The sequence below is a fragment of the Telmatherina bonti genome (genome assembly GCF_933228915.1).
Source record: "Telmatherina bonti genome assembly, chromosome: 14".
Lineage (NCBI taxonomy): Eukaryota > Metazoa > Chordata > Actinopteri > Atheriniformes > Telmatherinidae > Telmatherina > Telmatherina bonti.
The window spans coordinates 36,873,671-36,945,467 of NC_136612.1; the positions used below are offsets into that span (position 1 = coordinate 36,873,671).

The following is a 71,797-nucleotide window of genomic DNA, read 5'->3' on the forward strand; positions in this document are numbered from 1 at the left end:
TGCTGATTGTTCATTAAAATGACATTACTGGGCAGGAAAAAACATTTTTATCTGTTTTAATGTCTGAACTTTCAGCACTCTGAAAGAAACTGACAAATAAACGCTGATGTGAGTCATATTCTTCAGAACAAGGACATTTTTATGTGTTAAAATCATGAAAATGACTCATGTCATGTCAATGTCAAATTGGATCAAACAGCTTGAACTGGTTTTATTCAGGTGTTGACCAGGTTTAACCGTAGTTAGGTGAAGCTGCAGCAACATTTCAGATATCAGGAGGACCCACAAACGAGCAAAACGCTGGTCTGGTTACAGGTCCAAGACCAGAACTGGACATCTCTGGGTTGGAGGGGTGGGTGGTGGATGAAGCAGGGTGTGATCCAGTCCCAACTCCACCAGTTAGACTGGGAAAGTTCTTGCTTTTCAACGTGCACTCGGAATGTCACTTCTAACTTCCTGAATGGAATACTTCAGGTAATAAAACCCTGAGTCCGTTTAAATGAGCATCATAATCAGATATCTGTGAGTAATCAGATTACTGGACTGATCTGATATGACGCGTAAACGTGCACTTCATGAATACATTGTCTGAAATATTGTTATCTACATCCAGCTGGCCACTGTTGCAGTTATTTCAGAATACATACAGGCAGAGTGATGTCACTTCCTGTCATTCTCCAAACATTCAGTAATTGTTTGAGCATGGGAGCACGCAAGGTGATAGTGTTAGCTGTTAATGTCCTCAGTCCTCAGCCTTAGCATTAGCTGCTAATGTAAGAGCCCATGGTCTAACTGTTAACATCTAAGGCAATATCCCGTGGTGTTAGCGTTAACTCCTACTGTAAGAACCCACAGTCTTAGCATTAGCTGCTAATGTAAGAACTCACAGTCTTAGCATTAGCTGCTAATGTAAGAACTCACAGTCTGAGCATTAACTGCTAATGTAAGAACCCACTGTCTTAGCATTAGCTGCTAATGTAAGAACCCACTGTCTTAGCATAAACTGGTAATGTAAGAGCCTTCAGTGTTAGCATTAGCTGCTAATGTAAGAGCCCATGGTCTTACTGTTAACATCTGAGGTAATATCCCGTGGTGTTAGCGTTAACTCTTATTGTAAGATCCCACAGTCTTAGCATTAGCTGCTAATGTAAGAACTCAGTCATAGCATTAACTGCTAATGTAAGAACTCACAGTCTTAGCATTAACTGGCAATGTAAGAAACCACAGTCTAAGCATTAACTGTTAATGTAAGAACTCACAGTCTTAGCATTAGCTGCTAATGTAAGAACCCACAGTCTAAGCATTAACTGTTAATGTAAGAATTCACAGTCTAAGCATTAGCTGCTAATGTAAGAACTCACAGTCTTAGCTTTAGCTGCTAATGTAAGAACCCACTGTCTTAGCATAAACTGGTAATGTAAGAGCCTTCAGTGTTAGCATTAGCTGCTAATGTAAGAGCCCATGGTCTTACTGTTAACATCTGAGGTAATATCCCGTGGTGTTAGCGTTAACTCTATTGTAAGAACCCACAGTCTTAGCATTAGCTGCTAAAGTAAGAACTCACAGTCATAGCATTAACTGCTAACGTAAGAACTCACAGTCTTAGCATTAACTGGCAATGTAAGAAACCACAGTCTAAGCATTAGCTGTTAATGTAAGAACCCACAGTCTTAGCATTAGCTGATAATGGAAGAGCTCACAGTCTTAGCATTGGCTGCTAATGTAAGAGCCCACAGTCTTAGCATTAACTGGTAATCTAAGAGCTTTCATTGTTAGCATTAGCTGCAAATGTAAGGACTCACAGTCTTAGCATTAGCTGCTGATGTAAGAACCCACAGTGTTAGCATTAGGTGCTAATGTAAGAACCCATGGTCTTGGTGTTAACTTCTAAGGCAAGATCCCGTGGTGTCAGCGTTAGCTGTTGATGAGCGAGCCAGAGATTTTATTCCTGTGTAGCGTTAATAATTCAACACTAAACAGGAATAATTTCTATGTGTTTGTTAATCAGCTGTAACATTAGTGGGATTTATGTATTCTGAGCACAAATAAACAAAATATTCAGACTAACCTGGAATTCTGACAAACGTCATTAAAAAGGTTACAGGAGGTCTCCGTTGGTTTTTACATCTGTTGCAGGGGCAGAAAAAATCACAATATAAATGTTTTTATAAGGTCAGTCTGACAAAATATTTCCTGTCAGAAAATAAAACAAATGTAAATATCAGTTTATTAAAAGTTACATCCCAAAAAACCCCAATTACTTTGAAATGAACATCAACAGACAGATATCAGCCAGAAATCAGCAAAGTAAAAAATAACAAAAACACTTTATTATCATATTACCGAAGCATATACAAGCCGATGCAACACATCAAACGTGTGTTTTTCCCCCAAATACATCGTTCATTTTCACCATGGACAATGCGGACAAATCCCTGTAATACTGCTGAAGAAAGTTGTCGCTGTTAGAGGCGGAGTTTGCTGCTCGGCAGTGGCGTTGGCCGTTTAACAGCAGCACTTTCTTGTTGATAAAACGTCATTTTCGCCGCTGGAGAAACGCCAAATGCAGCAGCATTTCCCCTTACAGGAACGTTTGCTGTGTTTGGATCTCGGCATGTCGCTCTGCAACTGCTTTAAAAGTGTGGAGAAGATGTAAGGAGCTGTATGATTGGCTGAAAGCAAACACACCTGGTTAACTGATGAATATGTCAATCAGAATCGTAAACTTGATTGACAGGCCTATAAACCAATGGTGACATTTGTTGACCTGCGACGTCAGGGGATTCTTTAAATCCACTGCACAGATTTCTCTCACAAATGCAGAGATGTTCACAGATGAGAAGCAGGTTGGACGTTCAGCGGTTTCTATTATCTGTGAATATGTAGTACAAGATTACATCCGTGAACCAGTGAGTGTGTATTTCCCAGTCCTGAGACTGACCTGGCCTCATACCTAAAGCCTCGGTTTGTCCGATCCAGATGTCTTCCATGTGGACCAGGCAGCAGTTCAGCGTCTGCAGGCTGGTTTACTGAGTCCTCCTTCTTTTAAGACTTCATGGATGAAGAGCTGGATGGAGGAGGAGCTGGATGAGCTCGGAGAAGCTTTGTTCACGGCAGTGTGTGCCGCTACAACTGGTTTTAAGCTGCAGTGCAGGAAGACGGTGGTTGAGAGCGGCGCTGCAGTGTGGGGTCCTCGGGGAGGGATGATACCGCTGATCAATCACCTGCTGGCAGCTCATTACAATACTCAGCTTGTAAGAGCTGCGACGGAGCTTTCTCCAGATCTGCAGCTCCCATCGATCCGAGGTCTTTATGAAACCGCTGCAGATCAAACGAAGCTTCACAAAGCGAGACAAATAAATCTGCTGCTTGCATAACCCGCACATTTATCCACAATTACGCGTTTTATGTGTTTAAGCAGAGATTTAAGATGAATTTAGTCACATAAAAATGCAGTTTTCTGTGATTAAGTTTGACATGTGGACTGCAGCAGACCAGTTCTCCTGTTCCCCCATCAGGATGTGGTCCAGCGTGGTCCTGCTGGACCAGTTCTCCTGTTCCACCATCAGGATGTGGTCCAGCGTGGTCCTGCTGGACCAGTTCTCCTGTTCCACCATCAGGATGTGGTTCAGCATGGTCCTGCTGGACCAGTTCTCCTGTTCCCCCATCAGGATGTGGTTCAGCATGGTCCTGCTGGACCAGTTCTCCTGTTCCCCCATCAGGATGTGGTCCAGCATGGTCCTGCTGGACCAGTTCTCCTGTTCCACCATCAGGATGTGGTCCAGCGTGGTCCTGCTGGACCAGTTCTCCTGTTCCACCATCAGGATGTGGTTCAGCGTGGTCCTGCTGGACCAGTTCTCCTGTTCCCCCATCAGGATGTGGTTCAGCGTGGTCCTGCTGGACCAGTTCTCCTGTTCCCCCATCAGGATGTGGTTCAGCGTGGTCCTGCTGGACCAGTTCTCCTGTTCCCCCATCAGGATGTGGTCCAGCGTGGTCCTGCTGGACCAGTTCTCCTGTTCCCCCATCAGGATGTGGTTCAGTGTGGTCCTGCTGGACCAGTTCTCCTGTTCCCCCATCAGGATGTGGTCCAGCATGGTCCTGCTGGACCAGTTCTCCTGTTCCCCCATCAGGATGTGGTCCAGCATGGTCCTGCTGGACCAGTTCTCCTGTTCCCCCATCAGGATGTGGTCCAGCATGGTCCTGCTGGACCAGTTCTCCTGTTCCCCCATCAGGATGTGGTCCAGCATGGTCCTGCTGGACCAGTTCTCCTGTTCCACCATCAGGATGTGGTCCAGCGTGGTCCTGCAGGACCAGTTCTCCTGTTCCACCATCAGGATGTGGTCCAGCATGGTCCTGCTGGACCAGTTCTCCTGTTCCCCCATCAGGATGTGGTTCAGTGTGGTCCTGCTGGACCAGTTCTCCTGTTCCCCCATCAGGATGTGGTCCAGCATGGTCCTGCTGGACCAGTTCTCCTGTTCCACCATCAGGATGTGGTCCAGCGTGGTCCTGCAGGACCAGTTCTCCTGTTCCACCATCAGGATGTGGTCCAGCATGGTGGAAGGTCTTCCCTGAAAGAGACGTTGTCTGGATGGGAGCAGATGTTTCAGCATTGATGGAGCTTCCCAGATGTGGAAGCTGCCCACGCCATCGGCACTAATGCAACCCCATCCCATCAGAGATGCAGGCTGATAACAAGCTGGATGCTCCCTCTCCTCTTTAGTCTGCAGGACACGCCGTCCATGCTGTCCACAAACTATTCCACATCTTCATCCAGGCTTTGGTCCAGAGAAGACGTACAGACTTCACTTTCAACTGCCTGAAGTTTCTGTTCGGTCATGAGCTTTTCTTTCCCAACCAGAAATAAATGCAGAGCTCCTGGAGGTCACCAGCATACAGAGATTCCTTCTGATTATTGCCAGATGGTATTCTACTCTGTAGATGGTCGAATCTTCTCAGGTTTTAGTTTCTGACTAACGCCAAACTGAAACAAGTGCAGGTTTGACGCTCGTGAACTCGACTGGCGTCTCCTTCGTTATTAATTCAGTTTGGTTTCTGTTAATCTGAACACAGTCTGACAACTGAAAGTTGCTTTTCAGTCGCTGACGGATCCCCATTCGGCCGCGACGGAGGAGGAAACCTGCGTCACGGCCACTGGGAATTAGACCATCCAGCTTCAACAAGAACCAGCCGTTTAGCAGAAACCGATTTTCTTCTTCTCTTCCTGTGAAAAAGTTCAGAAGGATGAGAAAAGTCCTCCCAGCAGGATCTGCTGCTCTGTACGGAGTCCCGAAACGGACAAAATAAAAAATAAAAGCAGAAAAAAGGCATCATTTAAACGAACGATGCATTGTAGCGCCTCTCCGTTTCTTACGCCTTATACTACTACGGTAGCTGCAGTGGATCAAAAAGCTTCAACCTCCCTTCAACAAGTCGTGTCCATGCCGTGAAGCAGGTTCATTCACTGTGCTGACTGGAATCACCTGCTTTAGTGCAGCAGAGGAACCAAGCATGGAGATGCCTTGCAGACATGATCCCAACCTGCCGTCCAGTAAGATCTCATCTAACAGCAGAGACGGCGAAACTTCCTGTTTAGTGGCAGTAAATCCGCACGCCGGCAGAAAGGCTTCATAAGCTGCCTCTACTGGGACCAAAAGCCTCCCAGACTCTCCAGAGCTTCGCCATGATGAGAAAACACACAGAGAGAAGCACACACACAGGTGAGCGAGCTTCCGCCAGCACACGGACAGAGCGCACGCCAGGAAATCATTGACCACATGAACGTCAAACACAAACGTTGTTTAAAGTCAACGAGCAGATGAAACTGTCGCTCTCCATCGAGGAGCAACCGGAGTGTTTTCCTCACTGCCATGGCGTGTCGAGAACATAAACTGTATAAAAAGATGGGCGGAGCCTCCGTCACATCACCCGTAGGTTTCTGAAGAGCTGAATTGAAGCTCGGTGGGCGGTTCCTACCGTCGCCATCTTGGCAGGGGCATGCGTGTCGTCTAGCCCGGAAAACACAAATATGGGCAAAGAGGTGGAGCTGAGAGGGGGGCTGTGAGCGTCATGGTGGATGATTGACATCGAGCAAACTCTGAGCTTTCTGTAGCTAAGAGCTAACCAAGCTAACCTGGAGATAACAGGAGCTAACCGGCTAACAGTTAGTCATACTGTTAACCAGCTGAAAACTGCAGTTGTTATACGTTCTTCTTACTTGAAACGGGAGATCGGGTACCTGTCAATCAAAAGGACACGCCCCTAAATATGCCAAACTTTGAGATTAAATTACTTTTAAACAGTGCGAGTTAGAAAACAATTCACTCCCCCCACAGTTGTCATGTCAAGGTAAACATGACCTGTTAAACCTAAAATGGATTTTCAGGCTGTGAACATGTTTATTTCTGCTGTAAACATGTTTATTTCTGTTGTAAACATGTTTATTCCTGCTGTGAACATGTTTATTTCTGTTGTAAACATGTTTATTTCTGCTGTGAACATGTTTATTTCTGCTGTAAACATGTTTATTTCTGCTGTAAACATGTTTATTCCTGCTGTGAACATGTTTATTTCTGCTGTGAACATGTTTATTTCTGCTGTAAACATGTTTATTTCTGCTGTAAACATGTTTATTCCTGCTGTGAACATGTTTATTTCTGCTGTGAACATGTTTATTTCTGCTGTAAACATGTTTATTTCTGCTGTAAACATGTTTATTCCTGCTGTGAACATGTTTATTCCTGCTGTAAACATGTTTATTTCTGCTGAAAACATGTTTATTCCTGCTGTAAACATGTTTATTTCTGCTGTAAACATGTTTATTTCAGCTGTAAACATGTTTATTTCTGCTGTAAACATGTTTATATCTGCTGTAAATATGTTTATTCCTGCTGTAAACATGTTTATTCCTGCTGTGAAGTTGGTCTTTTTAACATGGGAGTCTATGGGGATTTGCTCTGTTTTGCCGCCCCTAGTGGATGAAGGGGGAACTGCAGTTTTATTCACTTCCGCATAGGCTTCACTTTTAACCGCCAGAGGCTCCGTACACCTGTCATATATGGTCTTTGGTTGAGAATGCAGTGCACATCACGGGAACATGCACAGCTGAGCAGGCTGAATCTACGTCGTTTTATTTCTAAGTCATTTTACATCTGAAAATGTATTTGCTGCTCTGTTAACGTCAACACGCTACATGCCACATGCATCACGCCAGACGCCACACGCCAGATGCTACGTGAACTTTCAGGTTCATTAGGATGTTTATAACATTTTTCCGTCCAGCTGGTGAAGTTTGGAACTGTTTGGAAGTTTGGAACGCTTCCCAGGAAGTTGTTCTCTGATGTTTAAATGATTTAATCGTCACCACACGCGTGTGTCACGTGAAGACAGTGACGCTGTAACGAGCAGGTTACCTGCTACAGACTTCATCAGTTCATTCAGCGCTTCTGGTTCAATGCTCAAGTTTACACTCAGGCTTTTACACATAGGGAGCTATAACTGTCTCAACACCCTCGCAACCCGTCCTCCTGAGTCTGCAAACCAGGTGGAAACACCGTGCTGTGATGTTACCATGGCGATGAGCAACACTGTCTAACACACCCAGTGAAAACGTTTTAGGCTAGTTTAGCATGACTTTTGTGTGCATTAAGTTGAAAAACTGACGACTTCGGGGACCCTTCCCTCCACCTGGGGAGGGTTACCCCGATGTTAGTCCTCTGTTCGCCGCTCGGCTCACGCTGCTTCGGCAGCGCCTTTCCTGGTGACGGTCGAACGGCTCCTGCTGCTGCGCTTTTTGTCGCGCTGAACAGATTTTTCAGTTTTTTGGTCGGTAAACCTGCGAGGACAAACGCCTCCTCCATCAATGTCTCATCACTGCGCTGACTTGCAGGGAAAACACGTTATTATTGGCCCTCACTGGCAGCTGTAGTTTCAAGATAATGGACTGTCATGGCGCCCCCTACTGGCTCACCCGTCGTACGTAGAAACAAATCTGAAATTCTTCGTTGGTGAGAGTGTGTCGAGTTTTTAGCGGTCATTACGCACATATAATCTAAAGGCAGATTTTGGACAGAAAACCACAGAAAACCTTCCACAATGTAACTTTAGGAAATTTAGATCACAAAAATGTATTTTTTACATTATGAAACAAATTAAATTTATTGTCATTTTTAACTGTTTTAATTAAGATTTACTTTTCACATCTTTTTTTTAATATAATTAATTAATTTGATGCTGTGAAAATATTCTCCTTCATTTTTATTCCTGTATTTATTTGTGTTATTTTCTTTTTACATGTTATTATCACTGATTTTTGTTTTAATTCCGTATTTTGTTCTCATCTGACATTTTATGTACCTCTTCATTTATTTACATTTTCATATGTCCATCCTCTTTATTTCCAATCTTACATTTTCTTAGATTTTTTTATGCCTTTCTTCTTTAACTTTTCTGGAAATAAAAAAATATTTTGCAGTTCTCTGAAGTATAAGAAAGAAGGGAGACAAGGAAGAAAAAAGTAAAGATTTACAAAATAAATAAACTCAACGGAAGATTACATGAAATATAAATAAAGTATAAATGAGAGAATTTATTAAAAGTTTAAAAAGTTCAGAAATGACAATAAAATATAAATGAATGTAACCTTAAATGATTTTTGGCTTAAATTGTTGCCATATAAATGAGTTAATGTTGCTGTTTATTTATTTCAGTAGTTGCTTTTAGTGCTGGCAGTGTCGTGGAATTTATCCGATGAGAAATAAATCTATAAATCAACTGTTTTCTGTTCAATTTATTGGGCATGTACAGATGTTGCGGGTGAGAGGTCTCGAGAGCTCTGCCTCTGCTCAGGGTGCTACAGTGTTCTTTAAGCAGACACAAACAACCTTTGCCTGGCAGCACGAGTCAAAACAACTGCTAGCTTGTTGATAACAACAGTCAAAGCTGAAACAGGCCTTGAACAGAACACTTAGTTTTATGCATGAATCTACTAAAGCAAGCTTACTGAACTACTCTAACTATGCAGAATATATATCTTGTACTACTTAAAAGAAACTTAATAAATGAGTAACATATTAAAACTACACTATACGCATAATTCCACCACAGTAACCTTAAATTATTTTTGGCTTAAATTGTTGCCATATAAATGAGTTTATGTTGCTGTTTATTTATTTCAGTAGTTGCTTTTAGTGCTGGCAGTCTCAGGGCTCCAGCGTTCCTGAACTTTTCTCCTTTTTCCTCCAGAATAAATCGGAACTCAGGTTGTTTTCTGGAACTTCTCCCATCAGATAAACTTTCCTCTGTCGTTGCGGTTTGCAGCCAGATTTAGTTTCCTTTTCTGACAGACAAGCAGAAAAACGAAGCAATAATCTTCTTTCATTTCACTGCAGACGTTTTCATATCACCTCCCTTCTGTAAAGTCTTATGACTCACGTTCTGCACGCCGGATTTAATAATGCTGCAGGTATGAGACAAACAGAGCCGCAAGCTCTTACAGGAAGTTATGCAACAGATATAAAAATATATGAATCTTAGTTTCCCCCTCGAGGCGTCTTAAAGGTCCAAACATGAACCTTGTTTTTAAACTTTCAGTATTTAGTTTAAAAACTGGTTGCATGAAACTTTGTAACGATTGTTATATTAACAGTTTCATGATTTGTAGAAGATTTCGAAAGAGAAGTTTGACTTGGGAACCAGTTTGGTACCATTGACTCCCAGTATAACCAGACGAGACCGAAACTCACATGCAAATTGCTCCAAAAGTATTGATGCGTTAAAATCAATGTTTTTATCCATTACTGAGTCTGTTCAGACTGGAATAACATCATGTGCCTTGTCTTTATAAATAATGCACTTTTTTTTTTATCATGTAAAATGAAAAATCAAGGATTTTATGTAAAAAAAAAAAAAGAAAATCTAAACATATCTTAATATTAATGGTGTGAAATTGTTAAAATATCTGATGTGAAAACAGTAAAAAGAATGTTTTTATATGTAAATTCTTATGACCATTTTGGTACATAAGCAAAAGATTAAAGGTTTGTTGTTTAAAAGCTTGTTGTTAACTAGCATGAAGCGTCCAAATACTTCATGCTAGTTATTACAGGCTTCAACCTGATCCGACCAATCAGCTTTGAGCAGGTCGGAGATGATTGGTCAGACAGATTTTATGCAAATGTATTCAGATTTTAGTTTGGATTTATTGTACCAGTAGGATGCTCCATCACGACTTTTATGTGGTAAAATAAAACCTGAAACTTTAAACAATATTGATAAAATAGATAAACAATAAACATGGATCCAATCAGAAATCTGATAGATGGTGGGTGTTCTTTTTATCTTTATCATGATGATGATGAATGGGAGGAGGATGAAGATTATGAAGATGATGATGATAGAGATGATGGTCAGCACTGATGATAAATAGGATGATGATCATATAAGGACGATGAAGAGTCTGATGAAAATGAAAAAATGATAATGGTGATGGTGAAGATGATAATAAGATTAGGATGAATGGGGATGATAATCTATACAATGATGAAGAGGAGGTTGATGAGGATGATTAAGATTATATGATGATTATAGTCAGCATGATAAAGATGATAATGATGATGATGGATTTGAAACAATCTAGCTGTTATTTCTACATGAAGTCCCATTAAGACTTGGTATCATTACAAGGGACGAAGATGATGAAGACTCTGAGGAGGATGACGGTGTTGATGATTGTTTTCAGAATGATGACGATGAGAGGGAGGATGACGATGATGAAGAAGAATAAAATGTCTCAGTCTGGGTTCAGATTAATGGAGGAACCTGAATAAAAGTCCAGGTCCTGCGGATCGGATTGATCACGTGCTGGACGACAAATCAATAAAATCCATCATTAAACCTGTTTCATCGTCACGGTGACGGATGCATTTCTACCTTTTCTTCCAGAACCGTTCCTGCCTTCAGCTTCCCTCCACCAGTTAGTTTAACCCGACCAGTCCGATGGCCTCCAGTCCCAGCGCCGCCCCCCAGTCCGGCAGCATGGAGGAGCCCCAGCAACCAGACCAACCAATCAGCACACAGCCAGATGAAGGCGCCATAACTTCCCAACCAGCTGGCATAGAAGAGATGGCGACCTCCACCAGAGATGATCCGGAGGCGGAGAAGGCGATGGACCACCTGACGGTGATCAGTGAGACCACAGAGACCAGTAAGTCCAGTTTGAAGTTTCTACAGAAGTGATGAGACAACGAACTGGAGGGGGAAAACCAGTCTTTTCCTCCAGCACTCGCATCCTGGGCTGCCATCATCATATCCAGGCATTTTTCCAGTTAGATGGCTTAAATGAGGGTAAATGATTGGCTGTTCGTTGTTGGCTGCTCGATGGAAACGATCCTGCAGGTGACCGAAACAATTTCCTCTGTTTCAGCCAATGAATGAAAAATGTTGTGACTTATCCTGTATCGATGTCAATATCAGGTGGAAGTTTCAGACTGGAAAACAGCTGCATACGTCGTTAGTTTTCAACATCGTTGTCTGAAGCTGATTTATGACTTTAATTTTTCTTCTTTTGCTCCAAACACAGTTATTCCAGTTTTGCTTTCACTTAACTAAAGGAAGTTCTGGAACATCCAAACTTTAATGTGATCAAGGCTTTTGATCAGAGTTTGGATCAGACTATAGTCTCCTGGTGAGACGGTTATGTAGTTTTGTGTGTCATCAGCGTGGTAACATGGTAACATGTTGTTTTTCTTAACGTGAGCAAGTGGGAGTATGTAGATGCTGCACAGCAGGAGCACCAACATGCCGCCTTGTGGAACGCCACAGGTTATTGTAGTTCGCTTAGATTTATAGTTACCTTTAGACACAATGTCATCCACATCCTGTAAGACTCAAACCAACAACTGCAGCGCCATCCAGTCCCACCCAGACTTTCAGCTGGTCTTTATATTCGACTGTGTCGAATGCAGCACCGAGATCCAGGAGAACCAGGACTGAAATGTTGCTCAAGCAGAAGCCATTTAGGGCCTCAACTAGAGCGGTCTCAGCACGTGATGTGGTTTAAAACCCGACTGGTCGACATAAAGACAGTTACTTAGTAGTTTATTATTTAGAAAGTTGTGTATAATCTTACTAGGAAAGGGGAGGTTGGATATCGGCCTGTAGCTCCTCTGGAGCGACGAGTCTACATTGTTCTTTCCAGCATGATGATGGCTCTGTTTTTTTAAGGTTCAACAATAGACGCCTAAAAGCAGAGACATGTATACAATCTGTACAATATCTGAAACATTCCTAAAAACCCTGTTGGCAGGGAATCAAGACAGCAAGTTTCAGACGGAAAATCATCTTGTCTGGGTTTTTAGGAGTGACAGGAGAAAAGGTTGTCATGGGGGTTCCTCTGAGTGGACGCAGTGAGGACATACGTCCTGCCTGCAGCATAGTAGCACAGAGAAGGAGACGGAAATCTCTTTACAAATAACAAAAAATTACACACATATTCATAGAACATTCATCTTTGATAGCAAGTAGAAAAACCTGAAAAGCCTACCTGGTAAATTCGCTAAACACCATTTAATGAAAACGTCTACAAATCACAGTTGTACTTTGTTCAGATTTTATAAATAGCACTTTTATTATGAGAAAACCTGTAACTGAAACACAGCTAGAGAGGCATACTGCTGGTAGATTAGATGTTGAAACTGAAGCTGATGTTTTTTCTATGTATCAGCATTTCCAGCTGTGTTTTAGGAGTGAGAATGGAAACAGAAGTTTTACCACATTCTGACTCATAAATGATAAAAAAAAAGAGCAAATATCAGCACTTAAATGTGTCAACATGTGTCAAGTTAGCAATCCATGCTGTGTTCATACGCAACATTTTAAATTTGTTTAATTGAAAATTTCTTAGTCATATATATATATATATATATATATATATATACATATATATATATATATATATATATATATATATATATACATATATATATATATATATATATATATATATATATATATATATATATATGACTAAGAAATTTTCAATTAAACAAATTTAAAATGTTGCGTATGAACACAATATATATATATATATATACATATATATATATATATATATATATATATATATATATATATATATATATATATATATATATATATATATATATATATATATGACTAAGAAATTTTCAATTAAACAAATTTAAAATGTTGCGTATGAACACAATATATATATATATATATATATATATATATATATATATATATATATATATATATATATATATATATATAAAGATGTGCGCGCTTGATATTTAGGCAGGTTAATGAAGCCTCAACCAGACATTCGTTCCCGGGTGGTCGGCAGCGTACTGGTTGAGAACATGACTGATCAGAGACGCATGCAGCAGAGTTCTTGTTTTGAATGTAAATATTGTTGACAATCAGGTTTATTTAAATGTCCAGATCACAATCTAAATCCGATAAATTGTGCAGCCCTAATGGTTATGTTGCTTTTCCACTGTAGCCGTGCCGTCCATCTTCTACCAGTGATCTGGTACTGGACTTTAGTCACCTTCCCCAGCTCTTTCGTGGGAACTAAAGCTCCTAAACCTGCTGAGAGAAATAATCTCTCCAGTCAGTCACAGGTCATGTTTAGGTCTGGAAATCCATGCTAACTGAAGGCCTGAATAATCCTAAATGTTTCTACTTCCATTAACTCCGCTTACTCTGTTCCTGAAGATGAAGAGCTTGATCATCCACGGGTAGGCCTCCATACGAAGAGTATCTATACTCATTGTATCACTTTACTTCTCCTTTTTGTTTGCTCATTGTTAACTCCACTTCAGTGATTTTGGTACTTTTCAAGTCTCCAGCGTGTCGACCGCCAGGTTTGTTTACTCAAACAGTAGGAAACTGTTTATCTGGTAACATGTAAATGTATTCAGAGTTTTTTTGTCTCTCGCAGGTAACGGCGTGGCTCCAGTTATGGCTGAAACATCTCCCACAGCGTCCTCTGTGTCGCCCAAGCTTCATGCTAAGCCAGGGGGCCATTTTGACGGCCACCCTCGCTTGGGCAGCCGGTCCGGCTCGTTAGCGGCGGGCTCGCCCAGGCCCTCGCTCACCCGCCAGCCCAGTGCAATCACAGAGTCCGCTGCGGATGGATCCAAGCCGAGAGACTACCTGATCCTCGCCATCCTGTCATGCTTCTGCCCGCTGGTGCCCCTTAACATCGTAGCGCTCACGTTCTCAGTCATGGTACGACAAAGACTTTTAAAACATATCAGAAGTTATTCGCCTATTTTCATTTGGTGATCAGTTTGCATGAGTTGCGTCTCATGGTATGAATGCTTTACAATAACGCTACTTTTTAGTCATTTATTTTTCCCTTTCACGCTATTTCCACTCGCTTTTTATTCTTTTTTTTAACCTTTCAACCAAAAACATCCGGGACAAAAGCTACATCTGGCTACGGTAGAAAACCAGCTGAATCTGGTGGAATTCAGCAATACTCGCATAAAAGACATTTTGGTGATAATCTTTGAGGTATCCGAAACTGTAACCATTACCAAAACACCACCTGATATTTATCATTTAGAAAATACGTCATGTTTTGTGTTTTTTTATTTTAAAGAATAATGAATAATTTAAATGGTTAAACTGGCAATTAAAGCATTAAAAGTGTGTCAATAATTATTTTTTTAATAGTTTTGAGGAGGTTTGAAGTTGTTCAAGTGATTTTATATCAGTTGTTTATTCATGGATATTTGAACATCTGATACTTCATGCAGAATCAAACCAGTTTGATTGATAATTCCTGACATATTCCAGTCTCTAATTACCTGCAAACGCCCACTGATGTTTATATACTGAAAATAAATCAGTATTTTTTGGTATAATAAGCCAGTAATTAAACAACTTCTTTAACTGATAAACTCAAAGCTGAAACGCGTTTTCAGCTTATTCAGGTCAACAAATCTTCAAATTGACTGATCAAAATCTTTTCATCTTCTGCTTTTGTTCAGTCTCGAAACAGTCTGCAGCAAGGCAACATTGACGGAGCTCGCCGTTTGGGCCGAAACGCCATGGTGCTGTCTGTCATCTCCATTTTAGGAGGAATTGCCATCATCGCTGCCGCCATCGCCCTCAACTGGGGACGTAAGTAGCATCTGATGTCCTTACAGCTTTTCCTCTCCTGGAATTGTGTTTAGTTCAGTTCTAAAGAAAGGCTGAACCAAAGTGAATCCATGTGACTTTGTGTCTCTCCAGTCATATTAAAATCCTGATTCCAACCGGTCCTGAGGCGAAACCGTCGAACCCGGCCAGACCAACCCTTCAGACCCGAAGCACTATCGTTCTCCAGCACCTGCACCAGAAGAAAAACATCTTAAATTCTGTTCCTCACTGCTGTTTGTTCCTGCACGATGATGAGCATGGTCCGCCCGACTCTCTACCTCCAACACAACCGACCAACCGCATCTCGACGCATCACTGGAGAGCGGATCCATCCCCGGATGCTCCTGCTGTTATGCGGTAGAAGTTTATCTCCTCTTCAGACTGCTTTCTTCCCACCACCTGACATGTTGTCATGGAAACTGACATTTGTCTCCATGGAAAATGGGATTATTCTGATTTCTAAATGACTGTAACGGAATAAACTTGGGAAAACGTGAGTTTCATGCTTTGATGCCATAAGATGGAACTCGGTCTCAGCGGAGATGAAACTAGAGGATGCTTCATCGTCAACTGAGGATGAGCTGGGATTCTTACTGTGAAGGCAGGAAAGAAAAACTGGTGGAGGATCTGCTTCTTCCATTAGCTTCAGCTGCTGCAGCATGAAAGCATGTCATTTATTCTGTCCCACTGTTTTTTGGAGGCAGTGAACTCACCACACAAACTCCACTGCTTCTTCTGCATTGTGAGCTGATCTGCAGTAACTGATTCCAGGTCAGTCCCTTCAGATTCAGCCATATTTAATTACTCTGTCTGACCACAGCGTCTCCTCTTACCAGACATTAAGTGATGGGCAGGTTCATATTATTCCCGGTGATCTCCAAGGCTGCTATTAATTTGGACAGTTAGGGTTACATTTGCTCTGCACATCTTGGCTAGCTCTGAGGATCAATCTTTTCCTGCTGATTACTGCTGTTTTCTCTGCAGCTTAACTTCAGCCTGCAGTTGCATCATTGGCTTAGTTTTTATTGACTTTGGAGATACTTTAATGATCCCCTCTGAAGTCTCTTGATGCACAAACAATAAGAATCAATAATCAATATTTTGTGGGCCAGAAGTGGTCTTGTATGGAGGCCTTCTTTATGACAGTTTCCTTGTCTGCAGCATGTGATGGCCATGACACAGCAAAATACACATTTAGGCAACACCATAAGTACATGCTCCAAGAAAACTACATACAATAAAAATGGTAACTGGTCCCAAAAACAGTGGTATTTACTACAAACATGGTACCTGTCTCAAGAAAACTATGGTATTAACCACAAAAATGGTACCCGTCCCCAAAAAATTATGGTATCTACCACAAAAATGGTACCAATCCAAAGAAAACTACAGTATTTACAACAAACATGGTACCTGTCTCCAAGAAAATATTAAATTTACCATAAAAATGGTACCTATACTAAGAAAACTGTGGTATTTACTATAAAATGGTACCCGTCCCAATAAAACTATGGTATTTATCACAAAAATTGTTCATGTCCCAAAGAAAATATGGTATTTACTCCAAAATATGGTACCTGTCCCAAGAAAACTATAGCATTTAATCACAAAAATTGTACCTGTCCCAAGAAAACTATAGCATTTATCACCAAATATGGTATCTCTCCTAAAGAAAATATGGTATTTATTACAAAAACGGTACCTGTCCCAAAGAAATTATTATATTTATCACAATAATTGTTTCTGTCCCAAGAAAACTACAGTATTTACCACAACATGGTACCCATCCTACATATACTATGACACCAGCCAGTGTCATGCTAAAGTAGTTCTAGTTTTTTGTGCCCAAACAGGTACAAATCAGACTGCAACTAAAAAAAAAAACGTACTCAAGTTGCAATACCATAATATATGATAAAATACAGGGGTGGGCAACTCATGTCCTCTAGTGCCGCAGTCCAGCAAGTCTTAGGAGTTTGCCTGCTGCAACATACCTGAATGTAATTTATGGGTAAAACTTGTGCAGAGTTTACCTACAAACTCTGGTCTGTTAATTAAGTCTGAAAGGTGTCAGGTGTGTTTTTCCAGGGAAACTGTCGCTTGGCTGTGATGTTTAACACAGGAAACATCTGGCGGCGCTCATCTGGTCCTCGTTTCGGTACAATGTTGTGCCGAACATGGTCCAAACGGCTCGGGGCCTCTCTGTGCCCGACGTTGTTCAAATGTGTGAACGCTGAGACTCGGTGGCTGATTGTGGTGCGGGACGTGGAGGAAATAAGCCGTTAAAGCATCCCCCTACAATCTGTGCATGTTTACAGTATTTACTACAGAATGCTTTTACATACGACTGTAGCCTCATTTAGCAGCTGAGCTAACTGAGCAACACTGTAAATAAATAGTAGAAGAAGAGAAAAGTATCCCTTCTCTGACTTGTGGTGAGAGACGCTGAAGTTTGTACCAATCGGAGAGCAGAGGAGGTCAGGCTCCGAGGTTTCCCCATGATGCTGCGATCGGGTCGTACGGGAGAAGACTGAAACGCTGTGCAACATTTTTACTAAATATGCTTTTAATTCGCCGACATAGCCGCTACCCACCAATATGACGCCGTCGCCTCACTCCTCTGTAGCATGTCTCTTTAATAACCACATTATGCAAATCCAGTCTAGTTAAAAAGCTGCAGCTCGTGTTGGTATGAATCTTTTCTGGGTTTTGGCCTTGGTTGCGCACCTGTACTCGTTTCGTACGGACTTTGCTTGTGCTACCTCTCAGAGTTGCCTCCAGTGTTTGATCCATCTCAGCAACGACTGTTAAATCTGCTTCAGTTTGCTGTTTCACTGCTAACACAACATGAATGTTCGGGTTTGGATGACAAACACGCTAACATCTACTGTAATCCATCTCTGGCTCATCTGGCACAAGTTGTGTAGATAGAAAATGACGTTTTCACAGAAACTGTTTTCCGTTGTGCTGAGAAATGAGAAGTCACGAGGAAGGTCTCCAGCATTTCTTCATTGTTGGGATTTCGCCGCTCAGCAGGAGAGAAAATCGTGCTTTTATTGACTTCAGGAACTTTGATCGAATGAATTTCATAGACCTGCTTTATGTGCTCCGACGGTTGATAAAGTTTCATGTAACCATGGTAACCTGTAAAATGGTGTACGTAACGGTAACAATGACATGGTAAAAAGAATGTATTTCAGTTAAAATGGTGATTATTTTCTAACTTAAACAGAGTGAAAATGGTATTTAAACCCCAGCAGGAAACCACAAAGCTTAAACTTGTTTATATGAGTTCAGTCATTCTGATCGCACGCTAAAAGGAATGTACTTCTACTGAAATTGTAATTTTTTTTCTCTGTGTAGGTGGAATTTTATGTTTAAGTCCCATCAGGAAATGACAAACTGTTACGTAAAGTTGCTGAGTTACTCTGGTCTCATTTTCACTCATTTGACAAATGTCCCTGGCGGGAGGTGCCATTGATTTCTTCCCATGCGCCCGTTAAAGCTAGCATACACTGATTCAACCCAGAACATCACATGGTTATCACATGTAACCATGGCAACCTGTAAAACTGCAAGGAGGATGATTGTAATGTAAAAAGAATGTATTTTAGTTTAAACGCTGGGATTTTCTGACTGCACTGTAATGGTATTTTGTTTAAACGGCATCAGGAGTTAATGATGATGAATTGATTGGTTAACTAATGCCAGGCGGACACTGTGCGATTTTAGAAGTCTGACATTTCTGTCGGGGAAATGCTCCCACTGCACGACTGGGTTTGTCCCTCGTACTCTATTTGACCCTACGACATGTGTACTCATCCTGTACGACTGCTGTCTGCCACGATTATTGACAACCATGACTAGTTGTCGGCGTGTGACGGCTCGACGTGCTCGAGTGTGAACAACGAAAAACAAAGGTTCCTAGTTCCTATGACAACCACAGCGTGCCTGACAACAAGATGGCGAGCAGGCAGCAGGTTGTTGCAGTTGTGTGCGCTGTCTTGTGCGCTGTAACGAAAAACAAAAGAAAACCTGGTGTTCTCTCCATAGCTCTACTAATCTCTCTTCTAGCAGCTGTGTCCACCGCACACGTCTGAAGTTGGGGTTGCCCGCCGTTGTTTAAAGCTCCACCGGTGTCTTCTGCGCAGGTGCGAACGTAGAATCGTGACGTAACACCGCTCACACTGTACGAGCGACGGCGAACATTTCTGACATGCCAGAAGTTTGATCGGGAGGTCGCAGCATCATCGTTAGAATGTAGCAGCAATTAATCCTTCCTCGTGGGTGTTCTCACACTGTACGGCTTACGACCTCCCGACCGGACATCCCGATGCTACGATGTTTCCACGATGACGCAGCCTGGTCTGCGACAGCAAAATCCTGGTGAAATCCCCTCGAAATCGCACAGTGTCCGCCCGGCATTACATTCCTGACGGCTCGTACGGCGGTCGTTAGCCAGTAATGCTAACTGCTTTTAAAGCTTCTGGGCTGATGATTGGTCCAGCTTAAGTTGATTCATCCCGTAACAGAACAGCTGGATGGAACCTGTTGGTGTCGCACTTTCACATGTAAGCTTTTATTTGTCAACCTAACGTTCTTCATGAGCTTCGTCCAGAGGCTGCTTCTCCCCGTAAACCGTTTGCATGTCACCATGCAGGCAGACGAGAACATGGTCCTGTCAAAGATAATGGTACTTAAGGGTCAAACAAATGTTTGAGGATTTGATGTAAATCCACGTTTTTGCTTAGATTGGACGCTGTAAACAGTATAGTCAGAAATCTTCTGCTAGAACAGTAATGTAGTCATGTTACTGGCAGTGTAGTAATCTGATACTCACTATTTTTACTGACAAACTTTAATCTCAAAACTGGAAAAAAAAATGCTGATTTATTTCAACAAATCCTGGTTAAATGTAGTGATGGACGTAGTTAAACACCTCTGAACTGAACACTGCGAAATGCTGGTTTTATCAGATAAATTCTCCTGTTTGACTGATTTGCATGCTGGCAGAACAGGTTTTACTGGTTTTATTCTGAATGGACAAACCTGCTGATGACTTCTCATTTCACTGAGGATTCTGCAGGAAACAGATTTTTATTGCTTCCAACATCTTCAGCAGGACATCCATCAGATCTCTGTCTTCTGTAGAAATCTGTAGCTGCTGTGCCGGTGGTGCGTTCACTGACACGACGCTTCATTTGATGCTGTTTAAGCTGCACAGTTATCGTCTCCATCTCTTTGTAAATGTTCTGATCTTTGTGTTTTTCTATTTTTCTTCTCTGAGCCGTTTTTAATCCTGTGTGTACCTGCTTCCTGCTTGCTTTTCTTTCCAACACCATGCTGTGAGGATGCTGTAAGCATGAACAGAGCATCGGCCTCGTATCCACACGGACTCTTTGTGCCTGTGCATGCCTTAACCTGACCGCTTGATGGAGCATACTGAAAGAATCTGTGTACACTAGACATTTATCAGAGACATTGTTGATCTTCACTGCTGTTGAGTGTTTGATCATGTTTGAGGGAATAAATCCCAGTTAAATACGAGCTCCTCCCAGTATCCAGGCTCATCAATCCACCAACACGACACAGGCAGCGGCACTGGCCGCCATCCAGCAGAGGATAAATTCACGTCTTTTCCAAGGACAACAAACAGCACTCTCACTCAGGTTGTAAAAATAATAATGAAAGTGTTAGAAAAAACCTCGCAGCTTCTTCTTCTTCCTGTCAGCGAAAACGTCTCTGGGCTGCGGCTGAATTCAGGCTCGTTTCTGCCAAAACAGCCGGAAAAATTCCAACTAAACACCAGGAAGCTTGAATTTTCCTCATCTGAAAACATTTAAACTACTTTTTAATTCTCTGATCATATTAATAATAATAATAATAATAACAATAATAATGTATATACAAACGTTATCTACTTCGATCATCAGATTTTAATCTACAAGTTCTTTTTAGCCAAATGAAATAATAAATAATCATATGTATAATAATAAGAAATAAAAAGTAGAAGAATATGGATAGAAAAAATAATGATAATAAACATAATAATAAATAATAATAAATTAAGCTTTTCTGACATAATTTTAAGTCTTAATTTGAACCAAATGTTAATAAATTCTTATTTTACATTTAAAGATGACTATTCAGTCTGATATATTTTCATTTCTGTTTCATTTTTATTTTATATTAACTCATAAATCAGATTAATTTTCAATCCATTTAATAATGACACATTATTTATTTGCTTGTAGTTATTTCTTTTTAGTCAGTCCCGGATCAGTGATTTCTGAGACCTGCAGTCCAGCTGGATCAGTATTGGGGAAGATTTGGTTTCTAGTCTTGCAGCAACGTTCTGGACGACTTCAAGACGTTCTGAAGATTTCTAATCTAAATGTGTGAAAAGAGAATAACAGCCGTTGAGTCGTGATGACATGAAGACACGAAAGATCGTCTCCGTCTCACAACGGGACACAAGTGGACTCCGCGTGGAGGAGATATACGCCAGAAGCAACCAGCATCCAGGTACAGCGGAGGGTCAAGGAAGACCCCAAAGTTCCTCAGCAACACTGGTAGGTAGCGGGACTTTCTGTCTGACAGAGAAATCTCCAGCGTGAAGCTGAACATCATCAGTGTAAAAGGCTGTCTGAAGGCCGACGCCCTGGCCCTTTAAGGGGCGGAGACTTTACGAGTGGGGGCCTTTATGGGCGGGGCCTTTAAGGGGCGGGGCCTATGCTCCGGCTTGCCCGGCCGGAGGAGAGAAAGGAGGCTACAGAGCAGTTTCTTCCAGTCTTGAGTTTACTTCGGCACTTTAAGCCTCGTCTGCAGTTAGTTTTTAACCCTGCTTGGATGTTTTGTGCATGAAGTCCAGTAAGTTAAAGTTTGTAAAACAGTTTGTTTCGTAGATATTTCTGTACATTTCCACGAGCAGCTTCATGCCCGTGAAAAAGCCTGTTTGTGCCTTCATGCTACAATTCTACTTAATGTTTGCATGATTAACTAGTTTCTGATAAATTGTTTTATTTCTGCCCCAGAACCACAACCCATGTCATCAGGTGTGCACAGAGGACAAATTGTAAACTTCATTTGGCTTAATAAACCCTGCTAAAGCCAGCGTTCTAACTGGACTCACTGCAGGGATTTAAAGTCTTCACCCAGCAACGCAGCATCATGTTTAGTCTGCATAAACGTGTTTACAGGATCTTGAGTCTGCCGCTGACCCGCTCGGTTTCTGATCTGATGATGGAGGTCTGGAGAAGCAGAACTTTCTGGCCTTTCAACATACAGGAGTCTAACGTGGAAGATCCGCACACCGCCACGACATCCTGCTTCCTCACGCTGGTCACCAGTACAGTGGGAGGCTTCAACCAGCCAGCCGGTTTGGTTTCTCTGGGACCAGCAGCTGATCCAGCAGGCCCTCCATCCTCTGCAGGGGGTCCCTGATCCTGATGACAGGAATGTGTTTTTCCAGTGAGGACGGTAATAAAATCACATATTTTCCACCAGTAACCTCCTACAAACTGGTTTTAAACAGAAAACCAGCGGAAATCCTCCTTCTGGTCCAGGATTAGGTCATAAAAACATCGTCGTTTCTGACTTTCTCTCCGTTTGACGAGACAAACGAAGAAAAAAGATCAAAGAGTTTTTATTTGTTTTCATGATGAGAAGAAAATCCGGCAACATGGCAAGGCATCAGGCTTCATTTCATGCAACCTGTTTCTAGGGCAAGAGCTGGTTGTCACGGCAACTGTCGGCAAGGGAGTGAGATGCTGGGACGTGTGGGGGGATGGGGGGAGGGAGGTCTGGTTCCTCCGTACTAATAAAAGCGCACAGTCTCCATCTCTGCGAGTTTCATTTGAATTTTAGATTCTTTTTAATAATTAAGAGATGCTGCCGTCGCCGAGGCAACGAGAGGAGAGAAGAAGAGGAGGATGAGGAGGAGGAGAGGAAGGGACAGGGCTTGATTAAAAAAAAGAGAGGCATCTGTGGACTGCAGGAGGAGAAACTGGACTGAGAAGATGAATATAGATGGAGGAGGTGGATGTAGTGTGTCATAATGCAGCTGACAGGAGGAGGAGGAGAAGGAGGAGGAGGAGGAGGAGGAGGAAGGGTGGTACAGGAGGAAGACAACAGAACATCAGCTGGAAGCCTGTAAACATCCTGCAGGGGAAGAACGAGGTAGAAAGTGAATGTTGGGACGTTTCACGGTGAAAGCAGGTTTTTCTGCAGGACGATGAGCTCGGCAGGAAACGTTCCAGCAGGGCGCTTCACGCTCCAGATAAACGCACGAATCGTCGTGAGCCGCAGAAAAACCGATTCCAGACCGTAGACCTGGTCCTGGACACCGAAGGATCTGATTGGTTCCTGACTAACCAGCAGGTCCTGACTGGACACAGCTGCTGGCAGATGTGCGAGGCCCGGTGTCGTGTTGACAGCAGGACCCCAGATGGTCAGATGGTTCCGCGACATCGGTACTGATTTCATCAAGACACCGACCCCCTGCGAGGCTTTGGGACGGGGGGGTCCTACAGGTCTGAACGCTGGCTGAACATGGCGGCAGGGTTCCTGTTAAAGTTCAAGCCATTTTGTCGCCACGACGACAAACTCCGCTTCTCTTCGGTCTAACCCACAAACTGCCCCTCCGTCACGCCCCTCCACATGCATCTGCAGAGCCACACTGATCTTCCTCCTCTCACCGTCCCCTGGACTGTTACCATGGAGACCAGCGTCCTCCTGGTCGACTCCTTTCTTGCTTTTAAAACTCACCTGTTCAAACTTGCCTACAAATTCTGACCTTGTTGAAATAATCTAGTCAGCTGCTTATTTTGTTGCTTTTTACTGTTTTTGTCCCTTTCTCACTTTGCATTTGTTTACTATAATTTTTCTATTTCATTCGTAAAGTGTCCTCGGAATATTTTTTTCTAACCAACAACAAAACTAAAACAGGTGAAGAGAAAAACAAGAAAAGATCTGCAGCTTAGCTTTCAGTTTACATCCAGCTGAAACGTGCTGCCAGTGCTGCAGGAGACGGGTGTGATGACTTCCTGGTTTTATCTGATGCAGCCAGACGCGCCAACATCCCGCCGCAACCAAACCTGATGACGAACAGAAAGACACAGAAAGCTGATTACCCTCAACGCCAGTTTCATGACACGACAACAAACGTTTAGAGGCTCATTTTTTAAAAATATATAAACAATTACTGAGCTTAAAACTACATTTAAAACCAGTAAAAAGAGGAAAAACAATGTTACTTATCTTGGTTTAACTTTATGAAACATTCAAATAAAACCAAAACAAACAAACATGACAAGAAGGAGTCCTATCGGGCCTTCTTGGCCTGTGGGACTCTGGAGGCAGCTGATGGGTACCGGCAGGCTAAGCGGCATGCGGCTTCGGCTGTTGCCGAGGCAAAAACTCGGGCATGGGAGGAGTTCGGCGAGGCCATGGAGAGAGACTTCCGGACGGCTTCGAGGAGATTCTGGTCCACCATTCGGCGGCTCAGGAGGGGGAAGCAGTGCTCCATCAATACTGTGTACAGTGGAGATGGGGAGCTGCTGACCTCAACTCGGGACGTTGTGGGTCGGTGGAGGGAATACTTCGAAGACCTCCTCAATCCTAGCAACACGTCTTCCGATGAGGAAGCAGAGCTGGGGGACTCAGGGGTGGACTCTCCTATCTCTGGGGCTGAAGTCGCTGAGGTGGTCAAAAAGCTCCTTGGCGGCAAGGCCCCGGGGGTGGATGAGATCCGCCCGGAGTTCCTTAAGGCTCTGGATGCTGTGGGGCTGTCTGGCTGACACGCCTCTGCAGCATCGCGTGGACATCGGGGGCAGTGCCGCTGGATTGGCAGACTGGGGTGGTGGTCCCCCTTTTTAAGAAGGGGGACCGGAGGGTGTGTTCCAATTACAGGGGAATCACACTCCTCAGCCTCCCTGGTAAGGTCTATTCAGGGGTCCTGGAGAGGAGGGTCCGCCGGATAGTCGAATCCCGGATTGAGGAGGAGCAGTGTGGTTTTCGTCCTGGTCGCGGAACAGTGGACCAGCTCTATACCCTCTCTGGGGTCCTGGAGGGGGCATGGGAGTTTGCCCAACCAGTCTACATGTGCTTTGTGGACCTGGAGAAGGCATTCGACCGTGTCCCCCGGGGGCTCCTGTGGGGGGTACTCCGGGAGTATGGGGTACCGGACCCCCTTGTGCGAGCTGTCCGGTCCCTGTACGACAGGTGTCAGAGCTTGGTCCACATTGCCGGTAGTAAGTCGGATTCGTTTCTGGTGAGGGTTGGACTCCGCCAAGGCTGCCCTTTATCACCAATTCTGTTCATAACTTATATGGACAGAATTTCTAGGCGCAGCCGAGGTGTTGAGGGGATCCGGCTTGGTGGCCTCAGGATTGGGTCCCTGCTTTTTGCGGATGACGTGGTCCTGTTGGCTTCATCTGGTCGTGATCTCCAGCTCTCACTTGAGCGATTCGCGGCTGAGTGTGAAGCGGCTGGGATGAGAATCAGCACCTCAAAATCTGAGCCCATGGTCCTCAGCCGGAATAGGGTGGATTGCCCTCTCCGGGTCGGGGGTCAGGTCCTGCCTCAAGTGGAGGAGTTTAAATATCTCGGGGTCTTGTTCACGAGTGAGGGAAGGATGGAGCGTGAGATGGACAGACGGATCGGTGCGGCGTCTGCAGTAATGCGGACTCTGCGCCGGTCTGTCGTGGTGAAGAAGGAGCTGAGCCAGAAGGTGAAGCTCTCCATTTACCAGTCAATCTACGTTCCTTCCCTCACCTATGGTCATGAGCTGTGGGTCGTGACCGAAAGAACGAGATCTCGTATACAGGCGGCTGAAATGGGTTTCCTCCGCAGGGTGGCCGGGCTCTCCCTTAGAGATAGGGTGAGGAGCTCGGTCATCCGGGAGGAGATCAGAGTAGAGCCGCTGCTCCTCCGCATCGAGAGGAACCAGTTGAGGTGGCTCGGGCATCTGGTCAGGATGCCTCCTGGACCTCCCTGGTGAGGTGTTCCAGGCACGTCCCTCTGGGAGGAGACCCCGGGGAAGACCCAGGACACGCTGGAGGGATTATATCTCTCGGCTGGCCTGGGAACGCCTCGGGATCCCCCCGCAGAGTTGGCAAATGTGGCTGGGGAGAGGGAAGTCTGGGCTTCCCTGCTTAGGCTGCTGCCCCCGCGACCCGACCCCGGATAAGCGGCAGAAGATGGATGGATGGACAAACATGACAAAACGTCAGTACTTTTTAATAAAATCATTATTTCATTCTGGTTTCTAACTTTTTCCCAAACTGTGTGAATTTTAATTAAAACCAGTTTTAATACTTAATAAATAAAAATAAAAAATAAAAAGAACAGGAAACATGATTTTTTTCTCCATTTTCCGTCCACAGGAGCTCGTTTTCATCACACGACATTTTGCGCTTTAGATTCTCCACGTTCTGGACCAGATCATGTTAAAGTATTCTGGAAGTATTTTGCCAAGCAGGGTTTCAGCCAAGCAGTTTTATAGCAGAGACATTCTGGATTAGTAATTTTCACACAAACTTCATGCTTCCAGTAAGTTTCAGAGTGTCTGGTGACATTTCTGCTCAGTTAAACGATGCTTGGAAAGTTTTAAACTCACCTTGTTATAAAGATGATGCAGCAGGCTGATGTATGTTCTGCACCTGGACTGCAGCTTCTGCAAGAACAGAGCTGCCTGTAGATGCCCGTCTGAAAATCATAGTAGGAAAATAAATCCACTGATGCCGAGACAAGTTGGAAAATAATGCAAATATTAGCCCGATAAATTGGTCGATCTTTAAAAAACATCTATTAGGTCTACAACTCACAACCAAAGACGACGTTAGCTAAAATTAAAGTTAGGATACCAACATTACAGTTAGCATACCAATATTTAAGTTAGCATGCTAAAACTCAAATGAGCATACTAAGATTTAAGTTATCATACTAAAATTAAAGTTAGTATACTAACATTACTGTCAACATACTAAGACTTAAGTTATACTAAAATTGTAGTTAATGTACTAGAATTAATGTGAGCGTATTAAGATTTAAGTCAGCATACTAAAATTGCATACTGAAGATAAAGTTAGCATACAAATACTGACATTGCATACTAACATTAGACTTAGCATACCAAGACTTTGTTAGCATACTAAGACTTAGGTTAACATGCTAAAATTAAAGTTGGTATAGCAACATTACAGTTACCATACTAGGACTTAAGTTAAAATGCTAAAATTAAAGTTGGTATAGCAACATTACAGTTACCATACTAGGACTTAAGTTAAAATGCTAAAATTTAAGTTAGTATACTAACATTACAGTTACCAAACCAGGACTTAAGTTAGCAGGCTTAAGTTAAAGTTAGCATAGTAACATTGCAGTTAGCATACTCAGACTTAAGTTAAAATGCTAAAATTAAAGTTAGCATACTAAGACTTAATTATAGTAAAATTGAAGTTAATGTACTAGAATTAATGTTAGTGTATTAAGATTTAAGTCAGCATACTAAAACTACATACTGAAGATAAAGTTAGCATACAAATACTGACGTTAGCTTACTAAAACTTAAGTTAGAAGAGTTAAGCTAGTTAGTACTATAACATTGACATTAACGTAATAAATTTGAAATTATCATGCTAATACAGAATGTTCTACAGAGAAGGATTGGATAGCTGAAGGTTCTGCGTTTAGCTCAGGGGTCGGCAACCCAAAATGTTGAAAGAGCCCTATTGGACCAAAAAAAACCCAAAAAACAAATATGTCTGGAGCCGCAAAAAATTAGAAGCCTTATATAAGCCGTATCATGAAGGCAACACATGCTTTATGTATCTATATTGGCTATATTAGCCTACTATCAAAATGACTAAGTTGGCTACAAATACATAAAGAGCCTTAATGATAAAATGTTTATTTTCCCTGCAGCGCATCCTGTAGAGAATGACGCACCACGTGACTACTCTGTTGCACAATCCCGTCTCATGTTTAACTTCATTACTATATTAATGAATTATGTTTCGTTGCATTGATTAAATTAAAACAACGCAATTAAGAAATCTGATTTTTTTTATGTCATTTTTATTTTTAAGAATTTGAAAAAAACAACAAAATGGAACGTGCATAACGCGCCCCTTATCTGGGCAACAAACAGAGCGCAATAAAACGCTGCCTGCATTTATAAAAAATAAGCCAGCAGCCTTTTAAAAAAAAAAGGTAAAGTATATCAAATCAAATGAATACAGTTTGATTTCTGTCAAGCAAGTCAGTGCGAGGATAAAACGCAGCAGCATCCTCTTCTCTTTAGACACGCAACCAACGCAGCTATCCTCCGACCTGAGCACCATTACCAAGTGTCATTCCAGATATATACTGACAATAATCAGAAATCATTTTATAAAAACATCCACTTTGTTACTCAGTCTGTGTCTATGAAGGATGATGTTCTTACCCGTTTAATGTGACTTCTGTTGTCGGACATCACTGGTCGGCTTCTCAACATGTAAGATGTAACTTGTGCTGAATTAATGTCCTTGATTTGCTGATCGGTGATGTTGCCGCCATTTTAATGGTCCTTTCCTTCACTGTCTTAGCGGAGAGGTGCATGTCTTTGATTTTCTGTATTATCTCGGTTTTGTTTTTGAAGTTAGCAAATATGTATGCTGATGACTGACTCCTTCATGTAGTCACCATCTGTGAACGGTTTTCTACGCTTTATTATCTCCCGGGTTGCAACAAAACTTGCAGCAGTAGTGGAGTTTGGAGATGCAATCCACTTAAATCGATTTTTATAATTTCTCCAGAAGTAATGCAATCGCACTTTTTGTGTCACTCCCAACTGGGTACTGGCTGCAAATGTAGCATGCTTTCCCTGGAAATGTCTTTCCACATTACTCTTTTTGTTATTTGACAACTTCTCGCTACAGAGCAAACATTCAGGCAATCCTTCCGCATTGGCAATGAATGTAAATGATTCGGTCCAAGAAACGTTGAATCCTCTGTTCTCGTCGGTTATTTTTCTCTTTTTCCCTTTGGGATCCATGTCCCATCACACAGCCGCCAGTTTTGTTTACAACAAACACCTGCCTGGCATCCTGCACTGCTGATAGGCTACGCGTGTCGCAGGCTATGACGCAAATCTTCCTTGACAGAAATTTTAAAATTTAATATTTATTCTACACATTTTTACAGCGCTGGAAAATATTAAGAATGTTTGTCATGTTTGTCCTCCTACAAAACTATATCAAAACAAAAATACATATTTTTTTCCATTTTTTAAACATTTTTTAAAAAAGGTCCAGGGAGCCACTAGGGCGGCGCTAAAGAGCCGCATGCAGCTCCGCGGGTTGCTGACCCCTGGTTTAGAACCTCCAGGAACTTGCAGTAAATCTGCAGTCTGAGAGTGAAGCTCTCTGATGGGACAATCTGGAACTCAGATGTGTTTGCTCACTTAGATATTTATACGCGATGAGAAGAGAGACAATTGCTTCAGAATTTAATCTCTAATGTTTATAAAAATCACTATCAAGACTCAAGTTTGATATTTCAGCTCTACTTTCCCACGTTTCTCATTTTTCTGCAAGAAAACATGAAATGGTTCAAAATATAAACAGCCGTCAGCTGATTTTCTGTCTGATTGAAAGGTTCTGGTTCAAAGTGAGTCCCGGTTGTCAGACCGGAGAAGGCTGTAGGAGATAAAGAGAACAACACATGAGAAGAGACAGTTGGAGAGAATTACAGTCAACCTTGAGGGATTTAATTAGCTGGTCCTGATTAAGTTATGTGATCGATGAATTGAGTTAAACAGGAGCCACCTCTCCTGCCTGACCCCAAACTATTTGGCTGCAGTCCGTCCATCTGTCCTGATGTCCGCACTGATAAAAGTCCACTTCTAATGACAGACACCGACATGGCAGGCAGCTCAGATGCTGCCGATTCACAGCAAAGCTGCCGCACGAATGGTTTTACTCATTAGATATGTTTTATCTGTTTTTGTTGAAGGTTTTTTTTGTTTTTATAGAGATGAACCTTGAATGGCAATGTTTTGCCTTCAGGTTCTGGTGCTTCGACAAATACAAATTAATTCAAGTTATTTGTAAATAAAATAATGAACATTTGTTAAATTGAAGGCTACAACATGCCCCATGTTAGCATTCCACCCTTAAATGTAGTGATGCTAACACATGCTAACATTTATGTTAGGTTAGCATACCAACTCTAAAGTCTGCATTGTAACACTAAAGCTTAATAAATTATTCACACTACAGTTTGAGTTTTGACTTTTGGAGAGTTTCATGCAAGTTTTTTGTTAATTTAATGCAACTGTTTCCCAGGGCAACCATACCCCAAGTTAGCAACTTCAAAAGTTGTGGTACAAACATTCAAGTTAGCAAACTGAATTTTAAAGAATATTCAAACTATATTCATTCATTAGTCCAAGTCAGGGTTGTGGGAAGCTGGAGTCTATCCCAGCAATCGCTGGATGAGAGGCAGGTACACCTGGAAGGGTCGCCAGGGTGTGCCCTGACTGAATCTTGATTGACATTTTCATTTCAGTTATTTACTAATGAAAGAATGAAAAATTAAGACACAGTAAAGTAAATCTTTACTTTGAATAGTTTTAAGTAATTGTTAATTAAATTTAAAAAACAAAACTGTTTGCCGTTTGTATGAGGCAGCAACATGCTATTGTGGAAAGTTGTTGCCTGCAACATTGAACCATGTTAAATCAACATGCTGCATAACATGTTGGTGTTACGCGTTTAGGTCTATTTAGTGTTTAAAAGCAGATTGTTCATGCAGTAATACTGTTTTAGCAGTGATTTCATGTCATGCTTCAACAAACATTTTAAAAACTACATCATTGAGATAAAGAAGTACTGAGACGCAATTTTTACATCTAAAATTATACGTAATGAGTTTTGTCTGTGTAAATCATGGACCAGGGATGTCCAAGGTCGGTCCTTGAGGGCTGATGTGCTACAGCTTTTCCATGTATATTTTTCCCAACATACCCGACTCACATTAACTGGATCCAACAAAATTAAGTTCTGCACAGTGACTGATTTGATTGAGTCAGGTGTGTTGGAGCAGGGACACATGGAAAAGCTGCAGGAGGACCAGAGCTGGACACCCCTCGCATGAACTGGATCTAAAAGATGGACGGAGTCGCTGTAGTTTCAGAAGAGCTGAATTGGAGCTCATTGGTCAATTCCTACAAAAATGGCAGAGGTGGAGCTGAGAGGGGGGCTGTGGATGTTTTGCATGCATCAAATACTACCTGTCCTGTCTGTAGCCAAGAGCTAAAGTGTTAACAGAGGTAAGTGGTTTAAAGCTAAGTCATGCTGTTAACCAGCTAAAAACTGAAGTTTTTATACATTCTTCCTTCCTGCAGCAGGTTTTCAGGTACCTGTCAATCAAACTGACATGTAATTATGCCACAGTTCTAGATTAAATTACTTCCAAACTGAGGAATTATCAAAAAAATTCACTCCCCGCACAGTTATCACGAAGGTAAACCTGACCTATTAAACCTAAAATGTTTTATGTACCAGGCTGTAAACATGTTTATTCCTGCTGTAAACATGTTTATTCCTGCTGTAAACATGTTTATTTCTGCTGTGAACCTGTTTTTTTATAACATGGGAGTCTATGGGGATTTGCTGTTTTGGAGCCCCTGGTGGATGAAGGGGGAACTGCAGTTGTATGCACTTCCGCATAGGCTTGCAGCTTGGTGTACATCTAGGAAAAAAAAAAAAATAGTAGTATAAAAGTTTTTTGTATTGTTTTTAGTTTAAGACAAACACATATTTCTCCAAACTGGCACCACATTGTGTGAAAAACAGATTTAGGACAAGAAACTTGTTTTATGTGGGATAAAAACACAACTTCCTGAATCTAATTGTTCACACCACACGATGACAAATCCGGTCTTTCAGCGCCACCTGGTGGAGGATTCAAGCTTCACACCTCTTTCCTCAGACCAGGTAAAAATCTGCTCAGACCGGTTCTGATGAGACTGGGTAGAATCCAGTGGATCAGGATGTCATAAATTTTCTCCATTAAAAACTTTTTTGGCGTCTGAAGCGACGTCGGACGTGAGACGAACTTGTCCTGACGTAGTCGGTAACAACGTGGCGTGATGAACCAGAAAGAAACGGCTCGTGTGGAACAATCATGTCAGTTTTATTGCCATCAGCATCACAGAAGGAGACGTTAGTTAATAAGGCAGGATGAGGCGTTAAAGGACACATTTAAACCCAGTAAACATCTGTTCAGGCTGAACGTTTGCAAGCAGAAACAATCTTTGGTTGTCGGGCATCAGGATCAACAGTCAGGCGGTCGGGAGGCACCGAAGCTGAAAGTGCAGTTCCACGTAAACTTCAGGAAAACGTCGCAGGTTGAGGAAAACCAGCAGCAAACCTTCGTCCCCTCGCTTCGTCTGGAACACGTCAAGACAAACATGTCAGACAGGGAATTTAACACGGTCGCTACAGCAGACCTTACCTCAGCACGTTTTCCCCTCTTCCTCAGTGGGTCTGTCCCGGCAGCGCCCCCAGCAGGCCGCTGGCGGTGGTGAAGAGGTTGATGGGCGACGAGCCGTCAGTGATGAGGGTGGACTTCAGTCCCAGGGACTGCAGCATCTTCACCTGGAGGACAGAGCGGAGGTGGCGAGCCCCGTTACCATGGCAACAGCAGCTTAACACAGGAAGAGAGGTGGGAACTGGGAACCGGTCAGCGAGGTGGGAACTGGGAACCGGTCAGCGAGGTGGGAACTGGGAACCGGTCAGAGAGGTGGGAACTGGGAACCAGACAGAATGGTGGGAACTGGGAACCAGTCAGAGAGGTGGGAACTGGGAACCAGTCAGAGAGGTGGGAACTGGGAACCAGTCAGAGAGGTGGGAACTGGGAACCAGTCAGAGAGGTGGGAACTGGGAACCAGTCAGAGAGGTGGGAACTGGGAACCAGTCAGAGGGGTGGGAACTGGGAACCAGTCAGAGAGGTGGGAACTGGGAACCAGACAGAATGGTGGGAACTGGGAACCAGTCAGAGAGGTGGGAACTGGGAACCAGTCAGAGAGGTGGGAACTGGGAACCAGACAGAGAGGTGGGAACTGGGAACCAGTCAGAGAGGTGGGAACTGGGAACCAGTCAGAGGTGGGAACTGGGAACCAGTCAGAGGTGGGAACTGGGAACCAGTCAGAGGTGGGAACTGGGAACCGGTCAGAGAGGTGGAACCAGTCAGAGGGGTGGGAACTGGGAACCAGACAGAATGGTGGGAACTGGGAACCAGACAGAATGGTGGGAACTGGGAACCAGACAGAATGGTGGGAACTGGGAACCAGACAGAATGGTGGGAACTGGGAACCAGTCAGAGAGGTGGGGACTGGGAACCAGACAGAAAGGTGGGAACTGGGAACCAGTCAGAGAGGTGGGAACTGGGAACCAGTCAGAGGTGGGAACTGGGAACCGGTCAGAGGTGGGAACTGGGAACCGGTCAGAGGTGGGAACTGGGAACCGGTCAGAGGTGGGAACTGGGAACCGGTCAGAGGTGGGAACTGGGAACCGGTCAGAGAGGTGGAACCAGTCAGAGGGGTGGGAACTGGGAACCAGACAGAATGGTGGGAACTGGGAACCAGACAGAATGGTGGGAACTGGGAACCAGACAGAATGGTGGGAACTGGGAACCAGACAGAATGGTGGGAACTGGGAACCAGACAGAATGGTGGGAACTGGGAACCAGTCAGAATGGTGGGAACTGGGAACCAGACAGAATGGTGGGAACTGGGAACCAGACAGAATGGTGGGAACTGGGAACCAGACAGAATGGTGGGAACTGGGAACCAGACAGAATGGTGGGAACTGGGAACCAGTCAGAATGGTGGGAACTGGGAACCAGACAGAATGGTGGGAACTGGGAACCAGACAGAATGGTGGGAACTGGGAACCAGACAGAATGGTGGGAACTGGGAACCAGACAGAATGGTGGGAACTGGGAACCAGTCAGAATGGTGGGAACTGGGAACCAGTCAGAATGGTGGGAACTGGGAACCAGTCAGAATGGTGGGGACTGGGAACCAGTCAGAATGGTGGGGACTGGGAACCAGTCAGAATGGTGGGGACTGGGAACCAGTCAGAATGGTGGGGACTGGGAACCAGTCAGAATGGTGGGGACTGGGAACCAGTCAGAGAGGTGGGAACTGGGAACCAGTCAGAATGGTGGGGACTGGGAACCAGTCAGAATGGTGGGGACTGGGAACCAGTCAGAGAGGTGGGAACTGGGAACCGGTCAGAGAGGTGGAACCAGTCAGAGGGGTGGGAACTGGGAACCAGACAGAATGGTGGGAACTGGGAACCAGACAGAATGGTGGGAACTGGGAACCAGACAGAATGGTGGGAACTGGGAACCAGTCAGAATGGTGGGAACTGGGAACCAGTCAGAATGGTGGGAACTGGGAACCAGTCAGAATGGTGGGGACTGGGAACCAGTCAGAATGGTGGGGACTGGGAACCAGTCAGAATGGTGGGGACTGGGAACCAGTCAGAATGGTGGGGACTGGGAACCAGTCAGAATGGTGGGGACTGGGAACCAGTCAGAATGGTGGGGACTGGGAACCAGTCAGAATGGTGGGGACTGGGAACCAGTCAGAGAGGTGGGAACTGGGAACCAGTCAGAATGGTGGGGACTGGGAACCAGTCAGAATGGTGGGGACTGGGAACCAGTCAGAATGGTGGGGACTGGGAACCAGTCAGAGGTGGGAACTGGGAACCGGTCAGAGAGGTGGAACCAGTCAGAGAGGTGGGAACTGGGAACCGGTCAGAGAGGTGGGAACTGGGAACCAGTCAGAGAGGTGGGAACTGGGAACCGGTCGGCGAGGTGGGAACTGGGAACCGGTCGGCGAGGTGGGAACTGGGAACCGGTCGGCGAGGTGGGAACTGGGAACCGGTCAGCGAGGTGGGAACTGGGAACCGGTCAGCGAGGTGGGAACTGGGAACCGGTCAGCGAGGTGGGAACTGGGAACCGGTCAGCGAGGTGGGAACTGGGAACCGGTCAGCGAGGTGGGAACTGGGAACCGGTCAGCGAGGTGGGAACTGGGAACCGGTCAGCGAGGTGGGAACTGGGAACCGGTCAGCGAGGTGGGAACTGGGAACCGGTCAGCGAGGTGGGAACTGGGAACCGGTCAGCGAGGTGGGAACTGGGAACCAGTCAGCGAGGTGGGAACTGGGAACCAGTCAGCGAGGTGGGGACTGGGAACCAGTCAGCGAGGTGGGGACTGTGAACCAGTCAGCGAGGTGGGGACTGTGAACCAGTCAGAAAAGTGGGAACTGGGAACCAGTCAGAGAGGTGGGAACTGGGAACCAGTCAGAGAGGTGGGAACTGGGAACCAGTCAGTGAGGTGGAACCAGTCAGAGAGTTGGGAACTGGGAACCAGTCAGAAAGGTGGGGACTGGGAACCAGTCAGAATGGTGGGGACTGGGAACCAGTCAGAATGGTGGGGACTGGGAACCAGTCAGAATGGTGGGGACTGGGAACCAGTCAGAATGGTGGGGACTGGGAACCAGTCAGAGAGGTGGGGACTGGGAACCAGTCAGAGAGGTGGGGACTGGGAACCAGTCAGAATGGTGGGGACTGGGAACCAGTCAGAATGGTGGGGACTGGGAACCAGTCAGAATGGTGGGGACTGGGAACCAGTCAGAATGGTGGGGACTGGGAACCAGTCAGAGAGGTGGGAACTGGGAACCAGTCAGAAAGGTGGGAACTGGGAACCAGTCAGAAAGGTGGGAACTGGGAACCAGTCAGAAAGGTGGGGACTGGGAACCAGTCAGAGAGGTGGGGACTGGGAACCAGTCAGAGAGGTGGGGACTGGGAACCAGTCAGAATGGTGGGGACTGGGAACCAGTCAGCGAGGTGGGAACTGGGAACCAGTCAGAATGGTGGGGACTGGGAACCAGTCAGAATGGTGGGGACTGGGAACCAGTCAGAATGGTGGGGACTGGGAACCAGTCAGAATGGTGGGGACTGGGAACCAGTCAGAATGGTGGGGACTGGGAACCAGTCAGAATGGTGGGGACTGGGAACCAGTCAGAATGGTGGGGACTGGGAACCAGTCAGAATGGTGGGGACTGGGAACCAGTCAGAGAGGTGGGAACTGGGAACCAGTCAGAGAGGTGGAACCAGTCAGAGAGGTGGGAACTGGGAACCGGACAGAAAGGTGGGAACTGGGAACCAGTCAGAGAGGTGGGAACTGGGAACCAGTCAGAATGGTGGGGACTGGGAACCAGTCAGAGAGGTGGGGACTGGGAACCAGTCAGAGAGGTGGGAACTGGGAACCAGTCAGAGAGGTGGGAACTGGGAACCAGTCAGAGAGGTGGGAACTGGGAACCAGTCAGAGAGGTGGGGACTGGGAACCAGTCAGAGAGGTGGGAACTGGGAACCAGTCAGAGAGGTGGGAACTGGGAACCAGTCAGTGAGGTGGAACCAGTCAGTGAGGTGGAACCAGTCAGAGAGGTGGGAACTGGGAACCAGTCAGCGAGGTGGGGGTCCGGGAACCAGTCAGAGAGGTAGGAACATGGAACCAGTCAGCGAGGTGGGAACTGGGAACCAGTCAGCGAGGTGGGGACTGGGAACCAGTCAGAATGGTGGGGACTGGGAACCAGTCAGAATGGTGGGGACTGGGAACCAGTCAGAATGGTGGGGACTGGGAACCAGTCAGAATGGTGGGGACTGGGAACCAGTCAGAATGGTGGGGACTGGGAACCGGACAGAAAGGTGGGAACTGGGAACCGGACAGAAAGGTGGGAACTGGGAACCAGTCAGAGAGGTGGGAACTGGGAACCAGTCAGAATGGTGGGGACTGGGAACCAGTCAGAATGGTGGGGACTGGGAACCAGTCAGAATGGTGGGGACTGGGAACCGGACAGAAAGGTGGGAACTGGGAACCGGACAGAAAGGTGGGAACTGGGAACCAGTCAGAGAGGTGGGAACTGGGAACCAGTCAGAATGGTGGGGACTGGGAACCAGTCAGAGAGGTGGGAACTGGGAACCAGTCAGAGAGGTGGGACCAGTCAGTGAGGTGGAACCAGTCAGAGAGGTGGAACCAGTCAGTGAGGTGGAACCAGTCAGTGAGGTGGAACCAGTCAGTGAGGTGGGAACTGGGAACCAGTCAGCGAGGTGGGGGTCCGGGAACCAGTCAGAGAGGTGGGAACTGGGAACCAGTCAGCGAGGAGGGAACTGGGAACCAGTCAGCGAGGTGGGAACTGGGAACCAGTCAGCGAGGTGGGAACTGGGAACCAGTCAGCGAGGTGGGGACTGGGAACCAGTCAGCGAGGTGGGGACTGGGAACCAGACAGAATGGTGGGGACTGGGAACCAGACAGAATGGTGGGGACTGGGAACCAGACAGAATGGTGGGGACTGGGAACCAGACAGAAAAGTGGGAACTGGGAACCAGACAGAAAGGTGGCAACTGGGAACCAGTCAGAAAGGTGGCAACTGGGAACCAGTCAGAGGGGTGGGAACTGGGAACCAGTCAGAGAGGTGGGAACTGGGAACCAGTCAGAGAGGTGGGAACTGGGAACCAGTCAGAGAGGTGGGAACTGGGAACCAGTCAGAGAGGTGGGAACTGGGAACCAGTCAGAGAGGTGGGAACTGGGAACCAGTCAGAGAGGTGGGAACTGGGAACCAGTCAGAGAGGTGGGAACTGGGAACCAGTCAGAGAGGTGGGAACTGGGAACCAGTCAGAGAGGTGGGAACTGGGAACCAGTCAGAGAGGTGGGAACTGGGAACCAGTCAGAGAGGTGGGAACTGGGAACCAGTCAGAGAGGTGGGAACTGGGAACCAGACAGAAAGGTGGGAACTGGGAACCAGACAGAAAGGTGGGAACTGGGAACCAGACAGAGAGGTGGCAACTGGGAACCAGACAGAGAGGTGGCAACTGGGAACCAGACAAAATGGTGGGGACTGGGAACCAGACAGAATGGTGGGGACTGGGAACAAGACAGAATGGTGGGGACTGGGAACCAGTCAGAATGGTGGGGACTGGGAACCAGTCAGAATGGTGGGGACTGGGAACCAGTCAGAGAGGTGGGAACTTGGAACCAGTCAGAGAGGTGGGAACTGGGAACCAGTCAGAGAGGTGGAACCAGTCAGAGAGGTGGGAACTGGGAACCGGACAGAAAGGTGGGAACTGGGAACCAGTCAGAGAGGTGGGAACTGGGAACCAGTCCGAATGGTGGGGACTGGGAACCAGTCAGAGAGGTGGGAACTGGGAACCAGTCAGAGAGGTGGGAACTGGGAACCAGTCAGAGAGGTGGGAACTGGGAACCAGTCAGAGAGGTGGGAACTGGGAACCAGTCAGAGAGGTGGGGACTGGGAACCAGTCAGTGAGGTGGAACCAGTCAGAGAGGTGGGAACTGGGAACCAGTCAGCGAGGTGGGGGTCCGGGAACCAGTCAGAAAGGTGGGAACTGGGAACCAGTCAGCGAGGTGGGGACTGGGAACCAGTCAGCGAGGTGGGGACTGGGAACCAGTCAGCGAGGTGGGGACTGGGAACCAGTCAGCGAGGTGGGGACTGGGAACCAGTCAGCGAGGTGGGGACTGGGAACCAGTCAGAATGGTGGGAACTGGGAACCAGTCAGAATGGTGGGGACTGGGAACCAGTCAGAATGGTGGGGACTGGGAACCAGTCAGAATGGTGGGGACTGGGAACCAGTCAGAATGGTGGGGACTGGGAACCAGTCAGAATGGTGGGGACTGGGAACCAGTCAGAATGGTGGGGACTGGGAACCAGTCAGCGAGGTGGGAACTGGGAACCAGTCAGCGAGGTGGGAACTGGGAACCAGTCAGCGAGGTGGGAACTGGGAACCAGTCAGCGAGGTGGGAACTGGGAACCAGTCAGCGAGGTGGGAACTGGGAACCAGTCAGAATTGTGGGGACTGGGAACCAGTCAGAATGGTGGGGACTGGGAACCAGTCAGAATGGTGGGGACTGGGAACCAGTCAGAATGGTGGGGACTGGGAACCAGTCAGAATGGTGGGGACTGGGAACCAGTCAGAATGGTGGGGACTGGGAACCAGTCAGAGAGGTGGGAACTTGGAACCAGTCAGAGAGGTGGGAACTGGGAACCGGACAGAAAGGTGGGAACTGGGAACCAGTCAGAGAGGTGGGAACTGGGAACCAGTCAGAGAGGTGGGAACTGGGAACCAGTCAGAATGGTGGGGACTGGGAACCAGTCAGAGAGGTGGGAACTGGGAACCAGTCAGAGAGGTGGGAACTGGGAACCAGTCAGAGAGGTGGGAACTGGGAACCAGTCAGAGAGGTGGGGACTGGGAACCAGTCAGAGAGGTGGGAACTGGGAACCAGTCAGAGAGGTGGAAACTGGGAACCAGTCAGAGAGGTGGAACCAGTCAGTGAGGTGGAACCAGTCAGAGAGGTGGGAACTGGGAACCAGTCAGCGAGGTGGGGGTCCGGGAACCAGTCAGAGAGGTGGGAACTGGGAACCAGTCAGCGAGGTGGGAACTGGGAACCAGTCAGCGAGGTGGGAACTGGGAACCAGTCAGCGAGGTGGGGACTGGGAACCAGTCAGCGAGGTGGGGACTGGGAACCAGACAGAATGGTGGGGACTGGGAACCAGACAGAATGGTGGGGACTGGGAACCAGACAGAAAAGTGGGAACTGGGAACCAGTCAGAGAGGTGGGAACTGGGAACCAGACAGAAAGGTGGCAACTGGGAACCAGACAGAAAGGTGGCAACTGGGAACCAGACAGAAAGGTGGGAACTGGGAACCAGTCAGAGAGGTGGAACCAGTCAGAGGGGTGGGAACTGGGAACCAGTCAGCGAGGTGGGGACTGGGAACCAGACAGAATGGTGGGGACTGGGAACCAGACAGAAAAGTGGGAACTTGGAACCAGTCAGAGAGGTGGGAACTGGGAACCAGTCAGAGAGGTGGGAACTGGGAACCAGTCAGAGAGGTGGGAACTGGGAACCAGTCAGAGAGGTGGGAACTGGGAACCAGTCAGAGAGGTGGGGACTGGGAACCAGTCAGAGAGGTGGGGACTGGGAACCAGTCAGAGAGGTGGGAACTGGGAACCAGTCAGAGAGGTGGGAACTGGGAACCAGTCAGAGAGGTGGGGACTGGGAACCAGTCAGAGAGGTGGGAACTGGGAACCAGTCAGAGAGGTGGGAACTGGGAACCAGTCAGAGAGGTGGAACCAGTCAGTGAGGTGGAACCAGTCAGAGAGGTGGGAACTGGGAACCAGTCAGCGAGGTGGGAACTGGGAACCAGTCAGCGAGGTGGGAACTGGGAACCAGTCAGCGAGGTGGGGACTGGGAACCAGTCAGCGAGGTGGGGACTGGGAACCAGTCAGCGAGGTGGGGACTGGGAACCAGACAGAATGGTGGGGACTGGGAACCAGACAGAATGGTGGGGACTGGGAACCAGACAGAATGGTGGGGACTGGGAACCAGACAGAATGGTGGGGACTGGGAACCAGACAGAAAAGTGGGAACTGGGAACCAGTCAGAGAGGTGGGAACTGGGAACCAGACAGAAAGGTGGCAACTGGGAACCAGACAGAAAGGTGGGAACTGGGAACCAGTCAGAGAGGTGGAACCAGTCAGAGAGGTGGGAACTGGGAACCAGTCAGAGAGGTGGGAACTGGGAACCAGTCAGAGAGGTGGGAACTGGGAACCAGTCAGAGAGGTGGGAACTGGGAACCAGTCAGAGAGGTGGGAACTGGGAACCAGTCAGAGAGGTGGGAACTGGGAACCAGTCAGAGAGGTGGGAACTGGGAACCAGTCAGAGAGGTGGGAACTGGGAACCAGTCAGAGAGGTGGGGACTGGGAACCAGTCAGAGAGGTGGGGACTGGGAACCAGTCAGAGAGGTGGGAACTGGGAACCAGTCAGAGAGGTGGGAACTGGGAACCAGTCAGTGAGGTGGAACCAGTCAGTGAGGTGGAACCAGTCAGAGAGGTGGGAACTGGGAACCAGTCAGCGAGGTGGGGGTCCGGGAACCAGTCAGAAAGGTGGGAACTGGGAACCAGTCAGCGAGGTGGGGACTGGGAACCAGTCAGCGAGGTGGGGACTGGGAACCAGTCAGCGAGGTGGGGACTGGGAACCAGTCAGAATGGTGGGAACTGGGAACCAGTCAGAATGGTGGGGACTGGGAACCAGACAGAATGGTGGGGACTGGGAACCAGTCAGAATGGTGGGGACTGGGAACCAGTCAGAATGGTGGGGACTGGGAACCAGACAGAAAAGTGGGAACTGGGAACCAGACAGAAAGGTGGGAACTGGGAACCAGACAGAAAGGTGGGGACTGGGAACCAGACAGAAAGGTGGGAACTGGGAACCAGACAGAAAGGTGGGGACTGGGAACCAGACAGAAAAGTGGGAACTGGGAACCAGACAGAAAGGTGGGAACTGGGAACCAGACAGAAAGGTGGGGACTGGGAACCAGACAAAGGTGGGAACTGGGAACCAGACAGAAAGGTGGGAACTGGGAACCAGACAGAAAGGTGGGAACTGGGAACCAGACAGAATGGTGGGGACTGGGAACCAGTCAGAGAGGTGGAACCAGTCAGAGGGGTGGGAACTGGGAACCAGTCAGAGAGGTGGGAACTGGGAACCAGTCAGAGAGGTGGGAACTGGGAACCAGTCAGAGAGGTGGGAACTGGGAACCAGTCAGAGAGGTGGGAACTGGGAACCAGTCAGAGAGGTGGGAACTGGGAACCAGTCAGAGAGGTGGGAACTGGGAACCAGTCAGAGAGGTGGGAACTGGGAACCAGTCAGAGAGGTGGGAACTGGGAACCAGTCAGAGAGGTGGGAACTGGGAACCAGTCAGAGAGGTGGGAACTGGGAACCAGTCAGAAAGGTGGGAACTGGGAACCAGTCAGAGAGGTGGGAACTGGGAACCAGACAGAAAGGTGGGAACTGGGAACCAGACAGAATGGTGGGAACTGGGAACCAGACAGAATGGTGGGGACTGATCCAAACTTCTTGGCGCTACCCTCCCCCCGGGTCAGCGGTACCTGGTACCAGGACTGTACCTGCATCTCGGGTCCGGCTCGGGCGATCTCCTTCAGCGTGTCGCTGCCCAGACTCTCCATCATCTGCTGGAAGCGCTGATTCTCGATCTGGCTCAGACGCTCCTGCTTCTCCACCTCCAGGCGGTCCATCTCCTTCTTGTAGCTCAGCTCCTGCTCGCGGGCCTTGGCGAGCCTCTGAAGCTCCGCCTCCTGCAGGTGGACATAGAGGCTTCAGGTCCTGGGTAGTGTTCTATACCCAGCAGGAACAGGAAGCGGAACGTACGGCTTCGATCCTCTGAGCCTCCGCCTTCAGCTTGGCCTCGTTGACCGCCGCCTCCCCCTGGATGCGAGCCGCCTCGGCTCTGGACTGGGCCTCGGCCTTGGCGGCTCCTGTACTCTCCACCGCGGCGCTGAAACACAGGACGGGGTCAACGGAGCGTTGTCACCTGACGGAGCAGAATCTACGAGGAGCGGCGCGTCTCACCTGAGCGCCTCCAGCTCCAGCAGCTCCTTCCTGGCTCTCTCTGCCTCCGCCTGGTCGGTGATGCGCTGCCTCTCCAGCCTGCCCCGCGCCTCCTGCTCCAGACGCTCCGCCTCGTGTCTGCAGAGGAACAGAAGCTGGTGAAGCCCGGAGACGCCGGCGGCGACGTTACCTCAGGGGGCGTGTCGGACCTCGCCGCAGCCTCCTGCGAGTTGGTGGTGATCTCGATGGCCAGCTGGACGCTCTTCTGCAGGGCGTCTCTGGTCCGCTGGTCCACCGGCTCCACAGACTGGATGTCCACGCTGCTGATCACCAGGTTGTTCTGGCTGAAGCGGAGGCTGGATCGGACCGCCATCTTCTCGTCGAAGCCGAACACGGCCGAGCAGATGATCCGGTTGGAGTTCTGCACAAAAACGATGTTTGTTTAGTCGAAGGTAAACTACAACAAAGTACAAAGATCCTAAAATCGGTGATGAAGTTCTGATGGAGGTTTTCTTCCTGGTTCTGGTCCAGATGGAGGTTTTCCGTCCTGGTTCTGGTCCAGATGGAGGTTCCACTTCCTGGTTCTGGTCCAGATGGAGGTTCCACTTCCTGGTTCTGGTCCAGATGGAGGATTTCTTACTGGTTCTGGTCCAGATGGAGGTTTTCCTTCCTGGTTCTGGTCCTGATGGAGGTTTTCCTTCCCGGTTCTGGTCCAGATGGAGGTTTTCCTTCCTGGTTCTGGTCCAGATGGAAGTTTTCCTTCCTGGTTCTGATCCAAATGGAGGTTTTCCTTCCTGGTTCTGGTCCAGATGGAGGTTCCACTTCCTGGTTCTGGTCCAGATGGAGGTTCCACTTCCTGGTTCTGGTCCAGATGGAGGTTTTCCTTCCTGGTTCTGATCCAAATGGAGGTTTTCCTTCCTGGTTCTGGTCCAGATGGAGGTTTTCCTTCCCGGTTCTGGTCCAGATGGAGGTTCCACTTCCTGGTTCTGGTCCAGATGGAGGATTTCTTACTGGTTCTGGTCCAGATGGAGGTTTTCCTTCCTGGTTCTGGTCCTGATGGAGGTTTTCCTTCCTGGTTCTGGTCCTGATGGAGGTTTTCCTTCCTGGTTCTGGTCCAGATGGAGGTTTTCCTTCCTGGTTCTGATCCAAATGGAGGTTTTCCTTCCTGGTTCTGGTCCAGATGGAGGTTCCACTTCCTGGTTCTGGTCCAGATGGAGGTTCCACTTCCTGGTTCTGGTCCAGATGGAGGTTTTCCTTCCTGGTTCTGATCCAAATGGAGGTTTTCCTTCCTGGTTCTGGTCCAGATGGAGGTTTTCCTTCCCGGTTCTGGTCCTGATGGAGGTTCCACTTACTGGTTCTGGTCCAGATGGGGGTTTTCCTCCCTGGTTCTGGTCCAGATGCAGGACCGGACCAGGCCCATCAGGTAGATGACGATGGTGATGAAGAGGAGGACATGACACCAACCTTGTGGAAGTCGTCGAACTGGACGGAGGCGACGGCGCCTCTGATCCGCGAGGCGATGGCTTTGCAGGCGTCTCCGACGAAGTCCGGGACGGAAAACAGAGCTGCTGCTTCGGCTGGATCGTTCCTGGACTTCACGTCAAAGTGCCTGAAGAGGAAGAGGAGGAAGAGGAAGGTGTCACAGAACATTCCCAGCGTTACGGGTCGGGTGGCGGCGAGCGTTACCAGTTGTAGGACAGCTGCAGCTGCAGCCGGGCGTGGTCGGCCGTCTCTATGGTGATGATGTCGGTGAAGAAGTCGGGCCCCAGCAGCAGGCAGACGGCCTTGATGACGTTGGCCCTCTTGGGTTTGTCCCCGGACAGCGACAGCACCGTGAACTGCTCGTCAGGGCCGAGCATCACCATCTCTGGTCCGAACACCACCCTGCGGAAAAACACGCCACCGTTAGCGGCGCCACGCCACGGCGACGACGACGCCTTCAGGACGGGACTCACCTGGCCTTCTTCTCCCTGTAGTCGTACACCTGGATGGCGGCGTTGTGGGGGACCCTGTAGGTGACCACCCGGGTCTTGTTCCTCGGGATGCTGTCGTCATTGGTGTGGCGGTGGGAGCGGTCGGCCAGCGGGTCGATGCGGGACGCCAGCAGGGCCTCCACGTTGGGAGGAAGATCCTTCTTCCACAACTCCTCGTCCTGGTTCAGCATGTAGGTGTGACCGATGACCGCGCGCACCTGAAGATCATCTTCATCGTTATCATCACCATCATCACAACTATAAGTTGTACTCTTCATCATCGTCATCACGTTACATGTAAACGCGTTTTTTTTCCCCACAGTGATGCGTTTAAGGTTGGCAGGAATATTCAGGAAAAAAGGGTTTTCATGTTTTTCTGCATCCAGAAATCGATCGGATTCATTGATTAAAGACTGAAACTCATGAATACGAACATGATTATTAATAAAGCTGAATGAGAAGAACTCATTTCTCAAAGATTATTTTCTAATAAGATTACAAAAAAAACAACAAACAAAAAACAAATTAAATCTAAAAAATTCCAAAAAATTAAAAAAGAAAAACTATAAAAACAGAAAAAAGAAAAGAAAAAGAAAACAACTTAAAAACATAAACAAAATAAACAACAACATCCCAAAAACAAACAGCGGTAAAATCCGCGGGCTGCTCCTTTAATCCCACCTTTCCCGTCTTGATGTCTCGGACGTAGATTCCCTCGTTCTCGTCCAGCGGGATGGCGTGCTGCGTCAGCAACACCTCCACGCTGGCGGGGGGCACGTACTCGATGGGGCCCCGCAGCATCCAGCGGTCGCCAGGGCGACGCAGGATGCCGCTCCGTTTGGATCGCTTGGCTCGCTCCGGCATCAGCTCTTCCTCTTCCACAGCATCACCTTCCTCCTCTTCCTCAAACTGGCAGAGAGAGCGCGGGAGAGAGGGGAGGAGGGAGAGAAGGGTTAACATGGCGATGCATCGGAGAGGAGGAGGAACAGGAGGAGGAGGGGGAGGAAGATGGAGAGGAGGAGGAAGAAGAGGAGAAGAGATGGAAGGAAGGTACTGAATAAAATGAAGGGATGAAATAAATGATGGAGGGGAGAGAAGAAGGAGAGAGTGGAAGTATTATGGGAGTATTCCTGGTTAGTAATCTGATTACTGTAGAAGTTGTTACTATGGAGATGAAACTGAACTCGGGACTAAAACCAGACCGGACCAGTCTGACCCGATCCTGAAGGATCAGCTGATAAGAGACACACCTGCAGGCGACCTTTAACCTCTAATCGGGCTGACGGACCATGTTCAGGTCTGACCAGCCAATCACACGGCAGCGTTTAGTCACATGGTGAAGACGACTTGCAAAAGTAAAAGCGGAGCATCAGGATGATGAAAAAATGGGATTTTAGTAACTTTGAATGATTTTATTAAATTAAGTCAAATAATAAACAGAATAAAACTGCAACAACATGAAGGACAAAAACAAAATCTATTAAAATAATTTAATAGTAAAAATATAAGAAAATAAACTTCATAAAATTCAGTATCATTTAAAATAAACAATCCTAAGAACATAAACTTATTATATATTTATGATCAGTTAATATATAAATAAAACAATCAGAAAATAAAATTAATCTGAAAAGAATAAAAAAAATAAAATAAAATAAATGAAATATTGAATAAAACTAATAAAACATATTTAATTCCGCCTTTGGTAAAAGAAGAGTTCAAAGTATTCTAAAAAAAACTACGAACCGACCCGGAGGCCAACCAGGAACCGGACCCGGAGGCCAACCAGGAACCGGACCCGGAATCAAACCAGAAACCGGACCCGGAGGCCAACCAGGAACCGGACCCGGAGGCCAACCAGGAACCGGACCCAGAATCCAAGCAGGAACCGGACCCGGAGGCCAAGCAGGAACCGGACCCGGAGGCCAAGCAGGAACCGGACCCGGAGGCCAAGCAGGAACCGGACCCAGAATCCAAGCAGGAACCGGACCCGGAGGCCAAGCAGGAACCGGACCCGGAATAAAACCAGAAACCGGACCCGGAGGCCAACCAGGAACCGGACCCGGAATAAAACCAGAAACCGGACCCGGAGGCCAACCAGGAACCCGACCCAGAATCCAAGCAGGAACCGGACCCGGAGGCCAAGCAGGAACCGGACCCGGAGGCCAAGCAGGAACCGGACCCGGAGGCCAAGCAGGAACCGGACCCGGGGGCCAAGCAGGAACCGGACCCGGGGGCCAAGCAGGAACCGGACCCGGGGGCCAAGCAGGAACCGGACCCGGAGGCCAAGCAGGAACCGGACCCGGAGGCCAAGCAGGAACCGGACCCGGGGGCCAAGCAGGAACCGGACCCGGAGGCCAAGCAGGAACCGGACCCGGAGGCCAAGCAGGAACCGGACCCGGAGGCCAAGCAGGAACCGGACCCGGAGGCCAAGCAGGAACCGGACCCGGAGGCCAAGCAGGAACCGGACCCGGAGGCCAAGCAGGAACCGGACCCGGAGGCCAAGCAGGAACCGGACCCGGAGGCCAAGCAGGAACCGGACCAGGTTGACCTGAAAGATCTTGTGAACTAAAACGTGTCGGACAAATAAAAAGGTCTAAAACCTTTAAGGGACGAAGAGTTTGATCTGAGCGAATCAGAGCGAAGCACGACAACCTCACCTCCGTGTCATTGAACGCCTCCACAGCTCGGAGCACCAGACCTTCCTCCTCCGACAGCACGTAGACGTTCTGGATGCCGCTTTCAAGGTGCTCTCCAGGCTGCAGGAAAAACGAGCGCTCACCCTGTCAGAAACGATGAAGATGAAGTCAGGTTAGAGTTCAGCATCGTATCTGGTTTCATCCTCATCACGAGGCCTCTCCCCACCTTCACCACCCTCTTCTGGCCCAGCTGAGGCTTCCCGTCGGGTCCCACCGGGTCCAGGATCACGCAGTACTGCCTGCTGCTCAGCGTGGTCACGTCCACCACGCCCACCACCTCCTCCGACACCGCGGGGATGTGCGCCTCCCGGTCGGCCATGGTGACCAGCCACTCCTCCCCCGTGCGACGTTCTCGGCCACCGGCGTCTTTAAAGGGCCGCAGGGCTCGAACGTGCAGCGCCCTCTGAGGACAGCGAAAAAAATCATGTTACTTAAACGTCTCTTCATTCTCCAGGTTAGATATTCTGCTGATTTAACCTGGAGACCAGCAGGACGTACGTTACGGAAATCACACGATTCATTCAGGAGATTCATGATTCATTTAGGCGAATCACGATTCATTCAGTAGATTCACTCAATTATTCATTCATGTGATTTATGATTCACGATTCATTCAGGAGATTCACGATTCATTCAACAGACTAACGATTCATGTAGGCGATGCACGATTCATTCAGGCGATTCACGATTCATTCAGGCGATTCACGATTCATTCAGGCGAATCACGATTCATTCAGGCGAGTCACGATTCATTCAGGCGAATCACGATTCATTCAGGCGAATCACGATTCATTTAGGCGAATCACGATTCATTCAGTAGATTCACTCAATTATTCATTCATGTGATTTATGATTCACGATTCATTCAGGAGATTCACGATTCATTCAACAGACTAACGATTCATGTAGGCGATGCACGATTCATTCAGGCGATTCACGATTCATTCAGGCGATTCACGATTCATTCAGGCGATTCACGATTCATTCAGGCGAATCACAATTCATTCAGGCGATTCACGATTCATTCAGGCGATTCACGATTCATTCAGGCGATTCACAATTCATTCAGGCGAATCACGATTCATTCAGGCGAGTCACGATTCATTCAGGCGAATCACGATTCATTCAGCCGAATCACGATTCATTTAGGCGAATCACGATTCATTCAGTAGATTCACTCAATTATTCATTCATGTGATTTATGATTCACGATTCATTCAGGAGATTCATGATTCATTTAGGCGAATCACGATTCACGATTCATTCAGGAGATTCACTCAATTATTCATTCATGTGATTTATGATTCACGATTCATTCAGGAGATTCACGATTCATGAAGGCGAATCACAATTCATTCAGGCGAATCACGATTCATTCAGGCGATTCACGATTCATTCAGGCGATTCACGATTCATTCAGGCGATTCACGATTCATTCAGTAGATTCATTCAAGTCATTTATTCAGTCATGTGATTCATGATTCATTTCGGTGATTCATTATTAATTCAGGTTAATCATGATTCATTCAGGAGATTTATGATTCATTCAAGTGATTCATTTAGGTGATTCCTGACACATTCAGGTGATCCACGATTCATTCAGGAGGAAGGAGAAGAAAAATGAACAAGATGTGAGAATGATGAACGACTTGGAAGTTTATCAAACCTGTTAAGAACTGATCTTTAAGTTTGATCTTTTCATCACTGGATTACGAGCATTTAAAGTAATTGACCAATCAGAATTCAGTTCATTTACCATTGTCAGGGAAAGTTTTCAAACCCTGCTGCTGTACAAATTATATAAATATGATCATCTTTAAATCGCCTGGCTGCACTCAGAAGGACGTAACCATAGTAACTAAAGACGTACCAATGATTGACAGCAGGAAGCTCAACCTACTGACGGTTTATACCGCTAACAGAAGCTAAAATCTCATTTGTAGATTTCCTGAGAACTGACGCAGTCTATGGCGAGTAGATCCACGCCGCCGTAACCTCGATCCATCACCTCAAACAAGCTAGTTCCGTTCTGACTTCTCTGTACTTTAACCGCCTTTAGAGCAGTTCTGCATTCGACATCCTGTGTGCTGCTTTTACCTGCGACTTGTTTTTTTCCCACGACATCCTGTGTGCTGCTTTTACCTGCGACTTGTTTTTTTCCCACAACATCCTGTGTGCTGCTTTTACCTGCGACTTGTTTTTTTCCCACAACATCCTGTGTGCTGCTTTTACCTGCGACTTGTTTTTTTCCCACGACATCCTGTGTGCTGCTTTTACCTGCGACTTGTTTTTTTCCCACGACATCCTGTGTGCTGCTTTTACCTGCGACTTGTTTTTTCCCCACAACATCCTGTGTGCTGCTTTTACCTGCGACTTGTTTTTTCCCCACAACATCCTGTGTGCTGCTTTTACCTGCGACTTGTTTTTTCCCCACAACATCCTGTGTGCTGCTTTTACCTGCGACTTGTTTTTTCCCCACAACATCCTGTGTGCTGCTTTTACCTGCGACTTGTTTTTTTTCCCACGACATCCTGTGTGCTGCTTTTACCTGCGACTTGTTTTTTTTCCCACGACATCCTGTGTGCTGCTTTTACCTGCGACTTGTTTTTTCCCCACGACATCCTGTGTGCTGCTTTTACCTGCGACTTGTTTTTTCCCCACGACATCCTGTGTGCTGCTTTTACCTGCGACTTGTTTTTTTCCCACGACATCCTGTGTGCTGCTTTTACCTGCGACTTGTTTTTTTCCCACGACATCCTGTGTGCTGCTTTTACCTGCGACTTGTTTTTTTCCCACGACATCCTGTGTGCTGCTTTTACCTGCGACTTGTTTTTTCCCCACGACATCCTGTGTGCTGCTTTTACCTGCGACTTGTTTTTTTCCCACGACATCCTGTGTGCTGCTTTTACCTGCGACTTGTTTTTTTCCCACAACATCCTGTGTGCTGCTTTTACCTGCGACTTGTTTTTTTCCCACAACATCCTGTGTGCTGCTTTTACCTGCGACTTGTTTTTTTCCCACAACATCCTGTGTGCTGCTTTTACCTGCGACTTGTTTTTTCCCCACAACATCCTGTGTGCTGCTTTTACCTGCGACTTGTTTTTTTCCCACGACATCCTGTGTGCTGCTTTACCTGCGACTTGTTTTTTTCCCACAACATCCTGTGTGCTGCTTTTACCTGCGACTTGTTTTTTTTCCCACAACATCCTGTGTGCTGCTTTACCTGCGACTTGTTTTTTCCCCACGACATCCTGTGTGCTGCTTTTACCTGCGACTTGTTTTTTCCCCACGACATCCTGTGTGCTGCTTTTACCTGCGACTTGTTTTTTCCCCACGACATCCTGTGTGCTGCTTTTACCTGCGACTTGTTTTTTTCCCACGACATCCTGTGTGCTGCTTTTACCTGCGACTTGTTTTTTTCCCACGACATCCTGTGTGCTGCTTTTACCTGCGACTTGTTTTTTTCCCACGACATCCTGTGTGCTGCTTTTACCTGCGACTTGTTTTTTTCCCACGACATCCTGTGTGCTGCTTTTACCTGCGACTTGTTTTTTCCCCACGACATCCTGTGTGCTGCTTTACCTGCGACTTGTTTTTTTCCCCACAACATCCTGTGTGCTGCTTTTACCTGCGACTTGTTTTTTTCCCACAACATCCTGTGTGCTGCTTTTACCTGCGACTTGTTTTTTCCCCACAACATCCTGTGTGCTGCTTTTACCTGCGACTTGTTTTTTCCCCACGACATCCTGTGTGCTGCTTTTACCTGCGACTTGTTTTTTCCCCACGACATCCTGTGTGCTGCTTTTACCTGCGACTTGTTTTTTCCCCACAACATCCTGTGTGCTGCTTTTACCTGCGACTTGTTTTTTCCCCACGACATCCTGTGTGCTGCTTTTACCTGCGACTTGTTTTTTCCCCACAACATCCTGTGTGCTGCTTTTACCTGCGACTTGTTTTTTCCCCACAACATCCTGTGTGCTGCTTTTACCTGCGACTTGTTTTTTCCCCACAACATCCTGTGTGCTGCTTTTACCTGCGACTTGTTTTTTCCCCACAACATCCTGTGTGCTGCTTTTACCTGCGACTTGTTTTTTCCCCACGACATCCTGTGTGCTGCTTTTACCTGCGACTTGTTTTTTCCCCACGACATCCTGTGTGCTGCTTTACCTGCGACTTGTTTTTTCCCCACGACATCCTGTGTGCTGCTTTTACCTGCGACTTGTTTTTTTCCCCACGACATCCTGTGTGCTGCTTTTACCTGCGACTTGTTTTTTCCCCACAACATCCTGTGTGCTGCTTTTACCTGCGACTTGTTTTTTTCCCACGACATCCTGTGTGCTGCTTTTACCTGCGACTTGTTTTTTTCCCACGACATCCTGTGTGCTGCTTTTACCTGCGACTTGTTTTTTTCCCACGACATCCTGTGTGCTGCTTTTACCTGCGACTTGTTTTTTTCCCACAACATCCTGTGTGCTGCTTTTACCTGCGACTTGTTTTTTCCCCACGACATCCTGTGTGCTGCTTTTACCTGCGACTTGTTTTTTTCCCACGACATCCTGTGTGCTGCTTTTACCTGCGACTTGTTTTTTCCCCACGACATCCTGTGTGCTGCTTTTACCTGCGACTTGTTTTTTTCCCACGACATCCTGTGTGCTGCTTTTACCTGCGACTTGTTTTTTCCCCACAACATCCTGTGTGCTGCTTTTACCTGCGACTTGTTTTTTCCCCACAACATCCTGTGTGCTGCTTTTACCTGCGACTTGTTTTTTTCCCCACGACATCCTGTGTGCTGCTTTTACCTGCGACTTGTTTTTTCCCCACGACATCCTGTGTGCTGCTTTTACCTGCGACTTGTTTTTTTCCCACAACATCCTGTGTGCTGCTTTACCTGCGACTTGTTTTTTTCCCACAACATCCTGTGTGCTGCTTTTACCTGCGACTTGTTTTTTTCCCACAACATCCTGTGTGCTGCTTTTACCTGCGACTTGTTTTTTCCCCACGACATCCTGTGTGCTGCTTTACCTGCGACTTGTTTTTTTCCCACGACATCCTGTGTGCTGCTTTTACCTGCGACTTGTTTTTTCCCCACAACATCCTGTGTGCTGCTTTTACCTGCGACTTGTTTTTTCCCCACAACATCCTGTGTGCTGCTTTTACCTGCGACTTGTTTTTTTCCCACAACATCCTGTGTGCTGCTTTTACCTGCGACTTGTTTTTTCCCCACAACATCCTGTGTGCTGCTTTACCTGCGACTTGTTTTTTTCCCACAACATCCTGTGTGCTGCTTTACCTGCGACTTGTTTTTTTCCCACAACATCCTGTGTGCTGCTTTTACCTGCGACTTGTTTTTTCCCCACGACATCCTGTGTGCTGCTTTTACCTGCGACTTGTTTTTTCCCCACGACATCCTGTGTGCTGCTTTTACCTGCGACTTGTTTTTTCCCCACAACATCCTGTGTGCCGCTTTTACCTGCGACTTGTTTTTTCCCCACAACATCCTGTGTGCTGCTTTTACCTGCGACTTGTTTTTTTTCCCACAACATCCTGTGTGCTGCTTTTACCTGCGACTTGTTTTTTCCCCACAACATCCTGTGTGCTGCTTTTACCTGCGACTTGTTTTTTCCCCACGACATCCTGTGTGCTGCTTTTACCTGCGACTTGTTTTTTCCCCACAACATCCTGTGTGCTGCTTTTACCTGCGACTTGTTTTTTCCCCACAACATCCTGTGTGCTGCTTTTACCTGCGACTTGTTTTTTCCCACAACATCCTGTGTGCTGCTTTACCTGCGACTTGTTTTTTCCCCACGACATCCTGTGTGCTGCTTTTACCTGCGACTTGTTTTTTCCCCACAACATCCTGTGTGCTGCTTTACCTGCGACTTGTTTTTTTCCCACGACATCCTGTGTGCTGCTTTTACCTGCGACTTGTTTTTTCCCCACGACATCCTGTGTGCTGCTTTTACCTGCGACTTGTTTTTTCCCCACGACATCCTGTGTGCTGCTTTTACCTGCGACTTGTTTTTTTCCCACGACATCCTGTGTGCTGCTTTTACCTGCGACTTGTTTTTTTCCCACAACATCCTGTGTGCTGCTTTACCTGCGACTTGTTTTTTTCCCACAACATCCTGTGTGCTGCTTTTACCTGCGACTTGTTTTTTTCCCACGACATCCTGTGTGCTGCTTTTACCTGCGACTTGTTTTTTCCCCACGACATCCTGTGTGCTGCTTTTACCTGCGACTTGTTTTTTTCCCACGACATCCTGTGTGCTGCTTTTACCTGCGACTTGTTTTTTCCCCACGACATCCTGTGTGCTGCTTTTACCTGCGACTTGTTTTTTTCCCACGACATCCTGTGTGCTGCTTTTACCTGCGACTTGTTTTTTCCCACGACATCCTGTGTGCTGCTTTTACCTGCGACTTGTTTTTTCCCCACGACATCCTGTGTGCTGCTTTTACCTGCGACTTGTTTTTTCCCCACAACATCCTGTGTGCTGCTTTACCTGCGACTTGTTTTTTTCCCACGACATCCTGTGTGCTGCTTTTACCTGCGACTTGTTTTTTCCCCACGACATCCTGTGTGCTGCTTTTACCTGCGACTTGTTTTTTCCCCACGACATCCTGTGTGCTGCTTTACCTGCGACTTGTTTTTTTCCCACAACATCCTGTGTGCTGCTTTACCTGCGACTTGTTTTTTTCCCACGACATCCTGTGTGCTGCTTTTACCTGCGACTTGTTTTTTTCCCACGACATCCTGTGTGCTGCTTTTACCTGCGACTTGTTTTTTTCCCACGACATCCTGTGTGCTGCTTTTACCTGCGACTTGTTTTTTTCCCCACGACATCCTGTGTGCTGCTTTTACCTGCGACTTGTTTTTTCCCCACGACATCCTGTGTGCTGCTTTTACCTGCGACTTGTTTTTTTCCCACAACATCCTGTGTGCTGCTTTTACCTGCGACTTGTTTTTTCCCCACGACATCCTGTGTGCTGCTTTTACCTGCGACTTGTTTTTTCCCCACAACATCCTGTGTGCTGCTTTTACCTGCGACTTGTTTTTTTCCCCACGACATCCTGTGTGCTGCTTTACCTGCGACTTGTTTTTTCCCCACGACATCCTGTGTGCTGCTTTTACCTGCGACTTGTTTTTTTCCCACGACATCCTGTGTGCTGCTTTTACCTGCGACTTGTTTTTTCCCCACAACATCCTGTGTGCTGCTTTTACCTGCGACTTGTTTTTTTCCCACGACATCCTGTGTGCTGCTTTACCTGCGACTTGTTTTTTCCCCACAACATCCTGTGTGCTGCTTTTACCTGCGACTTGTTTTTTTCCCACGACATCCTGTGACACATTGTGGTCAAAAAGGGAAATTCTCCCCAAACTACAGAAAGGTTTACTTCTGTAGAAAGTCTAGAGATGACTGATAGAAACCGAAGTGGCCTGAATCTTTGCTGGAGACAGACATAGCCGGATGTATTGATCCCCCCCCCCCCCCTCACCTTGTCAGTCAGGATGAAGGCGTTGACGATGTCGATGACCTCCTCGTGAGCACCTGGCAGGTACGCTCCCACCTTGCTGACCAGCCATTCCTCCCCTGCGGGTCACGTGTTATTTACATCGTTAAACAGGAGAAAATAAAAAGGTCCAAATGAAAACTGAATATCTGAAGGTTGGAGTACATGTCGGCTTTTAATGTTTTCATTTGTTACAGAAATCAGAATAAATGGTAAATGGACTTGTACTTCTATAGCGCTTTTCTAGTCATACAGACCACTCAAAGCGCTTTACACTACTCGTCACATTCACCCATTCACACAAACACTCACTCAACACACTCATACCCCGATAGGCACATCGGGGGACAGTTTGGGGTTCAGTGTCTTGCCCTACGACACTTCAGCATTTCAGGGGAAGCCTGGAATCGATCCCCCAACTTACCAGTTGAAGGACACCTGCTCTTCCTCCTGAGCTACAGCCGCCCCAATAATAAAGAATAAAGTGTAAATAAAAGTATTTAAACGTTAAATTAGTGATGTGGTCAGCCGGGGGCAGCTCGGACCGGGTCAGGCAGCAGAGTCCTGAACCTGACCAACATAACGACGTCTGTCTTTCATTCAGACTCAGGACTTCGTAGTCGGACCGGTCATGGAGACTCGCAGCGAATCAAACGGCCGTTTTCCGTCAGTATCAGCTTGTCTCAACTCAACTCGCCTCGGCTCGGCCTTTGGACCCGTTTACCGATACTTTTTCTGTAACGACTCAGCCCAGGTTCTAAGCGGGCTGAGTCGGGTTGTGTATGACGTGGCCAGACTGCATGCCGCTATTGGTCAGGGGAGCGGCCAATCAGAAGCCAGGGAGTGACATCACTGGAAGAGCGACTCCAACTCGCAAGTTGTTTACGTTACAACAAGCAATGTCGCAACAAAACTCTGTTCCGTGGTCCGGCTCTGAGGTGGAGACATTTCTCTGGTTGGTTGCTGAGGAAAGGATACAGAGGGAACCAGATGGAGCGACACAAAATGAAAAAAAATCTATCAAGAGCTTTCCGACTCAACGTCTACGGCTAGCGAAGGAGTTTCCAAGCAGGAGGACCAGTTTCAGGGCTCACGTTACCTGTGACTCTCTGGACTCCCTGCCGGTCTTTGCCCTCTTTGCGAGCTCTCAGTCTGATGGCCTGGTTCTCCCGGATCACCGTGGCCTTGATGGTCTCCAGGACCACCACCTCCTTCCTGGGGATGTACGTCCCTGAAGAGAAGGGCGAGTTTGACCAACAGTTCAGCGAAGAAATCTGCAGCTTCACTAAAACATTTTGCCATCATAACCTCTGAGCTTCGGCTTCATTACCGTTCTGATCTAAACTGTCTGGGACGACCCAGAAACTGGACACAACCCTGCAGGGTTTCCCTGCTCCAACACACCTGACCCAAACTAGTCACTGTGCAGAACTTCACTGGTTGTTGGATCCAGTTAATGTAAGCCAGGTGTGTCGGAGCAGGGATACATGGAAAACCTGCAGGACAGCGGTCCTCAAGGCCCAACTTTGGACCCTTTAGACACCCCTGACCCTTTAGGTTAGGGGTGTCTAAAGGGTCCCCCGCCCCATATCTGCTCAGATTAAACTCAGGACTAGACAGACCTGGTCCCTCAAACAGCCACTCATCTCCAGCCACCCTCTTCACCCCTTCCTTGTCTTCAAAGTCCAGCAGAGCCTGGAGACGCAGAGCCGTGTCCGGGTACACGATCTGCAGGGGGGTCACGTCCTGGAACCAGATGCAAACGGGTCACTCCAACCTCATCACCAACGATTATCAAGATTTATTCTAATAACGACCACAGAGGCCGCTGGAGACCTGCTGGATCTCCTCTCCGGGGTAGAGCGGGAACGGGTCCTGGGTCAGGCGGATCTCCAGGTCGGCATGGCGCAGCTTGGCCTGACCCGACTGGTCGAACAGGACCTGGCTGTTGTCGTCGCGTGCAACAGGGTTGGAGACCACGCAGTAGTGGCGAGGAGGCACCATGATCATCCGGACCGGCAGGAAGAGAATTCTGGGAGGAGACGCATCAGAAGCTGCTTTTTGGGGAAACGGATTCGTATCCTACATCCAAACATCCCATCGGACGAGTCTGCGACGTCGCCGGCCGACTCACCTCTCGTTGTCCTGGCGGATGTAGGTCAGCGGTCCGATCTCCACGCGGGCGATGTTAGTGTTCTGGTCCAGGACGTGGATGTAGTGATGAGGGGGGATGCGGATGATCGACGCCTCCACCATCATCTCCATGTCCGGTCCGCAATTCCCTCCTTTCTTAGACATGTTGGGGAAACACTGCGGCGGGCGACACACAGGCTGAAACTTAACTCTGCAGAACAACCTGGGATCAGAGATCTGAACCGGAGGAGTCGGACCGATTCGGAGGATTGATCAGTGGGATCAATGAAAACAACAAAATCCCTCTGATTTGTTCTCGTTTTTCTGTTTATTTTTTCTTCGTATTTATGAAACCCAGTTTCCTCCAGAGAATCTTCCACACCTTGTCAGTCTGCAGGATTGTTGCCATGGCAACTGCCTGCGATGGCGGGTTAGCATACCCTGTCAGAATAGCATAACCGTGTGTCGCTTCAGACGTCATGGCAACAGCAGGCTGCTTTAACGGACAGGTAGCAACGATATCTGATAATTGATTCAGCTACAGCGATTTTAACCTTCATCGTGTTTAATCTGTCAGGATTTACGGAGAAGACGCTGGATGCTAATAAGCTAACGCTAGGATACATTTCTAAACCTCAGCTGTAAAAAAAGATAACCAGCAGAAACGGCATAATTCCAGTTTTATGGGAATTCTCCTTCCAGCTTCAGTCTTACAGCAGATGAAGTAGCAAAGTGAAATTCTCCTGCAATAAAACACAGAAAAACTGCTCGCTGCTCCAGTCGGCTGGATGCACATCAAGTGCACATCAACCGAGGTTAAGATATTCAGACCGCTAGTCGAACCGTGATCTTGGTGTCTCCCATTCTACTTTATCTTTATTTACACTTTATCTAATTTTTCTGGTCTTTATTGGGTTCTTTAACATTTAAAATATTTTTCAAATTATTTTCAAAGTTATTTTTAAGTTATTGTTAAAGTTATTGCAGTGCCACATGTGTCCACCAGGGGGCAGAACACCTGTGTCAGATTATATTCAACTGGTTTTTGAGTTTTTACCATAAAATGATGTAAAAGGTCAAACTGCAAGTATGACATTACAAGGTTAGGTTTGTTTTTATTTACAGTTCTTTTTATTACGAATAAAATGTGATTTAATTTTCAAACTTGAAAAGAATTAAATGTATAAATAAGGTTTAATTTAATTTTCCCCTCAGATTTCTGCTTCCCTGACTTTCTGAAGACACACTGATCTTGTTCAGTGAACCGCCTTCTTCCACCTGCGTAATATTGCAGAAATTAGGGGCATCTTGTCTCAGAAAGATGCAGAAAAATGAGTCCATGCCTTTATTACTTCCAGACTGGATTACTGCAAGTCCTTATTTATGGGTTGTCCCAAATATGCCCTGAAAAGTCTCCATCTGATCCAAAATGCTGCAGCGAGGGTTCTGATGAGGACCAGCAGGAGAGATCATGTTTCACCAGTTTTAGCCTCTCTACACTGGCTCCCTGTTAAATCCAGGATAAAGTTTAAAATTCTTCTCCTCACATATAAAGCTCTCCATGACCAAGCTCCATTGTACATAAAAGATCTTATAGTTCCATATATTCCAAATAGAGCACTTGGCTCTCAGACTGCAGGTTTACTGGTGGTTCCCAGAGTCTCAAAGAGTACTATGGGAGGAAGGGCCTTTAGCTATCAGGCTCCTCTCTTATGGAACCAGCTCCCACCGTGGGTTCAGGAGGCAGACTCCCTCCACACCTTTAAGATGGAGCTGAAAACTTTCCTTTTCCATGATTCTTATAGTTAGGATATGAGCATCTCCTGAGTTGGAGTCTGCATGTACGGGACCCAACTGTCCAGGTTCTGCTCATTGCTCTTATAGTTATGGGTAGTCTAGCCAACCTTTACTTATGTAGCAATGGGGATGTTACCTGATGCACTGAGAAGTACCTCGCTCTATTTCTCTAATGTATTAATGTATAAATATATGCCAATATGGCCGTCTCTAACTTATTTCTCCTTTTTTTCTGCAGGTCTTCCTGAATAAGTGCAGTTGTACATGTTGATCTGTCTTCCCTGTCCTCTCCACCCCAACCAGTGGAGGCAGATGGCTGCCCTCCCTGAGCCGGGTTCTGCCGGAGGTTTTCTTCCTGTTAAAGGGGAGTTTTTTCCTTCCCACTGTCGCCTCATGCAGCTCAGGATGGAGGATTGGATCCAAGTCATGACTCAATTCAATCAGTTGGTTTCTGTTATAGGATATGTATGAATTTGCTTGAAATGATGTGGATGTAAAGTGTCCTGAGACAACGTGGCGCTATACTAATAAAGTTGAACTGAATAGATCAGCAGCTTCTTTCTTTGTAAAATCTCTGATAAAAGTTTGTGAAGCAGCTGGGAGTGAAACCAGAGAGAGGAGGAGCTGCAGGGAAGGTAGTCCAACTAGAACGGCTGCATGTCAGTGCAGGAAGTTAATCTCAGGTGTGTAAACAGACACACCCCAAAGGCAGGACAAAGTCTGAGAAGGGACGACTTTATCTCTCAGCTCAGCCATCAGCAGTAGGAGCCCCCTGTCTGTCAGCGATCAATGACAAAATCATCTCCAATCAAACGTTCAGCCAAATCAACAGATTATTGAAAGATTTCCTGTTTGCGTATTAATTTTGTTATTTAGTCTAGTTTACGTCTTAAAAACAACAACAAAAAAATCTTTATTTGAATGAAACTACAGTTCCAGCTTCCTGAATGACTCATCACTTCCCTGCTTCTCCTCTTTCTGAGGCGTTTAAAGAGCTGCATGTGGAGATCAGATGGTTCCTTTACCTGATCAAACTCCTGCCTTCAGAGCAAACCAGGACAAGCCACATGATGGTTTCCATTTCACCTCTAATCAGGTTAAATGTACTGATGCATCCCACCTGCAGGCACCGACCAAGCTGCTTCGCAGCAGCATCAACAAGCAGCAACTTGAAATCTGAGTTTTATGAAGGAAAAATGTTGAATTTTCCCTTTTTACACCCCAGACATGCATCTTATTCAACATTTTCTGCTCTTTTCCTACATTTCAGAGAGAAAAGCAGCTTTTAGTTGCAACTTTCTGCAGATTTTAACCCCGCAGACTGAAGAAATCCCATCAGGGATTAAAAGTTGTTCTATTTTCAGAAGCTGAACTTCCAGATGAAAATGCTGCTGATTGATACAAGAAGAAATCTGATCAGTTTTCCACTGCAGGGCCTCGTGCGCTGCGCGCGCGCAGTCCGCCTCGGGACAACAGCTGCTCCTAGGAGACAACTTCCGGGAGACATCTGACCAGATCAGGACAAAAACACAGAAATGTCCAACTTTTCCCCGCAGCTGCAGATGTCCCGCCGCGACGCGGAGGATGTAAAGCTCCAAAGCTTCGCGGAGTTCCGTCCATGTCAGACCGGAGAACCGGATCAGAAGCGCAGATTCGGGAAATGAAAACGTCATGTCGTATCAGACGCACGCGGATGTGAAGATCTGATGCGGTTTGTGTGAAAATGTCCAGGGACAGAAATGTGTCCGGACGGAGACATGTCCTGAGCTCTGCAGCTGGGGGTCTTACCTCGGCAAGGCGGGCAGTCTGCAGCTCGTTCCGGTCTCACGGGTCCAGGCTGGTCTGAGTTCCCAGGCAGGAGCCAGAAACAGTCGCTGCGGATCCAAAGGGGCGTGACGCGGAGCTGGGATCCCGGAAAACAAGCGCAGGTCACGTGATTTACTGGGATTTAAACGCTGCACAGGTGCGTAACAGCGCGAGACGCGGTCTGGTGCCCCGGTACCTCGCGAGACCCGGTTTAAACCAGAACCAGATGACGTCAAAGAGAAAAAGTAAAAACTGTTCAGATGGTAAAAATCTGCACGCGCTCACCAAGGTAAACAAACCTGCTTTAAAGTCAACAAGTTAAAATAAATAAAACTTCAGGAAAACTGAATAAATGAGACCTGGTTCCTGTAGTCTGGACCACTCTGAGACCTGGTTCCTGTAATCTGGACCACTCTGAGACCTGGTTCCTGTAGTCTGGACCAAATTTAGACCTGGTTCCTGTAATCTGGACCACAATGAGACCGTGCTGAGACCAGGTTCCTGTAGTCTGGACCACAGTGAGACCGTGCTGAGACCAGGTTCCTGTAGTCTGGACCACAGTGAGACCGTGCTGAGACCTGGTTCCTGTAGTCTGGACCACAGTGAGACCGTGCTGAGACCTGGTTCCTGTAGTCTGGACCACAATGAGACCGTGCTGAGACCTGGTTCCTGTAGTCTGGACCACTCTGAATAGATCAGCAGCTTCTTTCTTTGTAAAATCTCTGATAAAAGTTTGTGAAGCAGCTGGGAGTGAAACCAGAGAGAGGAGGAGCTGCAGGGAAGGTAGTCCAACTAGAACGGCTGCATGTCAGTGCAGGAAGTTAATCTCAGGTGTGTAAACAGACACACCCCAAAGGCAGGACAAAGTCTGAGAAGGGACGACTTTATCTCTCAGCTCAGCCATCAGCAGTAGGAGCCCCCTGTCTGTCAGCGATCAATGACAAAATCATCTCCAATCAAACGTTCAGCCAAATCAACAGATTATTGAAAGATTTCCTGTTTGCGTATTAATTTTGTTATTTAGTCTAGTTTACGTCTTAAAAACAACAACAAAAAAATCTTTATTTGAATGAAACTACAGTTCCAGCTTCCTGAATGACTCATCACTTCCCTGCTTCTCCTCTTTCTGAGGCGTTTAAAGAGCTGCATGTGGAGATCAGATGGTTCCTTTACCTGATCAAACTCCTGCCTTCAGAGCAAACCAGGACAAGCCACATGATGGTTTCCATTTCACCTCTAATCAGGTTAAATGTACTGATGCATCCCACAGTGATGGACCACAGTGAGACCTGGTTCCTGTAGTCTGGACCACAGTGAGACCTGGTTCCTGTAGTCTGGACTACTCTGAGACCTGGTTCCTGTAGTCTGGACCACACTGAGACCTGGTTCCTGCAGTCTGGACCACAATGAGACCTGGTTCCTGTAATCTGGACCAAATTTAGACCTGGTTCCTGTAGTCTGGACCACAGTGAGACCTGGTTCCTGTAGTCTGGACCACAGTGAGACCTGGTTCCTGTAGTCTGGACCACAGTGAGACCTGGTTCCTGTAATCTGGACCACAATGAGACCTGGTTCCTGTATTCCTGTAATCTGGACCACAGTGAGACCTGGTTCCTGTAATCTGGACCACAGTGAGACCTGGTTCCTGTAGTCTGGACCACAATGAGACCTGGTTCCTGTAGTCTGGACCGTGCTGAGACCAGGTTCCTGTAGTCTGGACCGTGCTGAGACCTGGTTCCTGTAGTCTGGACCACACTGAGACCTGGTTCCTGTAGTCTGGACCGTGCTGAGACCGGGTTCCTGTAGTCTGGACCACTCTGAGACCTGGTTCCTGCAGTCTGGACCACAATGAGACCTGGTTCCTGTAGTCTGGACCGTGCTGAGACCTGGTTCCTGTAGTCTGGACCACACTGAGACCTGGTTCCTGTAGTCTGGACCGTGCTGAGACCGGGTTCCTGTAGTCTGGACCGTGCTGAGACCGGGTTCCTGTAGTCTGGACCACACTGAGACCTGGTTCCTGTAGTCTGGACCACACTAAGACCTGGTTCCTGTAGTCTGGACCGTGCTGAGACCTGGTTCCTGTAGTCTGGACCACACTGAGACCTGGTTCCTGTAGTCTGGACCACACTGAGACCTGGTTCCTGTAGTCTGGACCACAATGAGACCTGGTTCCTGTAGTCTGGACCACAATGAGACCTGGTTCCTGTATTCCTGTAATCTGGACCACGCTGAGACCTGGTTCTTGTAGTCTGGACCACAGTGAGACCTGGTTCCTGTAGTCTGGACCACAATGAGACCTGGTTCCTTTGATCTGGACCACTCTGAGACCTGGTTCCTGTAGTCTGGACCACGCTGAGACCTGGTTCCTGTGATCTGGACCACTCTGAGACCTGGTTCCTGTAGTCTGGACCGTGCTGAGACCTGGTTCCTGTAGTCTGGACCACTCTGAGACCTGGTTCCTGTAGTCTGAACCACAATGAGACCTGGTTCCTGTAGTCTGGACCACAATGAGACCTGGTTCCTGTAGTCTGGACCGTGCTGAGACCTGGTTCCTGTAGTCTGGACCACAATGAGACCTGGTTCCTGTAGTCTTGACCACTCTGAGACCTGGTTCCTGTAGTCTGGACCACTCTGAGACCTGGTTCCTGTAGTCTGGACCGTGCTGAGACCTGGTTCCTGTAGTCTGAACCACAATGAGACCTGGTTCCTGTAGTCTGGACCACTCTGAGACCTGGTTCCTGTAGTCTGGACCACAATGAGACCTGGTTCCTGTAGTCTGGACCACTCTGAGACCTGGTTCCTGTAATCTGGACCACTCTGAGACCTGGTTCCTGTAATCTGGACCACTCTGAGACCTGGTTCCTGTAGTCTGGACCACAATGAGACCTGGTTCCTGTAATCTGGACCACTCTGAGACCTGGTTCCTGTAATCTGGACCACTCTGAGACCTGGTTCCTGTAATCTGGACCACTCTGAGACCTGGTTCCTGTAGTCTGGACTGTGCTGAGACCAGGTTCCTGTAGTCTGGACCACAATGAGACCTGGTTCCTGTAGTCTGGACCACTCTGAGACCTGGTTCCTGTAGTCTGGACCACTCTGAGACCTGGTTCCTGTAGTCTGGACTGTGCTGAGACCAGGTTCCTGTAGTCTGGACCACTCTGAGACCTGGTTCCTGTAGTCTGGACCACTCTGAGACCTGGTTCCTGTAGTCTGGACCACTCTGAGACCTGGTTCCTGTAGTCTGGACCGTGCTGAGACCAGGTTCCTGTAGTCTGGACCACAGTGAGACCTGGTTCCTGTAGTCTGGACTACTCTGAGACCTGGTTCCTGTAGTCTGGACCACTCTGAGACCTGGTTCCTGCAGTCTGGACCACAATGAGACCTGGTTCCTGTAATCTGGACCACAATGAGACCGTGCTGAGACCAGGTTCCTGTAGTCTGGACCACAATGAGACCTGGTTCCTGTAGTCTGGATCACACTGAGACCTGGTTCCTGTAGTCTGGACCAAATTTAGACCTGGTTCCTGCAGTCTGGACCACAATGAGACCTGGTGCCTGTAATCTGGACCACAATGAGACCTGGTTCCTGTAATCTGGACCACAATGAGACCTGGTTCCTGGAGTCTGGATGAGTTCTGGACCACACTGAGACCTGGTTCCTGTAGTCTGGACCGCAATGAGACCTGGTTCCTGTAGTCTGGACCGTGCTGAGACCAGGTTCCTGTAGTCTGGACCACAATGAGACCTGGTTCCTGTAGTCTGGATAAGGTCTGGACCACACTAGATTGTGGTTTACATGTAAGTTGTAAAATAAACCGGTCCTCTTCCGAAGCCGTCGGCATCGTGAAAGTCAGAATCCAGAAGCCAGAGCTGGATCTGATCAGATCCCTCGTCCTGGTCCAGCATCACCTGTACTGGTGGTCACTGGTCCAGCATCACCTGTACTGGTGGTCACTGGTCCAGTACCTGTACTGGTGGTCACTGGTCCAGTACCTGTACTGGTGGTGACTGGTCCAGTACCTGTACTGGTGGTCACTGGTCCAGTACCTGTACTGGTGGTGACTGGTCCAGTACCTGTACTGGTGGTCACTGGTCCAGTACCTGTACTGGTGGTCACTGGTCCAGTACCTGTACTGGTGGTCACTGGTCCAGAATGAACCAGAAACCACTGTTTCCTGTTCCTTCATGGAAAAAAAATCCATATTTCGCATTAAATTGCTTTCAAAGGGTTTGTTTCGTGTCATGGTTTCCGTACTGGAATAAGTGAAGACCTGACTGGAAAATGCTAAATTAGAAGTAAGAGTTACTGGTCGGGTCACACGTTGTAAAACCTCACTAAAGAGCCCGGTGGAACCGGTTCCGGCAGGTCCAGAAACCTGGACACGATCCGTCTGTGCGGGCTGCTGGCGCCCCCTGCTGGACAACAACAGTAGCATCTGTAACTGAACATCTGGACACGGTTCGGACCTTTTGGTCACATGACAGTTTTATTACAAACATGCAGACGTTAGCGTGGAGCAAACAGGAAGAGGGACTTTAACTGTACACAGCTTTGGTTGAATACGAGCTCCGTAAATACGTCGTTTTTCATCTCATTTAAATACGAAAACAGTCCGAGAGTTGGCGTCACTGCACGCGGAGACGCCGGGCTTCCCTTTTCAAATATATTCCTTTAAATATTACAAAACTAAACGGCGTTCCGATTTCTTCCAGCTGGGAAGCAGGAACTCAAACTCTGTTGCCGATCTGGACCCGAGACCTGGTTTGTGGTTCTGTTCTGGTGTTCAGGCAGGTTTCAGCTCCTCGGAGCGGGTGGAGACAGACGGAGGATCCGTTTGTCTCTTCCTGAGGTTGAACGGGGACGCTCCGTCTTTAGTCAGGACACCTGTGTCAGATTATATTCAACTGGTTTTTGAGTTTTTACCATAAAATGATGTAAAAGGTCAAACTGCAAGTTTGACATTACAAGGTTAGGTTTGTTTTTATTTACAGTTCTTTTTATTACGAATAAAATGTGATTTAATTTTCAAACTTGAAAAGAATTAAATGTATAAATAAGGTTTAATTTAATTTTCCCCTCAGATTTCTGCTTCCCTGACTTTCTGAAGACACACTGATCTTGTTCAGTGAACCGCCTTCTTCCACCTGCGTAATATTGCAGAAATTAGGAGCATCTTGTCTCAGAAAGATGCAGAAAAATGAGTCCATGCCTTTATTACTTCCAGACTGGATTACTGCAAGTCCTTATTTATGGGTTGTCCCAAATAAGCCCTGAAAAGTCTCCATCTGATCCAAAATGCTGCAGCGAGGGTTCTGATGAGGACCAGCAGGAGAGATCATGTTTCACCAGTTTTAGCCTCTCTACACTGGCTCCCTGTTAAATCCAGGAGAAAGTTTAAAATTCTTCTCCTCACATATAAAGCTCTCCATGACCAAGCTCCATTGGACATAAAAGATCTTATAGTTCCATATATTCCAAATAGAGCACTTGGCTCTCAGACTGCAGGTTTACTGGTGGTTCCCAGAGTCTCAAAGAGTACTATGGGAGGAAGGGCCTTTAGCTATCAGGCTCCTCTCTTATGGAACCAGCTCCCACCGTGGGTTCAGGAGGCAGACTCCCTCCACACCTTTAAGATGGAGCTGAAAACCTTCCTTTTCCATGATTCTTATAGTTAGGATATGAGCATCTCCTGAGTTGGAGTCTGCATGTACGGGACCCAACTGTCCAGGTTCTGCTCATTGCTCTTATAGTTATGGGTAGTCTAGCCATCCATTACTTATGTAGCAATGGGGATGTTACCTGATGCACTGAGAAGTACCTCGCTCTATTTCTCTAATGTATTAATGTATAAATATATGCCAATATGGCCGTCTCTAACTTATTTCTCCTTTTTTTCTGCAGGTCTTCCTGAATAAGTGCAGTTGTACATGTTGATCTGTCTTCCCTGTCCTCTCCACCCCAACCAGTGGAGGCAGATGGCTGCCCTCCCTGAGCCGGGTTCTGCCGGAGGTTTTCTTCCTGTTAAAGGGGAGTTTTTTCCTTCCCACTGTCGCCTCATGCAGCTCAGGATGGGGGATTGGATCCAAGTCATGACTCAATTCAATCAGTTGGTTTCTGTTATAGGATATGTATGAATTTGCTTGAAATGATGTGGATGTAAAGTGTCCTGAGACAACGTGGCGCTATACTAATAAAGTTGAACTGAATAGATCAGCAGCTTCTTTCTTTGTAAAATCTCTGATAAAAGTTTGTGAAGCAGCTGGGAGTGAAACCAGAGAGAGGAGGAGCTGCAGGGAAGGTAGTCCAACTAGAACGGCTGCATGTCAGTGCAGGAAGTTAATCTCAGGTGTGTAAACAGACACACCCCAAAGGCAGGACAAAGTCTGAGAAGGGACGACTTTATCTCTCAGCTCAGCCATCAGCAGTAGGAGCCCCCTGTCTGTCAGCGATCAATGACAAAATCATCTCCAATCAAACGTTCAGCCAAATCAACAGATTATTGAAAGATTTCCTGTTTGCGTATTAATTTTGTTATTTAGTCTAGTTTACGTCTTAAAAACAACAACAAAAAAATCTTTATTTGAATGAAACTACAGTTCCAGCTTCCTGAATGACTCATCACTTCCCTGCTTCTCCTCTTTCTGAGGCGTTTAAAGAGCTGCATGTGGAGATCAGATGGTTCCTTTACCTGATCAAACTCCTGCCTTCAGAGCAAACCAGGACAAGCCACATGATGGTTTCCATTTCACCTCTAATCAGGTTAAATGTACTGATGCATCCCACCTGCAGGCACCGACCAAGCTGCTTCGCAGCAGCAGCATCAACAAGCAGCAACTTGAAATCTGAGTTTTATGAAGGAAAAATGTTGAATTTTCCCTTTTTACACCCCAGACATGCATCTTATTCAACATTTTCTGCTCTTTTCCTACATTTCAGAGAGAAAAGCAGCTTTTAGTTGCAACTTTCTGCAGATTTTAACCCCGCAGACTGAAGAAATCCCATCAGGGATTAAAAGTTGTTCTATTTTCAGAAGCTGAACTTCCAGATGAAAATGCTGCTGATTGATACAAGAAGAAATCTGATCAGTTTTCCACTGCAGGGCCTCGTGCGCTGCGCGCGCGCAGTCCGCCTCGGGACAACAGCTGCTCCTAGGAGACAACTTCCGGGAGACATCTGACCAGATCAGGACAAAAACACAGAAATGTCCAACTTTTCCCCGCAGCTGCAGATGTCCCGCCGCGACGCGGAGGATGTAAAGCTCCAAAGCTTCGCGGAGTTCCGTCCATGTCAGACCGGAGAACCGGATCAGAAGCGCAGATTCGGGAAATGAAAACGTCATGTCGTATCAGACGCACGCGGATGTGAAGATCTGATGCGGTTTGTGTGAAAATGTCCAGGGACAGAAATGTGTCCGGACGGAGACATGTCCTGAGCTCTGCAGCTGGGGGTCTTACCTCGGCAAGGCGGGCAGTCTGCAGCTCGTTCCGGTCTCACGGGTCCAGGCTGGTCTGAGTTCCCAGGCAGGAGCCAGAAACAGTCGCTGCGGATCCAAAGGGGCGTGACGCGGAGCTGGGATCCCGGAAAACAAGCGCAGGTCACGTGATTTACTGGGATTTAAACGCTGCACAGGTGCGTAACAGCGCGAGACGCGGTCTGGTGCCCCGGTACCTCACGCGACCCGGTTTAAACCAGAACCAGATGACGTCAAAGAGAAAAAGTAAAAACTGTTCAGATGGTAAAAATCTGCACGCGCTCACCAAGGTAAACAAACCTGCTTTAAAGTCAACAAGTTAAAATAAATAAAACTTCAGGAAAACTGAATAAATGAGACCTGGTTCCTGTAGTCTGGACCACTCTGAGACCTGGTTCCTGTAATCTGGACCACTCTGAGACCTGGTTCCTGTAGTCTGGACCAAATTTAGACCTGGTTCCTGTAGTCTGGACCACTCTGAGACCTGGTTCCTGTAGTCTGGACCGTGCTGAGACCTGGTTCCTGTAATCTGGACCACATTTAGACCTGGTTCCTGTAGTCTGGACCACAATGAGACCTGGTTCCTGTAATCTGGACCACTCTGAGACCTGGTTCCTGTAGTCTGGACCAAATTTAGACCTGGTTCCTGTAGTCTGGACCACTCTGAGACCTGGTTCCTGTAGTCTGGACCACAATGAGACCTGGTTCCTGTAATCTGGACCACTCTGAGACCTGGTTCCTGTAGTCTGGACCAAATTTAGACCTGGTTCCTGTAGTCTGGACCACTCTGAGACCTGGTTCCTGTCTGTTCCCTTTCAGACATTCATAAGGTGATTTTTATTCCTTTACTACTGCTATTATTAATTTATGCCTAGCATGTCTAAATAAATTTAGATAAACTGGAAATAAATAATGCAGCTGAAGGATGCTGAAAATAAGCATAATGTTAGGAAAAAAAGAAAATTCTTGACCTTAAAATAGGAATGGTGAACCAACGTAACTTTGCCAGAGTAAATTTCTCTTGCAATAAGTTCACTTTAGCTAAATGTGAGCTAACGGCGAGAAGAGAAGTTCTCAGAACAAGTGTATCTTCTTAGCAAGATCATGTTCAGCTTTCCCAGGAGAGAACTGAGTTATGAATCCACTGATAATATAGTCTCACACACACAATTACAATGTAATATTCAAGTTACATGATGTTCACAGCACAGAACATGGTCCACATAATGTGTTTGCCACAGGATTCAGAAGAAAACTATTATAATTATGAGGCTATGATCTTTATTTTCCCCTTACTGGAGAAGAAAATACACCACATGACCAAATGGTTCAGTCTCAAAAGCTCGTCTGCTGTATGGTGTTGGACGCATTGCAGCGTTTCCCTTCTAAACCCTTGTCAGCATGCAGCTTGGTCCACAGGGTCCTAAAATTGTCTATCCTGCCTGAGGGGATTCAGAGGAGGGGCTGGGGGAGAGTGAGTTCTTGATCCGGGTCACTGCAGAGTTCTGGGTGTCACACGCGTGGTCAGTCAGGAGACTGGAGCAGAAACGGTCCCTACAACCTACAGCATCATTCCACCTCCCTTCTGTGTCAGCTCTGAGTCCTGGAGCAGAACCTGATATGCAGATGTGGCTGCATGGACCCGGCCGCTGCTGATGGCCTGGGGATCCCAGAACCAGAGGGTCTGGCAGAGCCCTGTTGGTTGTGACTGTGAACAGTGTGGATATGGCTTCTATGGTGGACATGTGAGCTGGATTTTCACCTTTGACCTCTGGAGGTGATGGATCCTCCTTGTCCTCAGACTGTGTTTCAGTTGTGGGATTTTCTGGAAGTAAAAGACTAACGAATGTGGCCGACAGGCAGCACAAGTCCCACCCCGACTACAGAGTCAGATGATGTTTTCTGGAATAAGCTGCACCCTGATTCTGTCAGAAAGACTGTTGTGTTCACTCAGTTCTCTGTGGAAAACCTGGATCTGCTTCCTGGAACTTTTGCCCACTCTCTGATCCTTTACATGTTACTCTTTGTTATTTATACATATGAATCTGATTTATCTACCAGGAAGCTTTGATGAACATGTGTCGGGCACTTCCTGGCATGAATTTCTGATTGTATGCTGATTGGAGGAGAGCATGGTGGCTGTGGCGCGTCTGACTCCTGAGCAGATTGAGTGATACGAGCTGAATGATTATCCACAAGACCAGGCCAAGAAATGAGGCCCTACAACCAAACATTTACTCACTGTTTCTGCTTAGCTTTATACCACATTTATGAGCATGTATAAAATTTTGCACTCCTGCAGACTTCTGCAACTGAACAATGACACAGACATCTCTGCTCTGCTGCAGGGAAGCTGAACAGTTCATACAGACAAGTTAACTTCTGGCACGCTATGCTTTATAGGAAAATAAATAGATTAAAAAAAAAAAGTGATGAATACTAAGTTTTTAATGTTTGAGACAGAATAGATGTCAAAAGAGAAAAAATAAGCCGCTATATGACATTAAATAAGAAGGTAGCTTTGTAATTTCCCGACTTCAGTGAATGCAACACAAGTACAACAATCTCTGTGTTTTATTTGCTGACAGCTTGGTGTTTTATCCCTAATCTGAACTCATTATTTTGAATTAAAGCAGATATGCTCAGTGGTTAAAATACACATCAGATGACTTTTGTTTAAAGAGTAGAACCAACTCTTGCGATGGCTGCCAGTAAATAGACCAGTCTCTTAGTTAACACGCTTAATAAGTAAACAAACAAGTCATTTAAGCCCTGTATGTCCTCAAAATAACATGAATATGAGGCAGATTATTTGAACAGTATTGATACTTCCAAAGTTAAGCTAACTGTGCTAAACCGTTAGCCTTGGCCTTTCCTGTTACACACGTTTGCATTAAAATCATTAAGGAAGAAGTGCTGCTGTGAGTGTGTGCACGTACATGTGTGCGTCGTGTTGTTGTAGATGAAAACAGCTTTACCATCAGTATTAGAAGTTTGTTTCTAAATGCTGCTTTAGTTCAAATGTAGATAGAAAACAAACAGCTTTATTATGACCTGAAGGTCTCTGGCTGTTCAGTACCTAAAGTCCAGCTGTTAAAGATGGTTTTACATCTTGTTGCTTTATGCTTATGCTTATGTTCACAATATATTTGGAATAGAAAGCCAGTCTTATTATGATCTCAGTTTTGTGTGTGTTCCTCCTGAATGGGTCTGTTGGAGTCTGGGAGAGACAAACCAGAGTAAACCATGAGACTAAACTAGACTACATTACTGATTAAATCAACAGTTCTGAATGAGCTTTATTTAATATATGCAGAGATTCTTCAGTTTGGTTCTGCTTCTGTCATTTAGCAGACATGACATAAACAACACGAGCAGTAAATCAGAAAGGAAATTCCAGCATGGATAAGTGTTGGTCAGACTGCTGGGTGTCCAGTTTGACACATGTCCTGCTATGGAGTACTAGAGGATTTTTTCTGGTTGTTGGTTAAGATGAGACTACCTGATAGGAACTTTGCAATAAGTAATTAAATGAATTTGGTTACTTTGAATGCTTACATACCAGATAAATGAGTGGCCCTAACTGTTGCTTTGTATTGTTCATGTTTTACTCCATGACTGTTTAGCTGAACCTGACTATCTTCTGCACCCCCCAGGCCTGGCCCCCTGACCGACCTCTAGTTGACCCTGACTTGATTTTCCTTTTGATGCTGTTTGCTCTGACTGTGACACGGTGGAGGCTGCAGCTCTCCCGTCTC

At 46.7% G+C, this 71,797-nt stretch overlaps 2 protein-coding genes across 2 annotated transcripts; one reads left to right on the top strand and one right to left on the bottom strand.

Moving 5' to 3' along the window:
• Nucleotides 1–10,992: 10,992 nt before the first annotated feature.
• Nucleotides 10,993–17,454, top strand: LOC306765695 (uncharacterized protein; the record flags this gene model as incomplete). Its single annotated transcript, XM_079253179.1, has 4 exons — nt 10,993–11,200; nt 13,961–14,250; nt 15,018–15,150; nt 17,291–17,454. 4 exons carry the CDS (start codon nt 10,993–10,995, stop codon nt 17,452–17,454), a joined length of 795 nt encoding a protein of 264 aa, XP_079109305.1.
• Nucleotides 17,455–32,335: 14,881 nt separating this feature from the next.
• On the bottom strand, nt 32,336–60,669 carry mvp (major vault protein). The gene is made up of 18 exons (XM_079253298.1): nt 60,550–60,669; nt 56,966–57,141; nt 56,668–56,863; nt 56,454–56,577; nt 55,931–56,062; nt 54,817–54,911; nt 47,489–47,725; nt 47,284–47,406; nt 45,305–45,532; nt 44,606–44,841; nt 44,337–44,534; nt 44,115–44,259; nt 42,860–43,071; nt 42,672–42,788; nt 42,471–42,597; nt 42,209–42,397; nt 32,671–32,813; nt 32,336–32,605 (listed from the first exon to the last, which is right to left on the bottom strand). The coding sequence occupies exons 2-17, from the start codon at nt 57,127–57,129 to the stop codon at nt 32,694–32,696; spliced, it is 2,643 nt and encodes an 880-aa protein (XP_079109424.1). The 5' UTR covers nt 57,130–57,141; nt 60,550–60,669; the 3' UTR covers nt 32,336–32,605; nt 32,671–32,693.
• Nucleotides 60,670–71,797: the final 11,128 nt, after the last annotated feature.

What these genes read in the sequence shown, in the direction of transcription:
- mvp (XM_079253298.1), bottom strand. Translation starts at nt 57,129, where the DNA reads ATGTCTAAGAAAGGAGGGAATTGCGGACCGGACATGGAGATGATGGTG. An exon ending in GAGACATCAAGACGGGAAAG is followed by an intron (nt 44,842 to 45,304) that starts GTGGGATTAAAG and finishes GATGATCTTCAG; the next exon opens with GTGCGCGCGGTCATCGGTCA. An exon ending in TACAGGGAGAAGAAGGCCAG is followed by an intron (nt 44,535 to 44,605) that starts GTGAGTCCCGTC and finishes GTTTTTCCGCAG; the next exon opens with GGTGGTGTTCGGACCAGAGA.